Source organism: Perognathus longimembris, chromosome 1, assembly GCF_023159225.1.
Source record: "Perognathus longimembris pacificus isolate PPM17 chromosome 1, ASM2315922v1, whole genome shotgun sequence".
In the NCBI taxonomy this organism is placed as follows: Eukaryota; Metazoa; Chordata; class Mammalia; order Rodentia; family Heteromyidae; genus Perognathus; species Perognathus longimembris.
The window spans coordinates 160,384,139-160,452,834 of NC_063161.1; the positions used below are offsets into that span (position 1 = coordinate 160,384,139).

The 68,696-nt window shown below is 57.7% G+C and overlaps 1 protein-coding gene and 1 non-coding gene across 3 annotated transcripts; one reads left to right on the forward strand and one right to left on the reverse strand.

Annotated features, from left to right (window-relative positions):
• Window positions 1-14,641: 14,641 nt before the first annotated feature.
• Wdr5 (WD repeat domain 5) lies at window positions 14,642-31,405 on the forward strand. Of its 2 annotated transcripts, none has more exons than XM_048345779.1 (14): window positions 14,642-14,736; window positions 17,185-17,337; window positions 17,890-17,998; window positions 18,229-18,302; window positions 19,105-19,194; window positions 19,276-19,365; window positions 19,481-19,564; window positions 20,356-20,411; window positions 24,837-24,883; window positions 28,433-28,508; window positions 28,851-28,884; window positions 29,119-29,193; window positions 29,629-29,716; window positions 30,084-31,405. In XM_048345779.1, exons 2-14 carry the CDS (start codon window positions 17,257-17,259, stop codon window positions 30,182-30,184), a joined length of 1,005 nt encoding a protein of 334 aa, XP_048201736.1. In that variant the 5' UTR covers window positions 14,642-14,736; window positions 17,185-17,256; the 3' UTR covers window positions 30,185-31,405. The 2 variants fall into 2 exon arrangements, with proteins under 2 accessions (XP_048201736.1, XP_048201734.1); XM_048345777.1 differs by having other exon boundaries at window positions 14,647-14,736; window positions 17,170-17,337.
• Window positions 31,406-35,908: 4,503 nt separating this feature from the next.
• LOC125341708 lies at window positions 35,909-36,034 on the reverse strand. The gene has a single exon (XR_007209060.1). It is a non-coding gene; the product is annotated as a U6atac minor spliceosomal RNA (small nuclear RNA).
• Window positions 36,035-68,696: the final 32,662 nt, after the last annotated feature.

The following is a 68,696-nucleotide window of genomic DNA, read 5'->3' on the forward strand; positions in this document are numbered from 1 at the left end:
CCCCAAGGTCCTAGAGCTAACCACTTTGGCAAAGTAGCAGGTAGAGCGCTCACCTTGTGTTGAAGAGCTCAGGGACAGTACACAGGTCCAGAGTTTAAGCACAACTGACACACAAAAAAAAATCTGAAGAGAAAAAATCAAAGAGGACACCAGGACCTTCCAAGTTCATGAATAGGTAGACTCAGTATTGTGAAAATGGCCATATTGCCAAAAACAACATACAATTTCAATGCAATCCTCATCAGAATCTCCATGACATTCTTTACCGAGATAGACAAAATAACCCTAAACAACAAGAGACTAAGAGTAGCCAAAGCAATTCCAGGCAAAAAAAGTAATGCAGGTGGGATCTCAATCCCAGACCTCAAGCTCTACTACAGAGTTACAATAACAAAAACAGCTTGGTATTGACACGAAAATAGACCCCCAAATCACCGGAACAGACTAAAAGGCCCAGAAATAAAATCATATAATTATTTGATGAAGGAGTCAAAGATATACAGTGGGGGGAAATAGCCTCTTCAACGGTTGGTGTTTGGAAACCTGGCACCCATATGCAGAAAACTACAAGTGGATCCTTTTTGTCACCATGCACTAATACCGGGACAAGATCTTTACCAGCAACATACCAGACAAAGGCCTAGGATCCAATGTATATAAGGAACTCAAGAAATTAACCCTTCCCACCCCTAATAAACCAACCACAAAATGGGCAAGGGAGCTGGGAGAGACTTCTCAGAAGAAGAGGTAAGAACAGCAAAAAAAAACACAGGAGGAAATTGCTCACCATCCCTGGACATCGGGGGAATGCAAATCAAAACATCCCTGAGATTCCATCTCACCCCAGTGAGACTGGCCAACATTGCAAATTGGAACAACAAATGTTAGTGGGGATGTGGGGAAAACGGGAACCCTACCACAAGGCTGGTGGGAATGTAAACAAGTACAACCACTCTGGACAGCAATCTGAAGTTCCTCAAAGACTAACCACAGACCTTCCCCACTATCCAGAAACACCACTCCTGGGCATCATGAGCCAGGATACCATAAAGACACCCGCACATCCGTGTCCATTGCTGCACTATTCACAACAGCCAAGCTATGGAAACAACCCAGATGCCCCACAATAGATGAGTGGATCCAAAAAATGTGGTACCTATATACGATGGAATTTTACACAGCCATTAGAAAAACAAAATAATGTCATTTGCAAAGAAATGGATAGAACGAGAACAACTCATGTTAACTGAGGTAAGCCAAGCTCAGAGAGACAAAGGGTGTATGTTCTCCTTGATATGCAGAAATAGATCTAAAAGACAATTTTTTTCTTCCTTTCTTTTTATTATTTTAGTTTTTGATGCCTGTCTTCTTTACCTTACGTATGGTGTGTTCGAGTGTGCATCTTAGAAAGGGCTGGGGGAGGGCACGGAACGCAAGGGAAAGAGGGAGAGAAAGTGTGGCAGTGGAGCTCACTGGACACTGAAGAACGAGAACCACACAGCTCGCGGGTGGGGGGGAGGGAACGGGACAGAGTGGGGGAGCTGAGGACGCTGCGTGGAAGGAAACATACTCATCACCTGACTCGTATAGTTATTACCCCTCTGTACATCACCTCGACAGTACCAACAAAGCACATTAATAAAAAATGAAAAACTGCCATCTCTTGGTATGCACCGGCCCAGAGGAAATCAGCACGTCCAAGGCACGCACACACCTGTGTTCACAGACGTATTATTCACGATAGTCAAGATATGGAAACAACCCAGTGCTCACTGGAGAGTAACCAGACGGATAAAGCAACTGTGGGGTGTACCTGTACCACTAAACCACGTCAGCCTTTAATGTAGGAAATCCTGGCTGGGCATTGCTGGGCACACCTGCCATCCCAGCACTTGAGAGGATAAGGCAGGGGGGTATCCTGTTCGAGTCCAACTTGGACTATGCATCAAACCCTGTCGCAACACAAACAGCCAGGCACCCGTAACTTATGCCTTATAATCCCAGCTGCTCAGGAGGCTGAGATCTGAGAATCATGGTTCATTCAAATTCAGCCCAGACGGGAAAGTCCATAAGATTCTTATCTCCAATTAACAACCAAAGAGCCAGACGCAGAGCTGTGGCTCATAGCGGTAGAGGACTAGCCTGGAGCTTTAAAAAAAAAGCTCAGGGACAACACCCAGGCCCTGAGTTCAAAGCTCAGGATTGGCACAAAACAAACAAACACATAAACAGAAGATTCTGTGATTTGTGACCAGGAGGACCTTGTGTTGAGTGAAATAAATCAGACAAAGAAAGACAATACTGTGTGATTTCATATACTACATGTGAAAAAATCAAATTCACGGACACATCACAAGGAATGGAGGCGGGGGGGGGGGGGGGGCGACGGGAGATGTAGCCCAGAGGGTCACGACAGCTGGAGTTGGCTGGAACCAATGAGTATGGCCGTCTCCAGAGACGACGAGCCGGAAGAGGCATCTGGTATGTGTACTGGTACTGGGGCTTGATCTCAGCGGTGGGTGCCCTGCTTACGTGGGTTTGTGTAATGGCAAAATGAAGGACCCACATGACGTTGGTAATGTGCAGCTGACCACGCTCAGGCTGCATTCGTACTCCACCACTGTCTACAGCATCCTTCTCCCGCTCGGAGTCCATCTCGGGGCACAGCTCCGAAGTCCGCTCCTTCCATCGCACCACAGCTTTGGGGATCAGTGCCCTTCCGGAGAAGCCCCCGGCCCGGGCTCATCTGTATGTCCATGGTCATGGGGATGGGCCAGGCCTGTGCCCCCAGGCCTGCCTGGTCCCCTTCCTCCTCCCCCCTCCTCTCTGGGAGGGAGTGATCAACACGGGCCACGCTCAGGGGCCCGGGCAGCGCTCCACCTCCTGGACAGGGCTGGAACTGCATGCGGCCCTTGGGGTGGGCTGGGAAGCTGCATCTCTTCCCCCGCATACGCGACCCAGCAGCAGTCCGTTGTTTGTTTTCAGCGTGGACAGGTTCGCTTCTGCTGTGGGTCACCATCAAGTGTGTGTTGTGTCCAACCCGCTTGGGTTGCTCCAGATGTGGCAGCGACTTGCTTTCTCCTTGGCATTCCGAGCCATCCCTTTGTCACAGGCTGTCACGCAGGTGCCAGTGGCTCACGCCGACAGTCCTAGCTACTCAAGAGGCTGAGATCCAGAGGATCACAGTTCAAAACCGGCCTCGGCAGAAACATCCACAAGACTCCATTTCCCAAACGACCAGTAAAAAGCAGGGCTGGAGGCATGGCTCAAGTGGTCAAGTGCCAGGCACGTAAGTATGTTGAGCGAGATCAAGGCCCTGAGATCAAACCCCAGTACCAACAAAAACAACAACAATGCAACAAACAATCACACCCTCTAAAAAAGAAGGGGGTGGGCTGGGAATGTGGCTTAGTGGTAGAGTGCTTGCCTAGCACGCATGAAGCCCTGGGTTTGATTCCTCAGTACCACATACACAGAAATAGCTGGAAGTGGCGCTGTGGCTCAAGTGGTAGAGTGCTAGCCTTGAGCAAAAGAAGCCAGGGACAGTGCTCAGGCCCCGAGTTCAAGTCCAAGACTGGCAAAGAGAGAGAGAGAGAAAGAGAGAGAGACACAGAGAGAAATCCAACCATTTGTTAAGCCCTACTGTCCCCGTGGTGGGAGGACACTTGGGGGACAAGGGTGGACGTGACACCAGAGGCCCCAGCCTCACAGATCACACACTTGTGCGGGAGGAAGAGAACTAAACTGCTAATTATAGCTGCAGCTGTGCGGCGGGAATCCTGACGGGGCCACCCAGGAGGTCAGAGGGCAGCGCAGCCCCTGCAGGTAGATGGAGGCCATCCGGGGGCGGGCTCTCCGCACCCCTGGGGCTCTGGACCACCTTCCCGGCACCGTTTCGCATTCATGGGAGCTGGAAGGGGGCGGTGGGGGCACAGAGCACCCATGGGTGGGGAAGCAGAGGCTGGCTCTGAAACCCCAGCCATCGTCAGAGTGGACGGGGTCCCTGTGGCCGGGTGCATCTCCACCACCGGCCCAAGCCAGTCGGCCTTGCCAGGTCGTGGGGTCTTTGCAGACACATGGAGTCTACCTTGAAGATCTCTTGGGAGCTGCAGTGACTTCCTGGGCCCAGAACAAGAGTGATGTGCAGCCCCTGGCACGCAGTAGCTGTGCTCTAGCCTGGTGATCATTGTTGGACACACTGTTGTCACCAGCTTCCCAGGTGCGGGGTGGCTAAGCTGAGGATCTTCGTAACCATGGTAACAGGACTCCAGGCCTGGCCCCGGCTCTCTGGGCCAAGCACGGCACCCTCGGGGCCTGTGTGGGCAGCAAAGCTGCGCACCAGAAAGGCTGATGTTCTGCGCAGGGCAGAGCTCGGTCTCAGGTGACCTCACACGGAGGCTGTCCCGGGTTGGCATGGGATTGGACAACAGGAACGTACGAATGGAGGGGGTGGAGTCCAGGTTTCACCAGGACAGGGAAAAAAAAAAAAAGAAAACATTAAAGTGGAGAGAGCGGGACTGGGAACGTGGCCTAGTGGTAGAGCACTCGCCTAGCATGCATGAGGCCCTGGGTTCGATTCCCCAGCACCACATACACAGAAAAAGCCGGAAGTGGCGCTGTGGCTCAAGTGGCAGAGTGCTGGCCTTGAGCAAAAAAGAAGCCAGGGACAGTGCTCAGGCCCTGAGTTCAAGGCCCGGGACTGGCAAACAAAGTGGAAAGAGGGAAGAATGCGTGCACTTCTTTACTGAGACTTGGGGAAACGGAGGCAGGGCAGTAGCGGCGTGGGTGCGGATGTTGTGCATGCACTCTGCAGGTACACAGACAGGTGGGCTGGGTGCTGACCTGGAACTCTGCCAGGAGCAGCGTCCTCTCAGGCTTGGGTGCTCTTCCCAGCCTTCTTTCCTGCCTGTGGCCCAGGCCCCCACTGCTGGTATTGTTTGCTATGAACAGCATCTTGAGGACCAAAGGGTTGAGCAGGGGGCAGAGCAGCCAGCCACCAACGGTCTCAGCCTCTGCCCTGGCCTCCGCACCCTGGCTGCCAAGGTGGGAAGGGGGGCGGCAGACCCTCTGACATTCAGGGGCCTTACTTGCCAGTGTGGTGCTTCTGGGAAATGGTTGTAAAATCAAACAAGCAAGCTGAGTCTCTGAGACTCACATCTGTAATCCGAGCTACTCAGGAGGCTGAGATCTGAGGATGGCAGTTCAAAGCCAGGCTGGGCAGGAAAGTCTGTGAGACTCTTATCGCCAATTAATAATCAGGAAACTAGAAAGGGTGTTGTGGCTCAAAGTGGTAGAGTGCTAGCCTTGAGCTAAAAGAGCTCAGGGACAGTGTCCAGGCCCTGAGTTTAAACCCCATGAATGAACAACAAAAAAAAAAGGCAAAATAAGTGAATTGAAAAAAAATAGCTTTGCTCAATCTAACCCAGTTAGCATTTCTAGAACATTCTACCCAATAAGAGCTGAATGTACATTCTTCTAGGTGGCTGTGTAACAAACATTCACCATTACAGCTTTTATCTTGCTTGATAACCAGACTGTGACACTTGGAGAAAAAAAAAGATAACACAGAAAGGAGAATGTTAGCTAATTAGTCAATTAGTCAACAAATTAGTTAATTAGTGAATTAGTTAATTAGTCAGCTTGATGTCACTGCCACAGAGTACCGGATCCGGGCTACTGATGAAGAGGTGGATTTAGCTGACGATTCTGCACATTCCAGGCCTTTGCCATGGGCATCTGGTGATGTTGGCCCATCCCAGCAGAGGACATGACAGAGCCGGTCACATCGCCACCTGGCACGGACAGAGACCAGGCCTGGGGCCCCACGTGCTTCTCCAAGGGTGCTCTCCCACGACCTAAGGTCCCTGACTCTGCCCGCACCTCTCGGAGGGAGGAGGCCCCAGTTCCCAAGCTCGCGGGGTACACGGGCCTGCCGTGCAGTGGGGAAGCTGAGAGTCACAGGCTCTGTAAGATCTAAATCAGAGCTGGGTGCCAACGGCCATGTCTGTGATCCCAGCTACTCAAGGGGCTGAGGCCCCAGGACTGCTGCTCAAATTCAGCCTGAGACTTTATCTCCAATGAATTCCCTAAGCCAGAAGCAGAGCTGTGGCTCAAGTGGTAGAGTACTAGTCTTCAGAGGAAAACAAAACAAAAAAGCTAAGGCCCTGGGGGAGGAGGGTGGGGGGTATGAAGGACAAGGTAACAAACAGTACAAGAAATGTATCCAATGCCTAACGTATGAAACTGTAACCTCTCTGTACATCAGTTTGATAATAAAAATTAAAGAAAAAAAATCTAAATAAGATGCTAGGATCGTGGGTGGGGAAGAAATGGAATTGGGTTCAATGAAAAGACTATCTGGCTTAACATTGAACTTGTCACCATGAGATAGCATTAGATCCCCAGGATGCTGCTACTGGGGGGAAGTGCAAAACAAACAAACAAAACCCCCACAACTCATTTATATGTGTGTATTTTTAAAGCTACAATCTGTTGAATGTTTTTACAAATCCGTCTATATGACATTGATAAAGTTGGTCTTTTGACGAGCAGGAGTTATGTCATGGTCGGTTGTAATCTTGCCTGTACAAGGCACCTGGGGTGGGGTGAGGGGTGGTGGAGTGTACCTCTTTGACATTTTGTTCAAGTAACATATTCAGTGGAACTATGTCTTGTTTTAAGTTGCTTTAATGCACTGTATTAGGTCTTAAAACAGAATAAAGGTTGTTATGAAACTTAAAAAAAAAAAGCTAAGGCCCTCAGTTCAAGCCCCAGGACTGGCACAAGAAAAAAGGAGGGCTGGGAATGTGGCTTAGCGGTAGAGTGCTTGCCCAGCACGCATGAAGCCCTGGGTTTGATTCCTCAGCACCACAGACACAGAAAAAGCTGGAAGTGGCGCTGTGGCTCAAGTGGCAGAGTGCTAGCCTTGAGCAAAAAGAAGCCAGGGACAGTGCTCGGGCCCTGAGTTCAAGCCCCAGGACTGGCGCACGCGCGCGCGCACACACACACACACACAGACACGAAAAAAAGGAAAAGAATAGAAGTTCAAGCCCCAGTATCAGCACAAAAATAAATTAAATTTAAAGATGTATTTATATACAAATACATGTTTATATTTATACATAGATTTTTTTTGGCTGACTTGGACCTGTAATCCTCAGATCTCAGCCTCCTGAGTAATAAGGAGTCACTGGCACCCAGCTTATTTACACAGATTATATGCAATATATTATTGATATTTATATGTTGAATTATCACATTGAATTTCACTAACGTGGACAATTTATATAGTTTTAATGTATCAGTTAACAATTAACTTGGAGTCAGGTTCACGCCTGTCATCCTACCTACTCAGGAGGCTGAGATCTGAGGATCACGGTTCAAAGGCAGCCCGAGCAGGAGAGGCTGTAAGACCCTTATCTCCAATTATCCACCAGAAAGCTGGTAGTGGCGCTGTGGCTCAATTGGTAGAGCGCTAGCCTTGAGGTGAAGAGCTCGGGGACAGTGCCCAGGCCCAGAGTTCAAGCCCCAAGACTGACAAAAATAAAAAATTAACTAGGTATAATAGCACAGGCCTTTGGTCCTAGCTGGGAGGCTGAGGCAGGAGAATCACTGAGTCCCAAAGTTCTAAGATCAGCATGGCTGGCCAGCATTAGCAGTACTCATGCTCAGTACAAAACAAGCAAACAGAGAACCCCAAAGGCTGGAGAGTCGGCCCCAGTGGGAGAGCACTCTGCGTGGATGGCCTTGGGAACGATTCCCAACACCACTGAAACAACTTGTGGAAGTGACTTGTGCATGTGCCAGTCCTGAGACTTGAACTTGGGGCCTTGGTCATCCCCCACCTCACCAGCTTGACCGGGGACAGGGCTGTTTCCCTCCAGATGGCTGCGCCCTACTGCAGGGCAACCTGGCTCTGCTGGGGTCCTTGGTCAAGCCCCTCCGTTTCCCATCAGCCCCTGTCAGCACGGCTTCCTCAGGCACACCTGGGGTCCGTCTATTCTAGAACCGGGCACCAGGCTCGGTAACAGGGCCTGCGGACCTAGCGGCTTCCCTGAGATGAGGGAGGGTGACTGTGCGGCCAGCACCCTACCCAGTACCCCGGCAGCTCCTGCCACCAGGATGGTCTCAGGGATGCTGGCGAAGAGAAGTGAGGGACAGGGTTTGTTGGGCGCAAGCGGCGTTTGCATCGCCCCCTGTCGTGGAAAAGGCCAGCCACTTGGGTTATTTCTTTACTCCTAGGGGCTGGGAATGTGGCCTAGTGGTAGAGTGCTCGCCTCATATACATGAAGCCCTGGGTTCGATTCCTCAGCACCACATGTATAGAAAAAGCCAGAGGTGGTGCTGTGGCTCCGAGTGCTAGCCTTGAGCAAAAAGGAGCCAGGGACAGTGCTCAGGCCCTGAGTTCAAGGCCCAGGACTGGCAGAAACAAAACAAAACAATTCTTTACTCCTGGAAACCGCCCATGTGACGGGCAGGCCCCTCCCCCAGCCTTTCCTACGTCCAACCTGGGCAAGGCTGGGCAAGGCTGCTGCCCAGAGCCTGGGCCAGTTGCCCTCCAGGACCCTCGCGGAGGCTCCTTCTGCTCTGGGCTCTGGCTACAAAGATAGGCCCGATTCGGGACCAGTCTACTTTTGTTTTAGGACCTGCGGTGGAGCTGCACCTCTCCCCTTGACCTCAGTCCCCACCCCTCTGGTTCCCAACAACTTTAACTTGGGGTCCTGGGGTAGGGGAGGAGGTTAGGGTCCCCTCTGCGCCTCACGGACCGCATGCTCCCCTGCCCGTCCTCCCTCCCAAAGCAGGCAACCACTGGGGAGCCGGCCCCAGGAAGACAGCCTCTTCCACATTCCTGAAGATCTGAGTTATTTGGGGAGGGGAGGAAAAGAACCCCCCAGAGGATGGAGGAAAGGAGGGGCCACTGGGGGGGGGGGAGCTGCTTGCAGCCGGCCCCCACCCGGCCCATTGCATTCAGCTGCACTATTTCCGGCGGCTTGCTCCTTCCCGGGGGAATTCTCAGCAAGCCTGTGGGAAACGCAGAGACACGGCCCTGCCACCGTCCGTGCCTGCGACCCCGGCTTCAGTCCCTGCGATGCCCGTTCTGTGCCTCCAGGAGGGGTGCAGGCCGCGCTGACATGCTCACCCAACGCAGGCCACCCCTGGGGGGGGGGGGTGTTTCCGTCCCCTACCCAGATGTGCACGCCTGGATCTTATCCCAGACGGCCCGGGAAGAAGCTTCTGCAAGCACAGCCTCCAAAGGCAGTGTCGGAACCCCAGGTTTCCATCTGCACCGTGGCCACGTGCACAGTCCCCCCGGATGGCACGGGCTCCCACTCCCCAGGGCACCCCGGGGACCCACCGAGGCCGCGAGGGCAGAGTGGACACGCAGCAAAGCCGTCACTTTACACCTCACCACGGGGCTCACGCCCGTGATCCTAACTACTCGGCAAGTTGAGAGGGGAGGATCACGGTTCCACGCCAGGCTGGCGGGAGAGTCTGGGAGACTTATCTCCAATTAACCACTTAAAAAAATAAAAGAGCTGGAAGGGGAGCTCTAGCTCACGGGATACTGTGCCAGGCCGGAGGGGAAAAAGCTAAGGGACAGCCCCAGGCCTTGGGTTCAAGCCCCAGTACCTACACATACACACACACACACACACACACACACACACACACACACACACACACACACACTGGAATCCCCTTGGCTTCTGGGGCCTGGCCGGCCAGGAGCCTGCCCTTCCCGCTGGTGTTTGTCCGCCTTCTGGGGGAGAACGGGGCCCTGCAGACCCCAGGTCCTGGCGGGCCTGGGAAGCAGGGCCGCATTCCTGGGATTCCGGCCGGAGTCCCGCCCACTGGGCCCTCGGGCGGATCTGCCCTGCCGCCCCCTGGCTCTGCGGCTGAGCTCCCAGCACCACCTGGAGGCGGAGCAGGGTGGTCCCGGGGGACGGGGCCTGGACTAGGACAGAGGTGAGGGCGGACCGACAGAGCCGAGTCTCTGCAGCAACTTTAGCACGCGTTTAAAGATGACAGGAAGTGAGGGCAAATGCCCCCTGTCCGTCAGTGCACCTCTGGTACCCACACCCAGGCTGCCCAGGTGGGGGCGGGGGCCCCGTCCGAGGGCCAGCAGGGAGAGTCGTGCCTAGAGAGGAAGAGACAGGGCAGGATGCTGTGAAGTGAGGTGGCCTGGACAGGGCCTTGCTCTCCTGGGCTGGTCATCTGGGCTGTCGTCACCCTGGAAGGGGGGCTGCCTAGAGGGACCGGGATTGGGGACGCTAGGAAGCAGCCGCACAACCCGGGCCTAGAACAAACGGGGTCCTTCCTGTGGAACCACCCGGCCTGTGCTAGGGACGAGAGGAGGGGCACAGGACCTGGACACGGTGGCCAAGCACCCCAAAGGGGCAGCCCCAGCAGAGTTATTAGGGGAAAATACCTTACACGACGTCCATTACCTGGGCTGGTGGGCCCCCGGCTCCGGCAATGGTGGCCCAGGAGTGGTGGGCACTAACATAGGAGCTGGTGCACAGTGCTCAGTGATTAGTACACCTCCTCTCCCATCCTGTGCCCAGTCCAGCTCGGTCAGCTCAGGGAGCACTGCCCAGGGGGTCAGTGACAGACAGGGGCTGGCCTCGCCGGGCTGGGGCTGGGGCACACACCCGGGAAACTCACTTCTTGAGGGGTGAAAGCAAGCCCCAGGGGACTCTGGCTGCTGGGGAGGAACCCGGGCAAGGTAGGAATCGAACCCAGGGCCTCAGGCATGCTAGGCAAGCACTCGACCACTAAGCCACATTCTCAGCCCTGCCTAACCATAAGTCAGGTTTGGGGAGGAACGTTCTAGAAATTGATTTATTATTTACTTATTTTTGTGGTGGTTCTGGGGCTTAAACTCAGGGCCTGAGGTGGTTTTTTCTTTTTTTCTAATTTTATCAAGGTTAGCACTCTTGTCCTTGAGCAAATCTCCATTTCTGGCTTTTTGGTGTGATTGCCTCGGCCAGCTTGAGTAGAAAAGTCTATTTCTAATTTAACTAGAAAAATAGCTGGGCTAGAGGCGTGGGCTCAAGTGGTAGAGCACTGTCCAAGCCAGGCAAACTCAAGCCTCAGGAGGGACAAAACAAAGAAATAACATTGCATTAGTGAAAAGCTTGATTCATTAAAGGTATTTGCCTTAAACTTCACATTCAATCACTAAACTGCAGCACATAGTGATTATTTTTTTGCCAGTCCTGGGCCTTGAACTCAGGGCCTGAGCACTGTCCCTGGCTTCTTTTTGCTCAAGGCTAGCATTCTACCACTTGAGCCACAGCACCACTTCCGGCTTTTTCTGTGTATGTGGTGCTGAGGAAACCAACACAGGGCCTCATGCATGCTAGGCAAGCACTCTACCACTAAGCCACATTACCAGCCCTGTTGTTTTTTTAAAGCAAGTCTTGACATTGTTCAGTTGCTCAAATGGTTATTAAGCCTTGAAAACTGAGCAACAGTATCTTCCGTGTGGGGGGGCGGGCGGGGGGGTCATAGGGCTTAAAGTCTGTCCCTGATCTCTTCAGCTCAAGGATAGATCTCTACCACTTGGAGCCTAGTGCTACCTCTGGTTTTCTGTTGGATAATAGGAGACAAGAGTCTCATAGACTTTCCTGCCCAGGCTGGCTTTGAACCGCAATCCTCAGATCTCAGCCTCCTGAGTGTTAGGTTTTTAAAGTAGGTAGCCGGTAAAGGAGAATGCCACGCGGTATTCAGGCAGGAGAGAAAGTTTATTACCAAACTGCTGGCCTGTGGCCGAGGTGATCCATGGCCGAAGAGAAGGGAGAGAGAGAGAGATGGGAGAGAAGGGAGAGAAGAGGGCGACCCCCACCCAGCCCTGCTTTATCTAGGGGCAAGGGGTGGGGCCTGGTGGATTAGGATGTGACCTCAGGGAAAGGGAAGGTAACTGCCTCCAGGTCTGCTGCTTACTCAGGTAACTAACTGGGTGGAGACCTAATGAGGTGGGGGCATCTACTTGGAGCCTTCCAGGGACGGACCTTATACTGAGCAGGTAAGATTTCAGGTGTGAACCACTGGTGCCTGACTGTAACAGTATCTTAGAGAAAGATACATGGGGGGTGGAGGTTGGGGGAGTCTTATGACTTTTTAAATTACAACAGTGTTTACCAAGAAAAAAAATTCACAGAGAGACACCTGGATTGAAAGGAACATCTGAGTTGGACTATCCACCTAGCAACTGTAAGGCCAAGTTCAAATCCCAGTACTGCTGAAAAATAAACAGAAAAGGGAGCTGGGCACTGGTGGCTAGCACTTTTAATCCTAGCTACTCAGGAGGCTGAGATATGAGGATCGTGGTTTAAAGCAGCACAGTTGGGCTGGAATATGGCCTAGTGGCAAGAGTGCTTGCCTGGTACACATGAAGCCCTGGGCTCAATTCCTCAGCACCACATACATAGAAAATGCCAGAAGTGGCGCTGTGGCTCAAGTGTCGGAGTGCTAGCCTTGAGCAAAAAAAGAAGCCAGGGACAGTGCTCAGGCCCTGAGTCCAAGGCCCAGGACTGGCAAAAAAACAACAAAAAAACAAAAACCTGTGCAAGGGCTGGGAACATGGCCTAGTGGCTAGAGTGCTTGCTTCGTATACATGAAGCCCTGGGTTCGATTCCTCAGCACCACATATATAGAAAAAGCCAGAAGTGGCGCTGTGGCTCAAGTGGCAGAGTGCTAGCCTTGAGCAAAAAAAGAAGCCAGGGACAGTGCCTGAGTCCAAGCCCCAGGACTGGCAAAAAAAAAAAAAAAAGAAGCCCAGGTAGAAAAGTCCCCTTGAGACTCCCAATTAACCACGGAAAAATGGGAAGTGGAGTTGTGGCTCAAAGTGGTAGATCCTTGAGCAAAAGAGCTCAGGGACAGCGCCCAAGTAGCAAGTGGCTCCGGCCTTAATCCTAGCTACTCCGGAGGCTGAGATCTGAGGACTGCAGTTCAGGAGGTTCTTATCTCTAATTAACCCCTAGAAAACTGGAAGTAGAAGTGGAGTTGTGATTCAAAGTGGTAGAGCTCTAGCCTTGAGCAAAAAACACCCAGGCCCTGAGTTCAAGCCCCATGAAAAGGAGGAAGAGGAAGAGGAGGAGGATGGAAGAAGAACTAAGGCATTTGGTTAAAAGCAAGCCTTTGTTTTAAAGGAACGTTCAAACAACATTGACAGTACATAATAATGCTAATTTATTATAAAGTGATATCAAACAACCAGAATATACCTGTGCTTAGAATAAGGAAAAGCAGTTTTGGGCTGGGGATGTGGCTTAGCGGTAGAGTGCTTGCCTAGCATGCATGAAGCTCTGGGTTTAATTCCTCAGTACCACATAAACAGATAAGGCTGGAAGTGGCGCTGTGGCTCAAGTGGCAGAGTGCTAGCCTTGAGCAAAAAGAAGCCTGGGACAGTGCTCAGGCCCTGAGTTCAAGCCCCAGAACTGGCCAAAAAAAAAAAAAATAGCAGACAGGGCTGAATAGAAACCCTTACTCTACCATTTACTATAAATTCAATCAGATGTGCCCACACTCCTACCTGGGCGTCCACGGCCCTTTCCCTGCTTTCCCTTGCTATTCAACACTTCTGAGTGTCTCTATTAGGGCTTGAACCCTGGGCCTGGGCACCGTCCCTTAGCTTTTTCCCTCAAGGCTAGCCCTCTGCACTCTTGGGTGGTTGATTGGGAGTAAGGGTCTCAAAGACTTTCTTGCCCAGGCTGGCTTTGAACTGTGATCTTGATGAGACCTGAGGCGTCCTGAGTAGGTAGGACTGACTGCAGGTGTGAACCCTGGGCACCCGCTGCTCCCATTCCTTTCAGCGACAACTTCCTCGAGCAGATGGCCCTGGGTTCCAGAGCGATGAGGATTGGGGGGGGAGGGAGGGGGCTTCCTTGGGACCAGCGTTGTCCAGATGACAGAGAAGTTTCCCGGGTGGAGCTGGGGGCGGTGTGGGAGCGAGGCTCGGGCCCACTGCGGAGGAGGCTGCGGGCGCTGAGCCCGGCTGGCCTCCCTCCCTCCCTCGAGGGCCTCCCCCGGGGCTCCGGGAGAAGGGCGTGCACGCAGGGCGCCTCCCGAGGCTCCCCGGCTCGCAGGCGGCCCCGCTCGGGCGTCTCCCTTCTCCCCGGGCGGGCGGGCCCTACTTTAAACTGCGATCCTCCTTCTGGTCTGCGTGTGAAATGGTGCCCAAGGCCGGCGTCGGTGGCTGGGGCCGCGGCCCCCTGGCGGGAAGCGCGGGGACGGCCGCGGCGGGGGCCTCCGGGCCTGCGCCTGCGGGACTCGGGCTCGCGGCCGGCTCAGGGGCGGCGCCCTCCGGGCCGGGGGGCCGCCGAGGGACGGGCCAGGGCGGCCACGCCCTAACCGTCGGCGGGCCCAGCCGCCGCGGCCACGCGGTGGGCTGGCGCGTTCCCGCGCATTTCTTTAGAGTCGACCTCCGGAGGGCGCGGGAGGACGGCCTGCAGCCGCCGACCCGGAGGACGGCCCGACCAGCCGGCAGCTGGAGCGGGAGGGGGCCTGGCCCTTTAAGGCGTTGCGCCTCCCCCAGCTTTCTGACCCTCGCCGCCCCCCGTCGCCCCGCCCCCGTCGCAGCCCCGCCCCCCCGCGCATGCGCGCCGCCGCCACCGCCGCCGCCGCCGCCACCATCACCGCCGCCGCCACTGAGTCCCGCGGGTCGTCGGCGCCCGCGCACCGGGGCGACCAGCGCGGCTCCGCGCGCCCGGCTCCGCCGCCGCGGCCCGGCAGGTGAGTGAGCGGTGCGGACCTGCGACCGCGAGGAGGACGGGCGGGCGGACCCCCCCCCCCCGCACCCGGGCCGCCGCACGTGTGCCGCAGGCCTGAGGCCCGGCCCGCGGCGGCCGCGCCCCGTCCGGGCCGCCGACCCCCTCGTGGCCGCCGCGCGCCCCGCGCCCTCGGCGCCGCCGCCTCCCCTGGCCCCGGCGGCCCCGGACCAGGCCCGCGCCTGGCCGCCGCTCCCGGCGCGCTCCACCGCCTCCGGGGGCCCCCCTGCCCCGCACCCGGGCCTGGGCACTGGTCCTTGCGGGGCCCGCCTCTGCCCCGCGGGGCCCCTCGCCGGCCCCCAGCCCCCCTCGTGCAGGCCGGGCCCCTGGAGGCCCCGTGTCGCCCCGGCGGGACCGTGACCCCCCCCTCCCCGTGGGGTCCTGCCAGCCCCCCGGTCTGGTCTGCGAGAGCCATCTTGGGCGCCGCCCGCTCGCCCCTCACCCGTCCCGGGCGCCGTTTCTACCTGGGCACCCACCCAAAGGCTCCCAGGCTGGGCCTGGGGGAGGTGCCCTCCCGGCCCCTCGGGAAGGCGTGTAGGTGAGCACTGTGTCCCAGGCAGGTGTCTAGGACTGCAGTGCCCGGCCGGATCCCAGCCCTCTGCTCCGGCTCGTCCCCTACAGCGTCCGTGTCTGTTACCTTCTGTCTCCCCACATCTGGAGCCCTGGAATCTGCTTCTGCCCCAAGGCAGAGCACATTAAGGGGTGGTTGCTGGGCCTTCACTGGCTAGGCTCACCTAGGTGAGAAGCGGTGGGGGTCAAATCCAAGTCATTTGGCCTGCCTCGGTCTCCTCACTTTTCCTTCCCAAGCCGGGAAGTGCCTGCTGTGCATCCCTCCCTGGTACTGCAAACATTTGCTCCTAATCTTTCCCCCCTTTTTTGTCCCAGGATCAAGACTTTGGGTTCCACCCAGTGAGGTAGGTTTTTGTATGTTAATGTTGGCTGCCCCCAGGCTCTGAGTGAGACCACCTAGTGGTTATTTTCCCGGGAGGTGTGGCCCACCCTCTAGTGCTGGTGCCAGGAGTTAAACCCTGTTGGACCCTCCCCTTCCGTGAAATAACTCCCATGGTAGAAGGTGAAGATTTTATTTTGTGAGTCCTGGGACTTGAACTCAGGGTCTGGGCGCTGTCCTTTAGCCTTTTCTTTCAAGGTGTGTGCTCTGCCCACTTTGAGCCAAACTCCACTTGTGGCTTTTTGCTGCTTACAAGCTCAAGGCTAGTGCTCCACTTCTGGCTTTTTAGTAGGTAGAGGTAAGAGTCTCACATTTTTCTGCCCTGCTGACTTCAAATTGCAACCTCAGCCCCCTGAGTAGCTAGGAGTGTAGAGGTAAGCCACTAGTGTCTGGTTGAGACAACCTTCCCCCTTGGGCTTGGATTCTGGGCCCAGGTGCTGTCCCTGAGCCTCTTTGTGCTCAAGGCTAGTGCTCTACCACTTGGGCCACAGTGTCACTTCTTGTTTTTTTTCTAAGTAGTTTATTGGAGATAAGAGTCTCACAGACTTTCCTGCCTGGGCTGGCTTTGAACCGTGATCCTCAGATCTCTGCCTCCCGATTAGCTAGGATGACAGGCGGGAGCCACTGGCACCCACCCAACAGGCTCTTTTTGGTGGCATCCATTTCACATGGAGCTTGGCAAGATTTCAGTTTTAAACTCTAAGCTAGAATTTACGCTGTACTAACTCATTAGGTTAATGGCTGGGGATCTGGTGGCCAGTGACCTTTGCAAGGTGGCTCTTTAATAATGAGCTGCACTGAAGTATCAGCACCCGTCTGTTGCTGGGATGGAATCAACTGCTGCTCATTGTTTTGGGCTGTACCTCATGAAGCCAAAACTGCACTAAGCTGCATGGATTGTAGTTTCAGCGTTATACTCCGGACTATTTCTACTGCCGGCAGGACTGGGGGCTTCCAGTGTCGAGAGGAGCCCTGTAGTTTGCTGCTGCAGATCTTAGCACTTCACTGGTGGCCTTCTAAAAGTAGCCTTGATCTGCAGCCTAGGAGACAGCAGCTAGGTCAGTGGTCAGTGCTGCAGACAAGATTGCTGATTTTGGGTGAGCTTCCTTCCAAATGCCACCTCAAAGCTCACCCTGCTGTCACTTGGCAAACTGTCTGGATAACACAGTAGCAAGCCTCCTCAAAAGTGATCTTCCATGGGGTTACCAAGGGCACAAGTGGCAGAGTCCCGTTTTGAACAGCCCATTTGCTTGCTGTAGGACTCAATGTGGTGGTTGAGTGGTTCTTTGTTTATCCTTTCTTTTTCCTGAAATTCTAGAAAAAGTTTTCTGTGTTGCTGAGGCCCAGACCCAGGGCTTCTTACATGTTATCGAGTGTTACTCCCCCACCAAGTCACATCCACCTGCCCCGGCAATCTTCTAATTTTTAAAATAAATGATTTGTTTATAGGTCCCTCTACTGTAGGGCTCGACTAGCAGATCGCCTCTTGCCTTGTGAATCCCCTTCCGCGGCTCCTGCCCCGTGGGCTTCTGAGCCATGGCCACGGAGGAGAAGAAGCCAGAGACGGAGGCTGCAAGAGCACAGCCCACCCCTTCCTCGTCGGCCACCCAGAGCAAGGTGCGTGTGTGGGCAAACAGGCTTTAAGGAATCCAGGGCTATCAGCTCTTCTCAGTTAAATAGGCTGCCAGTGGCATTATTGATCTAACAATGTAACGATAGATTTCTCAAACCTGTCACTTAGATGGAAGGGGGCGGATATATAAAAAAGCAGATTGTTGGTGATGACTGTAAAAGTTGGTGGGATCATAATTTGAAGAAGTCTATAAGATCTGGTGCCTTGGCAGGTGTGCCAGGCCACCAAGCGCCTTTAAGCAGGGGGAGGGGGGAGGGGGGTCCTGCCTTCACATGGTTTTCCAGAGGTGGAAGGGCATAGCTCAGCTGGCAGCCCGGCAGTGCCAGGTGTTGTGGGGGCGTCGGTGTCCAGCTTGGGTGACGGAGTGAGGTGCTGAGGTGGGGGTTGGGAGAGGAGTCGGCGATGCTGGTGAAGGCGCCACACTCAGGTGCGGGCAGTTTGAAGGCTGAGCTGAACGTTGGGAATCAAGGCAGCTGAGTGAATGGGATTGTGGCGGTTACCCTCAGCTAACTTAGGTGGTTCTCTCTCTCCAACAGCCCACACCTGTTAAACCCAACTACGCACTAAAGTTCACCCTGGCTGGCCACACCAAAGCTGTGTCCTCCGTGAAATTCAGCCCGAATGGAGAGTGGCTGGCAAGCTCGTGTGCGTATGGGTCCCGTGAGTGGGGGCAGGGTGGGTTGCGCAGCTCCCTGGGTCTGCCCCGGAGTCCTGCTGCCCTCCGGAGCTGGCGCGGCCTGCGGAGACTGCGCCCACCGCCCAGGCCTTTCCCTGCACACGCAGGGGCTCGGTGTGGGAGCATTGTGACCGCGCTGGCTAGGTCCTGCACGGCTGCTTCTCTTCTCTGAGCCTTGGCTGTTTTTTATTTCTTTCAGCTGCCGATAAACTCATTAAAATTTGGGGAGCCTATGATGGAAAGTTTGAGAAAACCATATCTGGTCACAAGCTGGTAGGTCCCCGCATGAGAAGTCCTGGGTGTTAAGCAGGACTGGGGCGCTCTGGGCTGGTGGGCACTGGCGTAACCTCCCCTGTGCTGCTTGGTGGTCATCTCTTTAGTCAAAGAGCTTTGAATCGCCACAGGTGTGCATGTGTCCATCTCTGAGGCCCGGGGCGGGCCCCCGTGAATGGCTTCTCCTCTGGGCCCTGGTGTGTATCTTCTGAGTTAACACTGGGGCCTGGCACATGTTTGGGACTTGGCTTTAAAAAAATTTTTTTTTTGCCAGTTCTGGGACTGGAACTTGAGGCTTCGGTTCTGACCCGTGTGCTTTTTTTTTTTTTTTTTTAAGAAGTTTTATTTCTCTTTAATGATAAGGTTTTTTTTTGGCCAGTCCTGGGGCTTGGACTCAGGGCCTGAGCACTGTCCCTGGCTTCTTGCTCAAGGCTAGCACTCTGCCACTTGAGCCACAGCGCCACTTCTGGCCATTTTCTGTATATGTGGTGCTGGGGAATCGAACCCAGGGCCTCGTGTATACAAGGCAAGCTCTCTTGCCACTAGGCCATATCCCCAGCCCCCCTGTGCTTTTTTTTTTGTTCAAGGCTAGTGCTTTTCCATTTGAGCCACAGCTCTGCTTCCAGCATTTTTGCATTGGAGATGAGAGTCTCACAGGCCTTCCTGCCTGGCTGGCTTTGAATCACGGTCCTCAGATCTCAGCTTCCTGACTAGCTGGAATTGCATAGCCACTGACCCGGTCAGTTTCGGTCAGTTTGATTTTTTTGATTTTGTCCCAAAAGACTTTTTTTTCCTTCCCAAGGGAATATCTGATGTAGCCTGGTCATCGGATTCCAACCTCCTTGTGTCTGCCTCTGACGACAAGACGTTGAAGATATGGGACGTGAGCTCGGTAAGACGGTGGTCCTCTCTCAGGGAGGCCCCGTGGCTGGGGCTGGGAGCCGGCGTCCTGACCCCTGCGACTGTGCCCTAGGGAAAGTGTCTGAAGACCCTGAAGGGGCACAGCAACTACGTCTTCTGCTGCAACTTCAACCCGCAGTCCAACCTCATCGTCTCAGGGTCTGTAAGTGCACGATCTCTCCTCCGGGGGTGCCGTGGTAGGTCCCAGCCGCGCTCAGCCTGGCCGGAGGTGGGGTGGCGTGGGGCCCGCGGCGTCATTTTCATCCCCTCTCGTGCAGTTTGACGAAAGTGTGAGGATATGGGACGTGAAGACCGGGAAGTGCCTCAAGACCCTGCCCGCTCATTCAGATCCGGTGTCAGCCGTAAGTCCCCGGCACGCGCCGCGGGCCCCGCCCTCATGTGTCCTTGCTGTGTCTGGGTGATCCTTTAGGTGACTAGCGGTTGGGGTCTGGCGCCGTGAGACCTCTCGGCCCTGGGTGCTGTGGAGAGCAGGTGCTTGGGTGCCTGCGGTGTGCGCTGAAGGGCCTTTCATGGGGGCTGGGCAGGCAGGGGGGCGCGTGGCTTTTCAGGGGTGGCTCCTGGAGGGCGTTTGGGGAAGAGCGTGGAGTGGGAGTGCGACCCCGGGGGAGGTGGATTCTGAGTGGAGTAGCTTTGACTGCTGCCTGGGGCCGGCATGGTGATGTGGTGGAGAGAGCTGAGGCTGCTGGAGGGAGCCCCCAGAGTGCTTCGTGCTCAGTGCACACCACTCAGTGAAGAACAAGCGGAGAGCCAGGCGCTGGTGGCTCACGCCTGTAATCCCAGCTACTCAGGAGCCTGAGGTTTGAAGCCCATGCCCGCTGGGCAGCAAAGTCCCTGAGGCGCTTATCCACCATTAACCATCAGAAAAAGAGAAAAGGCCAAACATGGAGCGTGTTCCAAGCGGTAGAGAGCTAGCATTGGGCGAAAACGCTCTGGGACAACCCTCAGGCCCTGAGTTCAAGCCCTGGGACTGGCACTGGAGACACAGGTGACGAGAGCTGTCCTGCAAGTGCTTCTGTGCAGTGACCTGTCATTGCCTGCCGTCCCCTCCCGCAGAAGGGCCCTGGGTGGGAAGCCCCGTGTGCACGACTAGGAAGTAAGCGTCTCTTTTCCTCTTTAAATTTTGAATTTTTAGGTCCATTTTAATCGAGATGGATCCTTGATAGTGTCAAGTAGCTATGATGGTCTCTGGTAAGTACGTTTTTTATTGTTGTTTATTTGTTTGCTGGTATGAGATTTGGAAGCCAGGGCCTAGCTTTCTAGACAGGCACTCTTCCCGTTGAGCCCTGTCTTCATCCTGGCTTTTTCGCTGATTATTTTGGAGATAGAATCTTGCATACTTTTCTGCCTGAGCTGGCTTCAAACCATGATCCTTTGGATCTCAGCCTCCGGAGCAGCTAGGATTGTTACAGCCATGAACTACAGGGCCCTGGCCAAGTGAGAGAGCCTTACTTCAAGTGGTTGACAAGTATTCAAGGCCTGTTGTTGGTCCATTCTAGCGCCATTGTGCAATGGGAAGGGGACATGGCCTTCACCTTCCGGAAACTTCTGCCCCAGTGGGTTGCAGATGGACCGACAGTCGCAGTAGGAGTCCAGGGGATGAAGAGCAGCATAGGGAGATGGCAAGGGGGGTGTCATGGTGAGCCTGGCAGCCTATGGAGTTGACATGAGCCACACTGAGGTGTGTCCTTCCTGAGCGTAGAGGAAGTGTTGGCTGTGCCCTCGCCGTGAATGCGGTGGGTCCTGGGCAGGTGAGGGAAGGGAGGAGGAACGAGGCTGTGGGCCCTGCAGAGTTAGGCTGAGTGGATCAGGCCTTGGTGGGGGGAGGCGGCTTTGGTGTTAGTGCCCAGGGCTTCAGGAAACAGAAGTGTGGATGTTTATGTTAGCTGGTCAGCTCCCTCATGGAGGCAAAGGTAGCAGCCAAAGCTCTGGAGCTATATTCTGGGCTTGAGGTGACGGTGGTGTCTCCGTGACTGGCACAGCGGCTGGTGAGGCTAGGGAGCTCTGTGGTTGCAGCGGACTGAGTAAGTGAGCTGGTAGGACTTCTCAGTAACGAGAATGAAACTAAAGCAGAGTCTTAGGCCTTGGAAGAGTCGTAGATGAACAATACCCATGCTAAAGACTGCCAAGCTTGGGTTTAAGACGGCTTCGACACCATGATTGTTTAAGAAGCACGTACAGTGTGGTGATTGGAAAGATGTGCGCCGGATCTCTCTTGAGGTTCTCAGCAGGACTGCCCCACCCCCTGCAGAGGGAAGTGGCCTGGGACTGGAGTTGACGGCAGTCCTGAGAGCTGGTGGGTTGATATCCATGTGACAGGAAGATGGAGAACAAGATCTAGAAAGGAGAGAAGTAAAGTTGTTTTTTTTTTTTTTTGTGGTGGGTGCTGGGCAAGTGTACCACAGAGCACATGCGATGTAAGTATTTTTGACAGAAGACCTGGGACTCGGCTTGCCGCAGCTGGGATTCGTTTTTTGCTCTGCATAGTCTTAGACTCGATGTCTTCTTCCCTTTTTGGGGAGGGGGGAAGGGGCACGCGAGCTTGATGAAATCCAGCTCTCCAGAATTCAAGCAAGCGCCCGCAGGCCTTTCGCCCGACGGCCCATCCGCCTGTGTGCCCCGTGCCACCCTCACTTCTGGGGGGACGGGGAGTGGAAGTTCACCGGAGCCCACTCATGCTTGGCAGCTGCGCTTTAGGGATCTGTCCCGCAGGTCCAGACTGAGGGCAGCCGGTGTCCCATCCTGAGCCCCGATGGCGCCTGTGGCGGTGCCTGCCCCGTGCCACCGCCACGGGGCCACGGCCTAACCAGAAATGGCAGGCAGATGAGACAGGCCGCAGGCTACCCGGACCCTTTCTGGGTTCGTTCCCAGCACCTTGACGGTGGGAAGAGCAGGCACTGGTATCTGTGTAGAGAACGGGATAGTTTGTGAATCGTGTGTGGAGCTGGCTCTGAAGAACGTTCTCGAAACATAGAAATAGTATACCAGAGAGGCTTGTAGGAGGGACTTGCAAAGCTAAAAGATGGAGAAATGAGAAAAGGAAATCAAGAACTTTCATAAAGTTCATTTGAGAAGGTCGGAAGTTACATGCCCAATTAAAAACTTAAAAAAACACCATGGCCTGATTGGAGATCAAGGGGAAGGCCACAGTTAGGGGGAAGGCCCTGTCCTCCCCAGCAGCACCCTTGGCTCAGGGACAGGTTCTCACTTCCTAACTGGCCCAGGAAAGGGCTAGGGCCCGGGGTCATCACAAAGGAGCCCCAAGGAGGTGTCAGGTGGAAAGGACTATTGTACTTCCCGGTTCTATACTTGCATCCAATCAGATAGCAAACTTCTAAGGCTACTAGATGTTTCCAGACCACAGAAGAAGATGAGTTCTTCCAGATCCATCTTACAGGTCTAGATTAGCTTGTTCCCCAAGCCTGATTACAGCCTGGAGCCCAAAGGCCGCTCATGAGTGAACATAGATGCCAGAATCCCATAGAAAATACTCAGATGTTGTGTTCAGCAGTGCATCACATAGAGAGTCCATGACTAAGCAAGTCTGAGCAGTGAAAGGCCTGGGATAGTGCCAACAGCAGGAAACTGATGGCATTGTGTCAGCAAATTCAAGAGAGACCCACAGGGCTTTATCTCCAGTGGAGATCAGAGGGCATCTGATGGGGTGATAATACCACAACTGATCCTTCTCGCGGTGGGACCGTCCAGTGGTGCCAGCAGCTCTGTAAACTCAGACTTGGTAACACGCAGAGGCACTGAAACTACCTGCCAAGTCCGGCACAAAGCAAGCATTGCCACTTCTCCAGTCAGCATTGCTTGTGGTTTCTCATCATCGTGTAAGGAAATAGACTTGTGGAAGGTGGGCAGACATACTTCTGTAGACACAAATTTTTTTATTTTTATTTTGCCAGTCCTGGGCCTTGAACTCAGGGCCTTAGCACTGTCCCTGGCTTCTTTTGCTCAAGGCTAGCACTCTACCACGTGAGCCACAACACTACTTCTGGCCTTTTCTGTTTATATGGTGCTGAGGGTTCGAACCCAGGGCTTCAGGCGTGCAAGGCAAGCACTCTACCACTAGGTCACATTCTCAGCCCTAAACACACATTTGTAATCCTAGCTACTCTGGAGGCTGAGATATTAGGATCACAGTTTGAAGCCAGCCTGAGCAGGAAAGCCTGAGATTTATCGCCCGTTAGCCACCAAAAAGCCAGCAATGGAGCTGTAGCTCGAGTGAATGTTAGTCTTGGGGGGAAAAGCCCAGAAAGCTCCCAGGGCTCCCAGGGCTCCCAGAGCTAGATCCTGAGATCTAGCCCCAGTTTAGGTGCCAGAAAACTAAAACCAAAGCCACCAATGGAGTGCTGCGCCCACTTAACTCATGACATGTCCATGATTCTTGTCACCTCTACTTTCTCTTGGGGAACTGGATAAGCACCTGCCAGTTGTCCCTCAGCTGGTGACAGACCTGGGTCCAGGCTGCGTAGGAGTTGTGGAGACCTGGCTCAGCCATAGGTCCTGCCAGCCATCAACCCTCTTTGGTTCTGCTAGAAGACAGTGGGGGAGAGTTCCCTGTAGGATGCGGTGTGCCGGGATGACCAGGAGCCAGTTCAGCAGGAGAGCAGGAGAGCAGGGCCCCGAGCGGACCACGTCCAGCTGCGGACACCGGCAGCGAGGGAGTCAGTGTCTCCCTGAGCCTCAGTTCTGTAAGGCAGTAGAGAGTGGAAAGGCAAGAAAATCCACAGCACACCTGAGAACACAGAGGCCGAGAAAGCAGATTACCTCGGCCCCAAATAAAGCAGAATCTGTCAAGAAAACATTTGAGCTGAGTGCTAAGAGAGTGGAAGGAGGGAAGGGGAGGAGGCCTGGGAAAGGCTGAGCACGCAGGACAGAGGCGGTGCTGGCGGCCAGCAGGGCACATGTGCGCTTTGTGCACGCGTTGGCAGAAGCTCAGAAACCCCGGAACTGTGCTGGTGGCAGGAGAGCTTGTCCCTTCTAGAGTTCCTGTGTTTGAATGCTCTTACTTTTTCTTTTCTTTTTTGGTTGTGCTGGTCCTGGGGCTTGATCTCATGGCTTGAGCTTTCTGCTCAAGGCTAGCACTCTGCCACTTGAGCCACAGTGCCACTTGCAGCTTTTTCTGAGTAGTTTATTGGAGATGAGACTCTCAGACTTTTTTTCTTGCCTGGTCTGGCTTTGAACCTCGATCCTCAGATCTCACTCAGCCTTCTGAGTAGCTGGGATTAAAGGCGTGAGCCGCCTTGCCCTGTTGAGTGTTGTTTCTTGCTGCCTAACTGCGGGGCTGTCCGGGAAATGGAATCCGGCCTTGGGTCTATAAGAGCTCGCTGTCCCGCGTGGACTGTGTGCTGGGCGTGTGGCGGGGAGGGCACCAGCCCGGGCTGGTCACGGGAGGGTCGGCCTGATGGCTCTCCTCGGGAGCGAGGGGGGTTCGCTGTCGCCTCTGCCCGGCTGGGGTTCAGTCAGCAGCTGAGTGCCAGCTGCAGGCCCGCGTCTCGCCTGTGCTCGCGGCGGGAGGACGGCAGCCGCCCGTGCGCGTGGAGCCAGCGCGGAGGGTGAGGACAGGGCCCGGCACCCTCATGCTTTGTTTTTGTTCTTGCTTTGAAGCCGCATCTGGGACACCGCGTCGGGCCAGTGTCTGAAGACGCTCATCGGTGAGTGCTCCGCGCACCTGGGGTCGGCTCTGGGTGCTCCGCGTCATCTGGGGTCGGCTCTGGGTGCTCCGCGTCATCTGGGGTCGGCTCTGGGTGCTCCGGTTGGCTCTGGGTGCTCCGCGTCACCTGGGGTTAGCTTTGGGTGCTCCGTGTAATCTGGGGTTGGCTCTGGGTGCTCGGGTTGGCTCTGGGTGCTCCGCGCACCTGGGGTCGGCTCTGGGTGCTCCGTGTAATCTGGGGTTGGCTCTGGGTGCTCTGTGTCACCTGGGGTCGGCTCTGGGTGTTCTGGTCAGCTCTGGGTGCTCCGTGTCACCTGGGGTCGGCTCTGGGTGTTCTGGTCAGCTCTGGGTGCTCCGTGTCACCTGGGGTCGGCTCTGGGTGCTCCCCGTCACCTGGGGTCGGCTCTGGGTGCTCTGCGCCACCTGGGGTGGGCTCTGGGTGCTCCGCGTCACCTGGGGGGTCGCCTCTGGGTGCTCTGGTTGGCTCTGGGTGCTCCCCGTCACCTGGGGTCGGCTCTGGGTGCTCCGCGCACCTGGGGTCGGCTCTGGGTGCTCCGTGTAATCTGGGGTTGGCTCTGGGTGCTCTGTGTCACCTGGGGTCGGCTCTGGGTGTTCTGGTCAGCTCTGGGTGCTCCGTGTCACCTGGGGTCGGCTCTGGGTGTTCTGGTCAGCTCTGGGTGCTCCGTGTCACCTGGGGTCGGCTCTGGGTGCTCCCCGTCACCTGGGGTCGGCTCTGGGTGCTCCCCGTCACCTGGGGTCGGCTCTGGGTGCTCCGCGTCACCTGGGGGGTCGCCTCTGGGTGCTCCGGTTGGCTCTGGGTGCTCCGCGTCACCTGGGGTCGGTCGCCTCTGGGCTCGCCCTCCACTCGGGCCTGCCAGGGAGGAGGCCTTTCTCCACAGGTGTTTGCAGTGGTCCTTCCAGAGCCCCTCTGCTCTCTGAGCCCGGCTGCCTCTGGAGGCCTCTCCACTGCCCCTGCTTCTCCCTGTGCCCCGTACCCACTGCAGGGAGCTTTCTCGTTCCTTTGCAGAGCTGCTGCCATGCCTTCTCTCCGCTCTCTGAGGCCCCTGGCCTGGGCTGTCCGGGTTACTCTGTGTATCCTCGGTCTGTAGACTCTCTGCCTGTTTCCGTCGGCCCCTGGCCACCTTCCCCAGTGTGTGTGGGGGGGAGGTAGACACAATGTCTGCTAACAGCAAGGCGAGGAAGGAGGGGAAGGACTGGCATGCCCCCAGATAGGTCAGAGGTCAGGGATGCGGGTAGTGGGACGCGGAAGGGGCGGTGTTGAGGAGGCTGGCCACGTGATGCGTGGGAGCAGATGGCAAGGGCTGGCCTGGCCTGTTGGGCTCTCACCAGCATGGCCTTGGGGGGTGGGGGGGAGGGGGAGGAGGCCACCCAGGGAGGCGCTTTGTCCCCCTCAACTTGGATAGGGATGGCGGTCCCTGGGCTGGCCATCCAGGTTGAGTTGGCAGGCCTGGCCGTCCTTAGCTTGAAGATACCTGGCTCTGTCCTGCTACTCTTCTGGGGACAAACGTTCAAGGCCACCTGAGGCCCCTTCTCGTGGTCACCCGCTGGGGCGGAGCTGGCCCGCCGGCCTGTGGTGGCCCTGTGGGAGGCCAGCCTGCTGCGCTCCAGTTTTCCCTAGCCGAGTCCTGGTATCGGGTGTCTTCCCTCCCAGAGTGGGCGCCAGCTCTGTCTCTAGCTCAGTCCTTCCTGGTGGCCTGTGGCAGGCGTCGGGGCTGTGGCAAGGAGCACTAAGCCCTCTGTAGCCCCCCGCAGGGGTGTCCTGCACATACAGGGCAGGCACCTGCAGGCTTAACAAGTCAGAATACCCAGCAGTCCATTCCTCCCTTGGGCTCCAGGACCTTCCATGGATGCTGAAGTCCTTTCAGGAGCTAAGTGTGGTGTTTCAGCACACTTCCGTGTGCTTTGAAGTCTTGTTTTGTTGTGTTTTTTTTTGTTGCCAGTTCTGGGCCTGAGCACCGTCCCTGGCTTCTTTTTGCTCAAGGCTAGCACTCTGCCACCTGAGCCACAGCGCCACTTCTGGCCGTTTTCTGTATATGTGGTGCTGGGGAATCGAACCCAGGGCCTCATGTATACGAGGCAGGCACTCTTGCCACTAGGCCGTATCCCCAGCCCCTTCCATGTGCTTTGTACATGCCTAGGTGAATCAGAACAGTTGTCAGACTTCTACTTAGGCCTAATGGCAGCAGGAGGCCTGTGGCCAGTGGCCGGTGTGGACGCCAGCGTGGTCCGCAGAACTGTAGAGTCCAGGTGCTGGGGAGGGCACAGGCTCCCCTGCTGCCCGGTGTTCCTCTTCCGCTCACGGTCAGGTGTGTACCTGCCTTATGGCCACTCAAGTTTTCCTGTCGGGAACCTTATACATTTTCGGTTTTGCCATTTCGGGAGGGAGATGGCTGAGATTGGGATTCACTCGCTGGCCGGTGCTCTACCAACGGAACCACGCCTTCAGTCCCTCTTCTCGCTTTTTGCTGGTTCTGGATCTTCATCTCTGCCCAGGCACTGTCCTTGAGCTTTTGTGCTCAAGACTAGCACTTGAAGCACGGCTTTTGGTGGTTGATTGGAGTTTCATGGACTTTCTCTCCTGGGCGGGCTTTGAACCTTGATCCCTGGGTGTTGGTTAGCCTCTTGAGGGCTAGGATTACAGGTGTGGGCGCCGGCGCTTGGCTCACCTCCCCATGTTTTCTATCTGCAGTTGGATGAACCCAGGAGATGGGGTAGATGCCCCGGTGCTGGGGTGGGGGGCGGTGGGGGCTGGGCTGGTGGACAGTGGCCTGCAGGCCCTCCTCCCTCGGGGCTAGCAGTGTGACACAGACAGGGCTGTCGCTGAGGTGATGGAACCCTTCAGACTGTGGACGGAGTGCTCGCCTCCCGCCAGCCAGGCCTCGGGTTCACCTGCAGCCTCTCCTCTGCCACAGGAAGAACCAGCACAGCCCTCAGTGCGGGCTGCGTGACCGCCCGCCCTCTCGCTCACACTGTCCCGTGTGTGCCTTTGCAGTGTGGGTGACCAGCCCGAGGCAGCAGAACCCCCAGCGCGCCTGTGGTGGTAATGCGCGTGCTCCAACCTCACAGGCAGACAGCGCGCCCCGGGCACGCCCTCCCCCCACCCCCACCCCGCCCGGCCGGGGCAGCCTCCCGGCCCAGGCCTTGGCATCGCCCTTCCAGGAGACCTGGCTCTGCCCCCGCCCTTGTCCCCCAAGTCCGGACCTTAGCGCCCAGGACATTAGAAGTGAGGGCCGAGCTCCAGAGCGAGGGGGGCCTGCGGCTGCCCCGCCGTTGCTGTTCTGGGCATCTGCACGGAAGCCACAGGAGGTGGCCGGTGTTGGAGGAGCACGGGCGCACTGGCGGACACCCTGCGCGGGTGGAGTCCCGGTCCTGGTGTGGCCGGCCTCGGGCCCTCCGTGCCTCACGTCCCGGTGACTCAGGGACCACTGCATGGCTGAGGCGGGGGAAGGGCGGCACTGGTGGCACGGGTGACGGGAGCTGGCGCCGCCGCGCGGGCCCCCGGCCACCCTGTGTCCTGTTTGCTGTGCAGATGATGACAACCCCCCGGTGTCCTTCGTGAAGTTCTCTCCAAACGGCAAATACATCCTGGCGGCCACGCTGGACAAGTAAGCGCCTTCCCTCCCTCGGGGGTGGGGCGCGGCCCCTTGGCGCCTTGCACGCCCTTGCTCTGCCCGCACTCGTGTGCCGCCCGCACAGGCGCTGCACTGGACGCAGCCTAGGCCCCCGAGAGGCTGCAGGGGGGCTGCAGGGGGCCTCGCGGCTGGCCTTGGGGTTTTGTGCTTGCTCCTGTGTGTATGGGGCTCCCTGGTGCGGGGGGTGCTGGCCCCGTCGGAGCCGGGCGCCCCGCCCCTTGGATGGGACCCTGACTGGGTTCTGAGTGCTGCCACGAGGAGGCGGTCGCAGAGGCCGGCCCGGCTCCGACACGCAGCCCTCTTTGTGTCTTCCAGCACACTGAAGCTCTGGGACTACAGCAAGGGGAAGGTGAGCTCGGCCTGCTGGCTTGGCCTGGGTGACAGGTGGGGAGGGCTGCGGCAGGAGGGACTCGGCGTCCCTGCGGAGCTGCCGCGGCTCAGGTGGTTTCCGGACGGACCAGGCTCCGCAGCTGCGCCTGCGCTTGGGTCCAGGTCCCCGCTCAGGCGCGGGCAGCCGGAGGTCCGCGCCCGTGGAGCATGGCGCCCGCGGCGCTCAGGGCCCGTCCCGCCCCTGTCTTTGCAGTGCCTGAAGACGTACACTGGCCACAAGAATGAGAAATACTGCATATTCGCCAACTTCTCTGTAACTGGCGGGAAGGTGAGTCCTCACCGAACCCCGCTGCCCCCCCACCCCGCGCCGTCCTGCGAGGCCACGTGACCCAGGCGGGGCTTTCTCAGTGCCCAAGGCGCGACACGAAGTGTCCAGCAAGTGCCGTGCCCGTGTGTGCGCCTGCGCGCAGGGCACTGGCCGGCTCCCTCTGGCTCTGCCTCGCTGGCCGGGCAGGGGCCCCACTGTCAGACCAGGCTGTGGCCCCGCAAGGACGCGCCTGCGTCCCCGCCCCTGCCTGAGTGGCCTGGGCCACACGTGCTCCGCACACTGAGAGAAGGGAGGCCCACGGAGCGCCTCAGCCCAGAAAGCCTCCTGGGGCGGCATGGGAGGTGCCAGGCCCCGAGGGAGACGGGGAGCTGCTTGGCCGTCTTCCTGCGGACCCCTGACCTCGTGTTTTCTCCCACCCACTGTCGCCCGGCCCAGTGGATCGTGTCTGGCTCCGAGGATAACCTCGTGTACATCTGGAACCTGCAGACCAAGGAGATCGTGCAGAAGCTGCAAGGCCACACAGGTGGGCTCCGCCCCGCCCCCTCCCCGCCTGGGCCCGAGCCTTCCCTGCTGCTCCCTACGCGCTGTCGCTCGGCCCGGAGAACCTGGGGTGGTGCGGAGGATGCCGCCGGGCGCGCCCGCCCGGGCTCTCAGGGCCCGCCGTGTGGGGCTGGCTCGGGTCCCGGGCCGGCCGTCGGTGGCTGCGTCCGTGGTGGGGAGCCGCCTTGCCCTGCGCCCCCAGCGTGCCGACAGAGCCCGGCGGCGGTGCTCACCGAGCCCCCCTGTGCTCAGTGGTCAGGGCCGGGGCCCAGCCCCGTCCCCCCTAAGCCCGCAGGGCCCAGAGAGCTCGGCCCGGGTGGCGCCCCTGACCGAGTCTCCTGGGCTTGCAGATGTCGTGATCTCAACGGCTTGTCACCCCACGGAGAACATCATCGCCTCCGCTGCCTTGGAGAACGACAAGACGATTAAGCTGTGGAAGAGCGACTGCTGAGTCCCAGGCCGCGCAGAGGCTGCAGTCACAAGACCTGGATCGGCAAGAAGCGTGCGCGTGGCCGGGGCCTCGGGGGCCTGGGGGACCTGGGGGACAGGGGGACAGGCCCGAGCGCGGCTCCTCTCCGAAGGCGCTGGCAGAGGGGATGTGCCGCCCGCCGCCGGAAGGTTCTACCAGTCGCTGGGACATTTCTTGCCACTTGTTTATCCTCGTCCACGCCGGAGTTCCTGGTCTGTTCTGTGCTCAGAGGCAACACAAATTTTTAATTTTGTATTACACAAGAGTGACGTTCAATTTATCATGGGTTGTGTTTTTTCCAGTAAATGTTCTGTACCCTTTTGATACCTTCCTGACGTGAAGCTGTGGTCAGGCCCCTCGGGGCCCGGGCTGCCCCTGCCCCCCGCAGGCCAGGCCCGGGGTCCCCAGAGAGCTCAGCCGGGTGCCCTGTGTCACTCCTATTCCCAGGGCTGGCAGTGGGCTGCCGAGGGTGCCCACAGCCGGGGGCACGGGGTGGGGTTTGGGGTGTGCTGTGGTTCCTGAGTTCTGATGTGCGCTCTCTACCTAGCTTGAGGAAGTCCCCCGCAGGGCTGAGGCTGAAGGGGCCTCCCCCCACCCACCAGCTGCGCCTCCCAACGGCCAGCTTCCTGTGGGCCCCGCTTCTTCACTGGCGGGGGGCCGGGCCTGAGGTGGCCTTTCTGGTGCTGTGGTGTGGGGGGACTGTGGCTCTTCTAGTCAGTCAGATCGGGCCAGGATGAGCAGCTTGGGAGGGCCACCGCTCTTCCCGTCCCTCCCTGCCAACCCCACCGCCCCTCACGGCCGCACACAATCCATCCTAACCGTGTGGGGAGGGGGTGTCGGCCTGCCGCAGTGCAGCCCAGTCCAGTAGCCAGGATGGGGGGGAGGGCTCGGATATGGACCAGGCAGCTTGGCCTCCGGGAGCTCTCCAGAGCCGGCCACCAGGGTAGGGGCGGCTCCCTGGCTGAAGAGGCCCGCCACTGCCCTGGCGGCTTCTGGGTGTGGGTCTGAGCCTCGTGGAGCCTCTGGAGGGCCGGGGGCGGGGGTTCCAGCCCTGTCCTCACAGGGCCGCCCTCCCTGGAGGGACGGAAGCTTGCTGTGTCCAGAGCTCTGTTCCCGAGGATAGTTTATTTTTTCTACAGTTGAACTCTGTTGTAGATTTGTGTAAAAAGACATTCTTTTTGAAAATAAAGATTTTCATGTCTTGTAATCTTGTCTTAAGAACTTCATAGCTTTCTCTTTGGAATGGCACAGACTCGCTCGTGGTTTGGCGGGGGGTGGGGCAGGGCGGCTGGGGTTTGAACCTGGCCTGGGTAACTATCCCTAGGGAGCTGTTTTGCTCAAGGCTAGCAGCTTCTGACACGTGCGCCACACCTCTGCTTGTGACGGTGAATTGGTGGTAAGGGCCTCAGACTCGGCTTCCCGGGCTGGCTTTGAACTGTCGCCCTGAGCTCTCTGCTGAGGAGCTCGGGTGACAGGTGAGAGCCACAGGAAGGAGGAGGCCGTGGGGAGCACGGGGACTCCACTCAGAACTGGCGTGAAGTCGAGCGGGAGACCGGGGATCACAGGCTTTGAGTCGTCAGTTCTGTTGGGGTGGTCCACAAATGAAAATGTAACTTGGGTTAACTCGTATCACCCAGGAGGTTAGCTGTCACATGCGCCTCGTGGGGTGGCACGCGGGAGACCAGCCCTGGCTGTACCCCCTGAGGAGTCGGGATTGGAGGCTGTACAGGGCCCCATCGGTCTGGCACCCGAGTTAGCTGAAAAGTGGAGGGGTAGACTTGACGAGCTCGGTGAAAGGGTGGTTTAAACAAAAACAACTGGGAAGGAGCCGAGTGCTGGCAGTGATCCCAGCTACGCAGGAGGCGGAGATGAGATCTGAGGATCGCGGTTCAAAGCCAACCCAGGTAGGAAAGTCAGGTCCTAAGCCCAGTAAACTCAGGAAAGGCCACAAGTGGTAGAGTGCTAGCCTTGAGCAAAAAGAAGCCAGGCACAGTGCTCGGCTGAGTTCAAGCCCAGGGCCAGCAAAAGAAGGCGTGCTGTCGGTAGGTTTCTGAGGAGTCTCCTCTGGCCCTGATGTATGGGGCTGCTTGTTCCTTTGGGGGTCCCGATGGGAAGTTTCCTATCTGCCAGAACGCTGGGGCCCCGTGGTGTTCGCTGGTCGTCGCTCTTTCCCTGAGAACAGGATACTCGGGATGGACATCAGCTCAGCCCAGCTGTTCATGCTTGTCTGAAAACCCTGGGGCTTGAACTTAAGGCCCGGGCACTGTCCCTAAGCTTTTTTTCACTCAAGGCTGGTGCTCCCGTGACTTGTAAATGCTCTCCTTGGAGTCACAAAAATAGACAGCAAGATTTACTTCTGCAGAAGCCTGTGTCCTCGGCTGAAAGTCTGACAAGCCCTCAGCAGGTAGGCTGCTCCGGCATTTCTCCTGCCCCTCTGCTCAGATGAGTTGAACTCCAGTTCAGAAGGAAGCTCAGGGACAGCTCCCAGGTCTGGAGTTCAAGCCCCAGGACCAGGGGGAAAAAAAACAACAAGCTGGGCTCCCGTGGCTCATGCCTGTAATCCTAACTACTCATGCCTGTAATCCTCAATTACTAGTTGGCTGAGATCTGAGGATTGCAGTTCAAAGCCAGCCTAGGCAGAAAAGTCCGCAAGAGTCCTATCTCCAATGAACTACTCAGGAAAAGCTGTAAGTCATGCTCAAGTGGTAGAGCGCTAGCCTTGAGCACAGAGAGGCTTAAAGACCCCACCCAGGCTCTGGGTTCAAGCCCTAGGATTGGCAAAAATAAAAAAAGACACCAGTATAAGACAAAACCTTGGAGCTGGGAATATGGCCTAGTGGTAGAGTATCACCTCGTACACATGAAGCCCCGGGTTCGATTCCCCAGCACCACATATACAGTAAATGGCCAGAAGTGGCGCTGTGGCTCAAGTGGCAGAGTGCTAGCCTTGAGCAAAAAGAAGCCAGGGACAGTGCTCAGGCCCTGAGTTCAAGGCCCAGGACTGGCAAAAAAACAAAAGACAAAACCTTTACATTAAAAACAACAAAAATCTTCCTTACCCCAAAGCAGCTCTCTTTTCCTTAAGAGCCAAGCTGCCAGGCCCAAACAGAAACTCGATTTTTTTTTTATTCTAGGGTGAAGTACAGAGGGATTACAGTGACATGAGTCATGATGAGTGTGTTTCCCTTCCTATGGAGTCTTCTCCACACCCGAGTTGTATAGTTCACCGTGAGCTCCACTGCTGCACTTTCCTCGCCCAACCCTTGAACACACCGTAAATCAGGTGAGGAAGACAGGCATCAGGAACCTAAAAACAAAAAAACAAAAAGAAGAAGAAAAAAGTATCTTGTTCCCATGTCTTGGAGTTGGTTTGGATACTATTTATATATAGTATTATTTATATAAATATGAAGAGGCACTTAGGCATTTCACCTTTGTGTTTCTGTCCTGCGAGTATCCTCTTTTGGTCTCACTGTGTGAATATCTAGAATCCGTTAAGATTTATCGTATCCCAGTGTATCTATTTCTTGCATATGAGAACACCAATCAGGAACTTTTGTTTTTATTTTATTTTTTGCCGGTCCAGGGGTTTGAACTCAGGGCCTGAGCTCTGTCCCTGGCTTCTTTTTGCCCAAGGCTAGCACTCTACCACTTGAGCCACAGCGCCACTTCCGGCTTTTTCTATATATGTGGTGCTGAGGAATCGAACCCAGGGCTTCGTGCATACGAGGCCAGCTCTACCAGCTCTCTACCAGTAGGCCACATTCCCAGCCTTCAAATCAGACACTTTTAAGCAACACTCTGATAGGAAAGACAGTTTTTCTCACACTTGAACCACACCTCTACTTCCTGCTTTTTGTTGGTACTTGAGAGACCAGAGTCTCACAGACTTTCCTGTCCCAGTAGGCTTTGAACCGTGATCCTCAGATCTCAGTCTCCTAAGTTGCTAGGATTCCAAGCAAGAGCCGCTGATGCCTGGTTCTAACAAGGCTTTTAATTCTCTTTAGGTTTTTCACTGCTGAGCTATAAATCCAGTTTCTCTGCCTCCTGGCTTGTCCCCTTGCCAGGAGTAGGAGAGGGGAGAGCAAATTTTCCAGTGTCCTTTCATTGTTCCAGTTTCCTTTCTTTTCTTTTTTCTTTCCGATGCCTGTCCTGGGGTTTGAACTCGGGGCTTAGGTTGTGTCTGAGCTTTTGTGATCAAGGCTAGAGGCTCTGTCGAGTCACACTTCCGCTTTCAGCGTTTGGTGTTTAATTGGAGATAGAAGAGTCAGGATTTTCCTGCTCAGGGTGGCTTTGAGCCTTGATCCTCAGGTCTCCGCCTCCTCCGGGGCAGCCACTGGCAGGAGCCACTGGGGCCTGGCCTTCAATTCCTTTCCTAACCCTGAGGTGCAACTGTCTGGTCTCCTAAACTTGTGTCTGGGTTTTTTCCTTCTCTTGATGCCAGAGAAGGTGCTGGTGGCCCTTGGAGCTCTGTCCATCTGTCGTCTTCATGAGGTGGATGCCAAAGAACCTTAAGGAGGGTCAGAAGACAATCGAAGGGATTCCAATCTCCCCCCTCCATTTTTTTTGTTCTGAGGTCCTTGGCTTCCTTTTAGTTTCTGGGTTTTTTTCCTCCAGAGTTGAGGACCAAACTCAGGGTCTTGGACTTGCTAGGCAAGCACTCTTCCGTGGAACTAAACCCCCAAGCTCCTTTTTGATTCTTTGAGTGGGAATGGAGTTCCAGGTCTCCTCCGCCCACAGGAGGCACAATCTGTTTCTTTCTGTCTGCTTAGCTAGGTTTGTCGTTAAACATCTTCTCTGTGCTGGGCAGGCACTGGTGGCTCACGCCTGTCATCATAGCTACTGAGGAAGTTGAGATCTGAGGATTGTGGTTTGAAGCCAGTCCTGGCCAGGAAAAGTCCATGAGACTCATCTCCAACTAATCACACACACACACACACACACACACACACACACGCACACACGCTGGAGGTGCTTCTGTGTCTTAAGTGGTAGAGTACCAGCCATGAGCAAGAGAGCCTAGGGACATTCCCTGGCCCAGAGGGGAAGCCCCACGAAGCCCCACGACCAGCCCAAAACAAAAACAAAAACCTCAGAACCATGAGCTGTTGGCAAACCCAGAACTCCTCATCAAAGCCAGGTTGAGGCCCGGAAACGGAAGGTTTTAGATTGACTCTTGAGTCCAATAAAGGAATACTATTTGATAATTCTTTCATCCTAGGATTTTTTTTGCGTGTGTGTGTGTCAAATATTATGTGTCACTATTAGGTAGGTAGAATTGAAGATGAGTTCATTTTCCTGGTGTTCCCTTTTCTAGAGCTAAATTCTTATTTCCCACCTGGGGATTCAGAGTGTGACTAAACTGGGGAGAATAAGTCAACCCTCCAGAAGAAAGGAAATAATAACCGACCCCGTTAGGAAGGGGAAGTGTGGCTCAGTGGTCCAAGCTGGTTTAGCAGTGAGGGCTCTAGTAAGAACATTTCCTGAAGGCTAAGGGAAAAAAGCCCTGGTGTCTACCTAGAGCACACAGGTGTGAGTGTGTGTGTGTTGGTGGGGGCTACTTCTGCAGATGCAAGTGCACAACAGAATTTCTAGTGAGCTCTCCCTGCATGTTCTCCCCAGGTTGCAAACCCCGAGCTGGCGCCAGAGGCGAAAGGAGAACCACACTTTGTGCAAGCGGGAGGACCTCGGGTCCGAGCCCCCCCAAAAAAACGTTGGTTAGATGCCACTAAGTAGGTGGCAATGCCTTAACCGTATGCGTGTTGTCAGGCCCAAGGGCCTCTTCCATCCTTGTCAAGGGGAGTGCTAACCTTCTCTCCTTTCATACAACACAGCACCATAGCCTGCACGCGTGGTATTTAAAGCACGCCGGCCCATTCATTTTACAATAACGGCGAGGTTCTTTTTGGTTGTTCACTGCAGAAAAAACGGGTAGAAAAACCCTCACCAAGGGGAAAGAAACGTTTATTTCTGATGTCGCCCGTCAATTCTAACGTATAAACCACCAAACAGGTCTTTTTTTGTCTCTCGCTCTAATTTGCATAAAACTAGCCAATCAGAGGCTGAGCTCAACATAGGGCGTGCCGAGCGTTCCTTCAGAGCGACCGATGCCCCCGGAAACAAAACAGGGTGGGCGGGCACTTCCTACGGGGACACTCTCGCGGACGGCGGGAAGCGGAGCGGAACTGGCCTGCGGAAGTGGAAGGGGCTGTGGAGGAATCCGAGGATGATCGTCGGAAGATCTCTCCACGAACTTCCGGGTACGGCCTTCCGCCCGGAACTGTGGACGCCGACAGGCCGCGGCGCGCGGAGGCCTTCTGCGCACGCGCGCGCCGGCCGGGCCCGGCGCCTGTCGCGGGGTCTGCGCATGCTCCTCGTCGCCAACCCCACCCCCGCCCCCCGCCCCGCCGGTCCTCTCCCGCGCGTCGGCGCGGGCCCCGCGCGGCCCGTTCGTGTCCGGCCGGCCTGGAGGGAGCCCAGGCTCAGCCCTTTCCCGGCGCACCAGTGAGCCTGACCCCCCCCTTGGGCGCCAGCCCGTGTTTTTGCACAAGCGCGCGCGCTCGTGTGCCCCCCCCCCCGCGGGTGTCTGTGGGCAGCGCCCTTCGTCTAGCGGGCACCAACAGGTACACGCGCGCGTCCTCCCGCCCCGCGCGCGCGCAGCGCACGTGCACGCCCCCCGCCCCCACGCGCGCGCAGGTACGGGCGAATGTCCTGCCCTCACGCGTGTCCTCCCGCTCCATGAGCGTGCGCCCACAGATGTGCACGCGCCTCCCCCCCGCGCGTGCGCGTGCGCGCATTCCCACAGCACATTCCCCACGGGACATGCCTGCTTCTGTGCGCGCACACGCACACACGTGTGAGGACACACGCCCGTGCATGCTGAGGTCTGTGTGCCTGTCTGAAGGTGGCGGGGGTCTCCCAGCAGGGTTGCCTGGGCTTGCGGTGTTTCTGTGGCTCTGAGGATGTGCATTTCCAGGTGTGCTTGTTATTTAGGGAGCCCCCCCCCCCCAATAATGACCGTGATGAAGGCCTAACATCTTAGCACTAAGGAGGCGGGGGCAAGGGGATCCAGAGTTGGAAGCCAGCCCCAGCCACCTTGGGAACCCTGTTTCAAGGATCTGATCCTGCCCAGAGCTCACACCTTTCCCCTGAGGGTGGGGGGTGGGGGGGTGGGGGGGGTGGCAGCCTTACACTGGCGCCCCACCGCATTTGTAGCCTGCTTACAAGCCCCTCTCACACCACCGCCCCTGTGGCTTTGGGAGCCATGTTTTCTGGTTATAGAGAACTCAGACAGCTGGAGGGAAGCCCAAGGCCAGCCTGGGCCCCTGACTGTGGCCTACTCCCTCTCCAGGCCTTGTGGACGGCCCAGGTCAGCGGAGCCTGCTCTGGGCAGCACCAGGAGGGTGCAGTAGCCACGGGTGGTGGACTAGAGCTGGTCTGGGGGGGGGATGTCTCTGAGAGACAGCTTCCTCGTGGGCAGCATCTCTGTGTGTGTGTGGGGGGGTGCAGAGGCACCTAGCCTGTCCACCTCCAGCTCATAGCCCTCCACCAGTTTGCTGCCTACCAACTCCAAAGGTCTCCGTAGGCCTGGGGAGAGTCCTGGAAAGGAGCAAGATCGTCAGGTGAACCGGAGCCCAAGGACTCACTGCCTCTTGGAACAGAGACCTTGGTGACCCAGGGCCTTCCTGGGGCCATTACGAGATGTGTGTGTGTGTGTGTGTGTATGTGCGTGCATGTGCACACGTGCGTGCATGCCTCCCATCAGTCCTGGACTTGCATTCATAATCTTGAGTGCTTTTTCTGCTACTTGAGTCACTGCTTCACTTCCAGCCTTTTCATTTTTGGGGGTAGTTAGGGTAAGTAGATAAGAGTCTCATGGACTTTCTTCCTGGGCTGGCTTTGAACTGTGATCCTCAGATCTCTGCCTCCTGAGTACAGGCATGAATCACTGGGGCCTGGCCCATCATGAGACTTGTGGAGAGACGGCTGGGACCTAGAAGGTCAGCTTCATGGCCATGCTCAGGCTGACACACAGGCCCGCGGCTTTGGATTTGTCTGGATTGGCCTGGTGGGGGCTAGGTTTATGTTTTCGGAAAGAGGATCAGCGTGTAGGGCGTTTGCCAGTCTCAAGCGGCTGGCGCCCACACCAGCACCCCTGTGAACACCTAATAGAAGAAGCAGGGGGGTGGGGGGGGGACAGCTTTCCTTTCCTGAGGTGCCTGGCTGGGTGATTCCAGAAGCCTCCACTGAGGGGCAAACTTGTGCCATTCAGGATGTACAGAGTCCAAGCAAGATGATGGGACCTGGGCAAAGGTGATGCTCTTCTCATCCCCGAGCTTCAGGCCCGGGGTACTGATTTCAGTATGGAGAAACTGAGGCTCCTAGTGTTTACCAGGGGTGTAGAGGTGGCCATCTGTGAGATCAGGAGTCCCAGGGGCGCGGAGTGGGTGCACTTCTGTGGGTGTCACACACGTGCCGGGCCCCCTAAGTATCGGCATCAGCGCAGCTGCAGCTCGGTTCTTTTCCGTGTCATGCCTTGCAGAGTTTAAATGCAGTCCTGAGGTTTGAACTCAGGGCCTAGAGCTCACTTGCCTCGTTTGCTCTAGTGGTGCTTAGCCTCAGAAGCTAGGACTACCTTGTGAGTCACTAACACTCGGCTCAGTGTTGGGATTGGAGCTCGGGGGCTGGGGCTCCCTTGGCTTGCTTGTTCTGATGGTACTCATCACCAGAGCCATGCCTGCAGCCTGGCATTTTGCTAGTTATTTTGGAGATAGAGTCTCATGGACTTTTCTGTCCAGGCTGGTTTTTGAGCTGGGATTCTGTTCATGCCAGCCTCCCAGCTGGGATTACAGATTTAGGCTACTGGCACCTGGCTAAGGACCCTACTCTTTATTTTTTTTAAACTATGGGCGGGCGCTGTCCCTGAGCTCTCCAGCTCGAGGCTAGCGCTTTGAGCCACAGCGCCACTTCCGGTTTTCTGGTGGTTAATTGGAGATAAGAGTCTCGTGGGACTTTTCCTGCCAGTCCTGGGGCTTGAACTCAGGGCCTGAGCACTGTCCTTGATTTCACTTTGCTCAAGGCCAGCACTCTACCACTGGAGCCACGGCGCCACTTCTGGCTTTTTCTGCTTTTATGGTGCTGAGGAATCGAACCCAGGGCATCATGTATATGAGGCAAGCACTCTACCACTAGGCCCCATTCCCAGCCTTACCCCCCGCGTCTCTCCCCCCCCCCACTGGCTTTGAACTTTGATCCTCAAATCTCAGCCTCCTGAGTAGTTAGGATGACAGGCGTGAGCCGCTGGCACCCGGCTAGGACCCTCATCTTACCTGGAGTCCTCCCCAGGGTGGCAGTGCTTATTTCTGCCGATGGGGCCCATCTGTAGGACCGCTCCCTCTTTCTATCTCTTCCAGTGACTGGGAAGACAGCTAGGAGGACCGCGGGGAGCACAGCCAGCAGTTGCTCTGTCTACTTCTAATTACTCATCTCCTTGCTTTACCCGGGACAAGGGAGGGGCTGTTCCAGCCTTCTGGGTGAGTAGCTTTCCAGAGTGTTCTTTGTGTATTACAAGAGAGGCCCTGCTCTGGGGGGGGGAGGGGGCCGGTGCGGGGGTCCCGGAAATGGGCCGTTTCCAGAGTGTTCTTTGTGTCTTACAAGAGAGGCCGTGCTCTGGGGCGTGGGTGCGGGGGTGGCCAGCTCATGGCCACCGTCCTGCGGTTCCTACCCGTCGTGTGCAGTGCGGCTCCGAGCGCCCCACGCTGCCTCAGGAGGGAGACCTGGGTGGGCGGCGCCTGCGGTGTCTTCGTGGAGAGGACTGTGGCCGTGTCACAACTAACAGCCCCCCCCCCCGAGGGCGGCGCCCCCCTGTTGAGTCCGGGGTGGACGGCCCCCCTCTGGGAGCAGGCCTCTATTAATAAAGTGACCACTGACCCGGGGCGTGTCGGGGAGGCGGAGGCAGAGCGTTCCCAGGGCTGGCGTTTGCCCGGAGGCCTTTCTTGCCTGACCCCGCCGCGGGCCTCCGGGGTGCTCTGGGTCTGCCCGGGCCCCTGGCTGGTGGGCCGGAAGCCCTGGGTGGACCTAGGGCCGTGGCTGTCCTTCCCCCAGGATATAAATATCCCAAACCTGGGGCCCTGGAAGCTTCTCCAGCACCAGGGCCCCGAGAGGTGGAAACAGCTCCGGGCCCATGCGGCCCTGGGGACTCAGCCACAAGTCATTTGCCCTGCAGGAGCCAGATGAAGGTGCTTCTGGAACCTTCTCGAGCTGCCTTGTTGGGGCCCAGGAAGGGGAGACCGGATGAACGGAGTCCCTGAGTGGCCCGTGGGCTGTGGTGCGGGGCCTGTGGACCTCAGGGTGGGCTGTGCTGCTCAAGAGGCTCACGAGTGGGGCGGGGGGCGGGGGCGGGGCGCGGGGGAGGGGCGGCTCCAGGGCCCCTCCAGGTGCCCAGGGCAGGTGCCGGGTGCCTGCTGGCCCAGGTGGGGGCCGGAGAAGCCCGCGGAAGCTTCCTGGGGTCAGCCCCATCCTGGTGGTGAGGGCGGCCAGCCTGGTGTCCCTCGGGTGCCACGCTCTGGTCCAGGGGAGACCCTCCTCAGCTTCTCAGCTCGGCATGGCCATGGTGCACGGCAGCTGGGAGGGCGGCCGGCTCCGGCTGCCGTGCTCACCCCCGGGCGGTGGGTCTGGAGCTGGTGTCCGAGTCCCCAGGGCGGCTGTGGGCCTCGGTGGGAGGCAGGAGCCCCCCTCCCGGGGGAGGGCTCAGGCACTGACAGGGCCACGGGCAGGAGCTCAGCCCAGGACGCCACGCCCCCCTGGGCTCCGTCCGTCACAGACCCGACTCCTGCGTAACAACCAGGCCGGGCGGAAGTGAGTTAGGGTGCTGCCTTCAGGTGGCTCGGCCCGCAACCTCGGCCCCTTGGGAGGCTGAGATCGGGGTGAGGGTGGGGATGACGGTGGCGGCCAGCCAGGGCAGGAAAGGTCCTGACACTCCCTTTCAAACCAGTGGCCGGGCCCAGTGGTGCACGCCAGGTGTCCTCGGCGACATGGAGAGTCCTAAGTCGGGGGGTCCGCCGCGTAGGCTGCCCTGGCCATCAAGTGAGACTCTGCTTTGAAGATAAGCCGTGCAAAAAGGAGCCAAAAAGCCAGGTGCTGGCGGCTCGCGCCTGTAACCCTGGCTACCCAGGAGGCTGAGGCCCGAGGATCGACACAGCTCAAGGCTAGCCCCCACAGCAAAGCCTGTGAGACAGTGATCTCCAACGAACCACCAGAAAAACACAGTGGCTCAAAGCGGTAGAGTTCCAACCCTGAGCACAGAGCTCAGGGATAGCGCCCAGGCCTGGAGTTCAAGCCCCACAGCTGATTAAAAAAAGTAAGGAGCTGAAGGCATGGTTCAAGATGTAGAGCAAGGACCTGAGCTCAGTCCCCAGTATTGCTTGCTCCCCTCCAGACAGAGTGCAGCTGTCTGGGAGGCGGGCGGGGGGGGGGGTCAGCTCCTGCCCCTCTGTCCTCGGCTTCCCCCTCCCCCCGCCCCCGGCTTATTCCCAGTGCTTCTGGGACCTGGGCACTGCTGGGGAGAAAGCTGATGTTCAGAGTGGACCCCAGCTAGCCGGCACGAGGGCTAAGGAAGCCCTGGAGACCGCTGGGCTCCAGCGGGGCAGTTCTGCGCACAGTTGCCCCCCTCCTACTCCTCCCCTTTGTGTGTGTGTGGGGGGGGTCCCTTGGCTGAGCACCTGGGATGCTGGCTCACCGTGGGCCATTGCGCCCCATCAATCAAGGCTCTGAGAAGTCCTGTGTGGAAGTTCTCTGCGTGTCTCGTTTCCTGACCTTCATCACCACAGAGGCAGCTGTGATCGCCCGCACAGCTGCCCTTTGGGGGGGCAGGGGGAGGGGTGGGAGGGCACACCCGGGTCTGCCTCGGTGTCCCCTGTGTCTCCCCCTCTGTCGATGCGGTGACTGCCCCCCCCTCCCTTCTTGAGGCCCCCGTGAGCCAGTGGGGGATGGAGGGCGGGCCGAGGGAAGAGCACACGTCGGGGTGCAGGAGCGAGGAGCCCCCAGCGGTGCCGTGGGAGCCGCAGGGACACCCGGGGGGGGGGCAGCAGCATCTGGAACGGGTGGTTGAGCTCCGGTGAACAGGAGAACGGACCGGGAAAATGCTAGAACAGGATGCAGCCGGGGACCATTTTGGTCAAGTGCTCTGGGAGCTTCTCCAAGGGTGTGACAATGAATGGTCCATGCCGGAAGGACCGAGGAGAAAGCTGCGCATGCGCTGAGACGTAGCGAAAGGGCATTCAGGACCTGGGGCCAGCTCGTGCAAAGGACCTGAGGTAGGAATGAGCTCGGGGTCTGAGTCAGGAGCAGGACGAAGCCGGAGATAAGCCACAAAGGACCGGGAGGCAGATGGCTCCTCCCCTTGGCCGCTCCGGCCTGGTCAGGAATCCACCCGCCCCTGCCCACCTCACCTCGGCCTGACTCTCTGCCCAGCCCAACCTTTGACCCCGTCGCCTTCTCTCGGTCCAGTACCAGAACCCTCCACTCCAGGCTTGGATGTCTACATCCTCTCCACGCCCCAACTCTAATGTTCCCCAAAGTCTCACCACCCTTCCTACACTCTTGCCTTCTGCCCCTTCTACCTGCCCACCTCAAGTCCTGAGGGCCAGCGGAGGCCGCCCCCCCCCGCCCTCCCCCATGAAGGCTGTCCCTGTCTCCGCTGCCCCTCAGGGCCCGGCCGCCTCGTGCTGCCTTCCTGGATAGGCCGGGCTGCTTCTGGGAAGCAAGTGGCAGGGGTTGGGCAGGGCGGCGCGCACCCCACCCTGCACTGTGTCTGTGCTCCGGGTCCCGTCTGCCCTGTCCCCTCCCTTCGTGGGCTCCTCTCCAGGCCGTACCCTCCCCGAGCCCGGCCGTGGCTGTTGGTTGTGATTCCTGGGGTCCCGCGAGGCCTGCCGGGAGCCCCTGGGGGGTCCCAGGGAGGAAGCCCGGTGAGAGGAGGGGGTCCCCGGGGCAGTGGGCTTGGAAGATGGCGGCCAGCCCCTCGTGAGCGCCGCCGCGGTCGGAGGCCCGTGCTGGCCCGCGTCCGCCCGTGCGGGGCCTCCCTTGGCGCGCGTTAACTTTGGTGCCCTTCTTCCCTCCTGGTGCTCACGCCGCGGTGTGTGCGGGCACCCTTTGCGGGGTTCAGCAGGGCGGGTGGCACCGGTGGGCGCGGGCCTGGACAGGCGTGGCGGTGTGGCCCGGCGCTGCCTCTGGTTCTCTGGGGTACAGGCTTCCTGCCGGGCCCAGGGGACGCTTCCTGGAAGCTTGTCACCCCCAGTTTCCATCCATCTAAACAGGACGTTCTCGGTGCAGAAACACAGATTGTGTTTTGTTTGTTGTAAAATCAACAAGATGTGTGTGTGTGTGTGTGTGTGTGTGTGTGTAAATGGGGCAAAAGTCACCCACCGAGCCGTGTCGGAAGAGTCGGAGCCATTCTGAGAATCCTCTTCCTCTTCCTGTGTGGTGGGCGGGCCGGCTGCCTGGACGGACACTTGGCCCTGGGGTGCCCTGCGTGTTCGCCCAGGAGACCGTGGCGCGCGGGGAGGGGCTGCCCAGAGGCAGCTCCCGGGCGTCCAGGGCAGCGGGTCTTCTTTTCCCCGGGGTGACTCGGGCTGCTCTTGACTCACAGGCCGGGCCACCCTTTGCCCACAGGGACGGGAGCGCGGCCCTGGGCCAGCTGGTCTGGGCCTCCCCCGCCCGGAGCCGAGGGCCTGGGTCCGTCAAGCCGTTTGAAGGCGGCCTTGCTCTGGACGGGGCCACGTGAGAGGCTGCGTCTGGCTTCCCGGTGAGTGCGCCCCAGGTGGCTGGGGGCCACTTCGCGGTGGGGACACTGAGGCCGGCCACGGGCACCCTGTGCCTGAGCGCCAGCCTGAGCAGGACAGGCCTTGATGGGACGGGACTTTTCCTGCTCCTGCTCAGTGGTTTCTGTTCCTTTTTTTTTTTTTTTTTTAATTAAATGTTATCGTCAAGGTGATGGAAGAGGGGGTGCAGTTACGTAATAAGGTAGCGAATGCTTTTCCCGTCATGTTTGTTACACCCTCCCTCATTGTTCTTTCCCTTCCCTAGTTCAGATAAGCGTATATACAATATCCTGTGTACCCAAATCATATACAGTGACCACAGGGGTACGCCGCAGGAAGTTCACCTGGAACATTAAGCATATTTCTGTTCCTTCTTGACGGGCCTCTGGGGACGGGGGACGAAGCTGTGGTCTAGGGAGGGCCTCTCTCTGCTGACGTGGCCACGTGCCGCAGAGCTGTGGCCAGAATGTGTCGCGGGCTAGGGTGGCTGTCCAAGATCGTATCGGGCCCTGCGGGACCCCAGCCCCTGGCGGGCAGCGGGCAAGGTGAGGGACAAATGAGGGGCAGAGGAGGGCTGCCGTGCTGCGCTTGTTGTGAGTTCCAGTGGGGAGCAGGGCCCCCCTGGAAGCAGGGACATAGCCGAGCAGCCTGGAGAAGGTCGAGGGGCCAGTGCCCATCCCCAGGCGGCCGGACAGCTGACCGCACACGGGCCCGTCGGAGTCGGAGTCTGCCCTCCCGCCTGGGCCACAGGCTGGTGTGTAAGCATTAGGTCTCGGACTGCTGGGCCACATGAGCTGGAACAGGAGACGGGTCTTAGCTGCGTGCTGGTGGCTCACGCCTGTCATCCTAGCTGCTTAGGCTGAGATCAGAGGCTCCAGGTTCAAAGCCAGCCCAGGCAGGAAAGTCTATGAGACTCTTATCTCCAATGAACCACCAAAAAAGCCAGAACTAGAGTCGTGGCTTAAGTGGTAGAGCGCTAGCTTTGAACAGAATATGCTAAGTGACACCACCTAGATCCTGAGTTCAAGCCCTAGTACTGGCACAAGAAATAATTTTTTAAATGCGTTATTACTCTTGCTGGGCCCTGGTAGCTCATGCCTGTAATCCTAGCTACTCAGGATGCTCAGATCTGTGGATCATGGTTCAAAGCCAGCCCAGGCAAGAGTGTGAGACTCTTATCTTCAATTAACCTGAAGAGCCGGAAGTGTCTCAAGTGGTAGAGTGCCCGTTTTCCCCTGGGATGTGGCTCTGAGGGGCACCATCATCCTGGCCCTCCCTCTCAGCGAGAGTCAGGAGGCTCGATCCTGGCTGTGGGCCGTGGTCCTCTCCCCTACCACCCCCTGCCACCGTCAGGGCCCGGGCTGCTGTCAGCCTGTGCTCCTGAAGCTGACCACAGAGGCCGGGCCTGGGCTTCCCACCGCTGGGCCCTCCGTGTTCGCTGCCAGTGTCGGCTGACGTGTCTGCCTCCATCCCTGGGTGCCAGCCTCTCGCCCGCTGAGCCGGCTGGGTTCCTGCAGGTGCGCGTGGGGGTGGTCCCCGTGGAGGTGCCGGGCTGAGGCCCACGGCTCTCTCCCCGCTGCCTTGTCTCTGGCTGTGCCTGCGTGAGCGGCGGTGGGAGGGTGATGTCGGGAAGGGCTGTCCCCGGACCTCCCACACGGGCCAGGATGACCCCGAAGTCCCACCCCTGAGAAAGGGGTCCTGACCCCCGGCCTGGGGAGGGCCCGCCAATGTGCCTCAGCCAGGGCCGAGGTCGCGGGGGGCCTGACCTGTCTCCAAAGCTTTCCCGCACCTGCAGTGTTTGATTTTCTCCTCATTCTGCCCTGCTCGGGGTTCAATTAATCAATAGAAGAAATCTCTCGCATGGCACCTCCTTGAGCCCCGCGGGCTCCTACAAGATTGATTAGCACAAACATCAATTTCCTAGGCTGCACGCCTCCGAAAACATGGCACTTTCTCAGATTGAATTGCTACTGTGCGCCCGGTGTAAATAAAGGAAGGGGAGTAATAGGGAAGATTTGTTACTGGGTGTGCGCAGGGTGGCTCTCCTGCGTGGGGGAGGGAAGGAAGGAAGGGGAAGATCAGGGACGGAGAGGCGGAGAGGGGACCGAGAGGGGACCGGCGTGGCCTGGAAGGCAGGCCCTGGCTAGCGGGGGAAGGGCTAGCTGGTTAATCTTCTCTGGCACTCTGAAGGGGGCTGGAGCCTGGCTGTGGCATCGTGGGGCGCGCGGGGTCCACGAAGCCACTCCTGCTGGTCTCTGTCTGCTTCTCTCCATCCTGTGCAAAGGAAGATGGGGTGGCGCTTGCTCAGGGTGGTCAGCTGGTGGGCAGGACTCAGAGGCCTGGCTAGGAGTCCAGGGCGCCGGTGCCGAGTGCAAGGGCATCCCAGCCAGGTGAGGCCCGGGCGCCATGCTCCTCAGCGCGGTGGAAGGCGCCTCCTCACCACAGCTCCTCCCCCGGCTCCCTTCTGTGCTGATCACCCTGGCTCTGTCCCTCTGCCACCCCACCCTCCTCCACACCCACTGCCCTTGTGATAACCTGAGCGGCCGAAGTCCCGCCCCACATTGGCGTCATCGCCACGCCCCACTGCGGAGCCATAAAGGGGATGGGGGTCCCGCCTCACGCGTTGAGTGTGGAGCGGACCCAGGGGACCGGAACTGCCACCATCCCCCCCCCCCCCCCCCACTGCAGGTGTGGGGGAGGAGGGGCATGTAAGAGGGCGGGACTTCCGGAAAAGAGGGAGAGCCGAGAAAGCAAGGCGCTAGTGGGTGCCTCGTGGAGCTGAGCAGTGCCCGGGCTCTCCTCAGGCCTGAGGGCCGGGGGGGCCCCCAACCCCGGGCCTGTGGTGGGGAAAGGCCGCAGGTCGGTTCTGTGGACAGGAGAGGCCCAAGTCCAGACAGGTGGTGCAGGGAGGCCCGAACCTGGACCGGCGGCAAGGAGAGGCCCGAGTCCAGGCCTGCAGAGAATGGAGGCCGGAGCGGCCTGAGATCTGGGCTGGGGGTGGGGGGGACAGGAGAGGCCTATGGGGCCGAGGCCCGAGGAGAGCAGAGGCCCGTGGAAAGCGGAGGCCCGAGGAGAGCGGAGAAACCTGTGGAAAGCAAGAGGCCTGTGGAAAGGAAGAAAGGAAAAACAAACCCTGGCCCCCTTGGAGGCTGCAGCTGCTCCTGGCTCTGGGGTAGCCCGGGGCAAGGCAGCTGCAGACAGACTAATAAAACTCACTTGTCACCGCTACCCGTGCCTCGGTGGACTTCCTTGATCCTCCGCTCACGACACCCTTCCATCGGGACTGGGGGCTCTCTTCACAAGACGGGGAGATACGACGAAGGTGGTGTCGGTGGCGAACCCCCTGGTCAGGTGTGGTGGTTTACACCTGCAATCCTAGCTACTTGGAAGTTGGAGATCTGGAGGATCGTGGTTTGAGGCAAGGGGTATGGGAGTTCTTTTTTTTTTTTTTTTTTTTGGCCAGTCCTGGGCCTTGGACTCAGGGCCTAAGCACTGTCCCTGGCTTCTTCCCGCTCAAGGCTAGCACTCTGCCACTTGAGCCACAGCGCCGCTTCTGGCCGTTTTCTGTATATGTGGTGCTGGGGAATCGAACCTAGGGCCTCGGGTATACCGAGGCAGGCACTCTTGCCGCTAGGCTATATCCCCAGCCCCTGGTATGGGAGTTCTTGAAGCCTCCTCTCAGCCAGTGAAAGCTGAGGAGGCAGGCTGGGAATATGGCCTAGGGGTAGAGTGCTCACCTCATAGACATGAAGCCCTGGGTTCAATTCCCTAGCACCACATACATAGAAAAAAGCCAGAAGTGGTGCTGTGGCTCAAGTGGTAGAGTGCTAGCCTTGAACAGAAAGAAGCCAGGCACAGTGCTCAGGCCCCGAGTTCAAGCCCCTGGACTGGCCAAAAAAAAAAAAAAAAAGCTGTGGAGGCCACAGGTCTGTCACCCCAATTCTTAGTAGGCATAAATAGGAGGACTACTGTCCAGACCTACCCAGGCAAAAACGGGAGACCCTACGTGAAACATGCAGGAGCAGAGATCTCTGCTCGGCAAGTGGCACTGTGGCTCAAGAGCTGAGTTCAAGCCCAAGTCCCTGTGCCACCGAAAAGAGGAAGGGGAGGCTGGGTGCCAGTGGCTCACACCTGTAATCCTAGCTACTCAGAAGCCAGCCCAGGCAGGAAAGCCCATGAGACGCTCACCTCCGATTAACCAATAGCAAACGGCACGTGGTGCAGCGGCTCACAATGGAAGAGTGCCAGCCTTGAGCAAAAGAGCCCAGGTCCTGGGTTCAAACCCCATGACTGACCACCACTTGACTGTCCATGAGAGACCGTGACCCCTCCTGGGATTTGTGCCCAGTGAGCCACAGGATTCCTTCCCCATTCAGGGCTGTGGGTGGCGTCGCCCTGCGGGTGCTCCTGGCCGACGCGGTGAGGGCTCTGCGGTGGGTGGACGGGCCCGGGCCCTCCCTCGGCTCTGTCTCGGCGCTGGCGCTGGCCAGTCACGGGCACGTTCTCACCAGAGTCAGCCAGGTTCTCCCTGCTCAGATAAAGGGGTGCGGGAGAAGAGAGAACCCCGCGCTCCAGGCCAGGACTCCAGCAGGGAGAGCTGCAAGCCCCTTGGTCCCCAGAGCTGCCCGAGGAGGCCGCACCAGCCTTGGAGATGAGAGCGGCCAGGCCGTGAGGTCGGTGTCTGCCCGTCCTCGGCTCCGTTCTCGGGCTCCTTGGGCAGCAGCTCACGGGGGAGGCCTGAGCATGGCAGCGGGTCCCGGGGAAGGCAGGCTGGTTCTGAACGTGGCCTCACCATCCCCACTGCTTGTGGTGGCTGGGGCCCAGGCCACCGCTGGCCCTGAAGCTGCCTGGCCCTCCGGCCGCCGTGGCACTCTGCCGCACGACTCACAGCTCCGCTTCCAGCTTCTTGCTGCTTCAGTGGAGATAAAAGTCTGGCAGACTTAACTGCGTGGGCTGGCTTTGAACTGTGGTCCTCACATCTCAGCCTCCTGAGTCGCTAGGACTGCAGGTGTGAGCCACCGGCGCCCGGCTGGATTTGGGCTTTGGAGGCAGGAGGCCGGGGCCTGGTGGCCTGGTGGCCTGGTGTGGGCAGCTGCGGTGGCCGCGGGAGAGGAGGACATGAAGTGACGCCCGGCGCAAGGACGGTTGTGCTGGGAAGAAGCTGGTGCCCGCCTGCCCCCGTTCTCAGCTCCGGAAGATTCTGGGGAAGTGGGCCGGCGAGGCAGGAAAGCCCGAGCGGTCTCCTCTTTTCTAACCTGGCAGCTGCAGCCCGGCCCCCGTTGGGCAGCGGGAAGCTCACCTGCGTGTGTCCCCCTCAGGACCCGCTGCGCTCTGCCTCCGGTTCTGGCCTGTGGCTGCTCCCCTGGCTCTCAGGGGCCCCCAGGGCCGTGGTGGTGCTCTTAACTCTGCACCCCTCAGTCGAGGCTCTGTGTTTGGGGACTCGGGGTGGGCGAGGGCTGTGGCTGCGGCGGCTGTGGGCCTCAGTGGCACCCTGGGCCCCAGCGTGGTGATGGTGGCAGGTCAGAGTGGAGGCTAAGCCCCACGGGGGTGACAGACCGGGAGTTAGAGGCCCCGCCGCGCTTGCTGGAGGAACCGGAGGGGCTGGGGGCCGGAAGTCTTCCTGCCTTGTCCCTGGGGGACAGAGCCGACCTCTGCGCCTGGTCGCAGCTGGCTGTGGGGTGGCACTGGGGTGCGGGACTTGGCACTTCTGCCAAGTGTGCCTGCCGACTGTTCCGGGGACACAGGCCCCTCCCTTCCCCAGGCCCCGCACTGCCAGGATCTCAGTAGGGAATGACAGGCAGATGGGTAGTTTGGACTTGTGTCCCAGAGCCTGACTCTGGCTCCCTGCCTTGCTTGCTTCTCTCCTGCAGTGAGCATCCCCTGAGTTCTGGGGACCCCTGCCCTGCGCATCCACTCACCCCTGGACCAGGGGTGCGGACAAGGGATCACGCTGTCTACTTTGAAGGGAGTATTAGGAGCTCAGGAAGAAGGATGGTGAGGGAAGGCTGTCAGCCCAGTGTCCCCGGTGTGCAACGAGGGCTTCACCATGAAGAGGCAGCATTTTCCATCAAAGTCTGTTACGTGTCTTTGTAAGAGCCATCCGTTCCTACTTGCCTTGTTCTGGGTTCTTCTTTGGATTCTTGCTTCTCCCTTCTCCCTTTGTGCAATTTGCCCTGATTCTTCCTGCGGTCCATCCACACCCTTTGTTTGTTAACCCCCTCCCCCCCCCCCGCCCTTAGACTGTGACCCCTGAGCCTGATCAGGCCAGGTGAGCCAACGGGGCCCTCGAGTCAGGAGAAAAGGCAGGAGCGCAGCACCTGACGCGTGTGTGTGTGTGTGTGTGTGTGTGTGTGTGTGTGTTCAGACACCATTTTGGTGTGTTCACTCACCCTTCTGTGCAGAAGTAAACTTAGCCTTGCAAGGTTCCTTGTGGGTGGGTGTCCTGGTTCCCGTGCCGTACCCCACCACCCCGAGACGTTTCTCAACAGTCCCCCTTGTCGCCGCTGTTGGCTTGCGTTGTTGGGCAGAGACGCAGAGATGACGTCTCTGTAGCTGGACCGTGAGTGAAGTGGCCTTGAGTGGCCGAGAGGTGCCCAGGAACCGGGAGGGCGGGGCCCCGGCTGCCATCAAAGGCAGGGGGGTCCCATGAGGGCTGAGCCGGAGAGAAGAAGGTGGGCTGGCGGCACCTGACGCCCCCTCCTCCGAGCCCCTCTCTGGGGATTGGCAGGGGCCATGTGGAATCTCTGGGCACGGCCTCCTGCCCAGCAGGTCTGCCCCAAGTTCCCTCTGCTCCTGTTTCCCCAGGGCCACTCAACTTGTACAGGTCACGGGAACTGGCCTAGGGGTAGAGCGCTTGCCTCGTAGACATGAAGCCCTGGGTTCGATTCCTCAGCACCACAGGGATAGAAAAGGCCAGAAGTGGCGCTGTGGCTCAGGTGGCAGAGTGCTAGCCTTGAGCAAAGAGAAGCCAGGGACAGTGCTCAGGCCCTGAGTTCAAGCCCCAGGACTGGCAACAAAAACAAGACAAATAAACAAAAGGTATACACAAGCCAGGTGGGGTGGCTCGTGCTTCTAAGTCCTAGCTACTCAGGAAGTGAAGATTCTGAATTGCATGAAAATTAAAACACGGCATGCTGATTTTTTTTTGTGTGACAGCTAAAACAAGAAAAGAAAATATCATTAAATGTTTATATTCAAAGAGGAAATAGTCTAAGCGTCTCCCTTAAGAAATTGAAAAAGGGAGCAAATTAAACTCAAAGCAAATGGAGGACACAAGAAAGATAAGAGTGGAAAAATTCCTGGAACAGGAAAGCAAAAGGGAAAACCTATTGAAGGGGAGAGTAAAGCTGTTTTTATGACAAGATCAATGTGACTGACAACCTTCCATCAGACTGAAAGAAAAAGTGTAAAGTACCAATATCAGGAATTACACAGACAGCACCCTTACAGACCCCGTACACAAAATGGGCACATTTTTTGAAACATTACCAAAATTCACTCAAAAAACAAAACAACACAGGTACCAGGGTTTATGCTTGCCACCTTACATCCCAGGAGGCCACGATGGGAAGATTGTACTTTTAAACCAGTTGGGGCAAAAAAACCTGAGTCTCTTATCTCCAATTAACCAGAAAAATGCAGCAAGTGGATTTGTGGCTCCAGTGGTAGAGTGCCAGCTTTCAGCATGAGGCCCTGAGTTCAAACCTCTGTATTGGTATAAACACATGCACACATGCGCGCGCACGCGTGTACACACACACACACACAGGCCTGTATGTACCAAATAAATCAAGCTTATTGTTAAAATTTTTGTAGTAATAGCAAGTGGATCTTTGCACCCAGATAACTTTCTTGAAAACTTCTGCCAGGTGGGAAAGGCACCAGTGCAGGGGACAGCTTTCCAACTTGTTTTACACGGCCGCCGACCCCGTAGGAGACTACGACAAAGAGCGTGTGAGAAAACAGAACCGCGGAACAGTTACCTCCTCAACACAGGCACGGAAACCCTCGGCAAAGCATCGGCGAGGCAGAGTCAGCCGAAGTCTAAAGAGGTTCCATGCGGGGCTCAGGAGCTCGTCTGCTTCTACATTCAGAAAGCCAGCCTACCTAACTCATCTCGACAGAAGAAAACCCATAGGAACAAGCCAACACGCGCAGAACAAAGAGCATTTGATACACTCAGCCTGCGTTCACGGACAATCCCCAGCAAACCCGGAGGAGACGGGGACTTCGTCTGCTTCCTGTGGAAGGGCGTCTGTGAAAGGCCCACAGGCAATATGGCGACTAGTGATGGGAGATGGAACCCTTTCCTCTCGGGTCAGGAAAACGTGAGGACGGGGGGCCGAGCCGTTGCGCCTATTTGTGATCATGCTGGAGTAGCTCGGCAGTGGGATAAGGCAAGAAAAGGAAACAACAGACACACAGGTGAAAACCCCAAGTGGAATTGCTTCTGTTCTGTTCAACATGGCTGAGTACAGGACCAATTACTGTAAAGGTTATTGTTGTGATTGTTATTATCAAGAGAACCTTCGGTGAATTCATGTCTGTTTGCTGCCTTTAAAGAGTTTCTTGTCATGCAGAGCAAACCCATCAAGTTACATCCACAACAACAGCCTTCCCATTTGAACCTGTTCCACTTGTTTGGGACATAGGCTAGTAAGGGGCTATTGCCTTGGGATCACAGATTTCAAATAATCACAGTGGTAATTAGGAAGAGACTATATCACTCAGCTTTCTCTTACTGTAGCAAAATGCATGAGATAATCAATTTACAGTGAAAAGTGTATTTGGCTTGTACTTTTGGAGAATACTAGGGCAGTATATGAAGAATTATGATCTTATGTACTTGAAACAAATCATTGGAAATTGAAGTTAGGAAAAAAATTTACAAAAGCAACCAAATCCATGAAGTCTAATAAAACATGCACAAGATTGTGTGTGTGTGTGTGTGTGTGTGTGTGTGTGTGTGCGCGTGCTGGGACTGGAGCTTGAACTCAGAGTCTGGGCGTTGTCCCTTAGCTTTTTTGCTCGAGGCTAGTGCTCTACCATGTGTGGCTACTTTGGCTTTTTGGTGGTTAATTGGAGATAAGACTCTCATGGCCTTCCCTGCCTAGGTTGGCTTAGAATTGAGATCCTCAGATCTCACCCTCCTAAGTAAGTAGGATTACAGGTGTGAGCCACTGGCGCCTGGCTGAAAACTCAATATTAAACACGCAGAGGAGAGGACCTATAGGCAAAGTGGGAAGAATATTTGCACATTTCATCAAAGGCACACACAGGATGCCCAATGAGGGCATAAAAGATGCTCAGTGGTTACTTGAGACAGGCATGATCGGGTGGGATATTCTGGCCATCTGTGGCAAACGCTTGATCAAAACTTAACGCGCAGAGCTGGCCGCTGGCGTCTCACGCCTGTCATCCCGGCTACTCTGGAGGCTGAGATCTGAGGATCCCATTTCAGAGCCAGCCCAGGTGGGAAAGTTCCTGTGAGACTCTCGTCTCCAGTTAACCACTCAGAAACCGGAAGTGGCTCTGTGGCTCAAAGTGGTGGAGTGCTAGCCTTGAGCACAAAGAGTCTCAGGGACGGCGCCCAGGCCCTGAGTTCAAGCCTCATAACACTCTCTCTCTCTCTCTCTCTCTCTCTCACACACACACACACACAGACACACACACACAGACACACACACAGTCCAGAAGTATGTGCTAAAAATGGGTGACTTTTACTGTCGATACTCACTTCTCAGTAGACCTCAATGTAGAACAATCAGTGGGGCCAGTGGCTCATCCCTGTAATCCCAGCTGCTCAGGAAGCTGAGATCCGAAGGCTGAGTTTGGAGCCAGAATGGGCAGACAAATGCGTGCGGCTCATACCTTCAACTAACCACAGATGTAAAAAGCCACAGGTGGAGGTGTGGCTCACTTGCTAGAGCACCAGCCTTGAACACGAACATGATACAGCCACAGTTTTTCACGCTGAGATTTTTTTAGAAGATTAAAAAATTCAAGCCACAAATCTTTCTGAAGAAATTTCATTCATATGTATTATTAAAGTTGTATTATGTGTATATGTATTATTAAAGTATTTTCTAAGGTTTTGTGCACATTGTACTAGATCTGTTTCTAAGAGCCTATTTATCTCTGTTTCTGAGACTTGAATTCGGAACCTTGAACTTGTTTGGTTTGCTTGCCCACTTGGGTAGCACTCTACTATTTGAACCATGCTTCCAGCCAAGTCTTTTGCTGGCTTTCCCTGCCCAGGTTGGCAGATCCTCCAAGTTCAGCCTCCTGAGTAGCTAGGGTTACAAGTATAAGCCAACGGCAATTGATACCTTTTGATATTATTATACATGGTATCATTTAATATTTATTTTTCAGTGCTTGATGTTGAACCTAGGGCATATGCATGCTAGACAAGTGCACCACATATACAGAAAATGGCCAGAAGTGGCGCTGTGGCTCAAGTGGCAGAGTGCTAGCCTTGAGCAAAAAGGAAGCCAGGGACAGTGCTCAGGCCCTGAGTTCACGGCCTAGGACTGGAAAAACAAAAACAAAAACAAACTTCATGTCTCAAATGAAAATATCTCTTTAAAGACAGCAATGGTTTCATTGCAGAATCTAGCTGGCTAACCATGTGCTTTATATTTTTGTATCTAGACATACAAGTGATTGTCTCCTTGGGCGTGATCCTCAAATGGTGGACCCTTGGCTTCTTACTCACCAGTCAGCCTTAACTTTCTTGTGCATTACATACATACATACATTTATTTGTTACCTGTCTATTTATTTTGTGCGGGTACTGGGGCTTGAACTCAGGGCCTGGGTGCTGCCCCTTAGCTTTGTTGCACAAGGCTGATGTGTCATTTGAGACACACCTCCACTTCGAGCCTGGTGTTCATTACTTGGAGATCAGAGTCCTGCAGACTTTCCAATGGGCTGGCTTTGAACTGTGCTCTTCAGATCTCAGCCTCCATAGGAATTAGGACTGTGGGTGTGAGCCCCTGGCTCTCAGCCTCAGACTCCCTATTTTGGAAGGTTTCTTTTTGAAAATTAGTAATTATAATTCATGGAGTGCTTATAGGACTACTTGTTTTTTCTATTTCTATTGCTTTTCTGTCCCTTCCTGAAATTATTTCAATGAGCCATCATTATTAATGTTGTTGTTGTTGTTATCTTGCCAGTCCTGAGCCTTGAACTCAGGGCCTGAGCACTGTCCCAGGCTTCTTTTTGCTCAAGGCTAGCACTCTGCCTCTTGAGCCACTGCGCCACTTCCGGCTTTTTCTGTGTATGTGGTGCCGAGGAATCGAACCCAGGGCTTCATGCATGCTAGGCAAGCGCTCTACCACTAGGCCAAACTCTTGGCCCATTTTGTTTATTTTTAAGAATTATTCCATTTCATCTAACTTCATACTTTCTTGCTGCGTGTGTGCGCGCGCGCGTGTGCACGCGTGCGTGCGCGCGCACATGCCTGTGCTGGAGTTGGAGCTTATATTCGGGACTTTCTTGCTCACAGCCAGCACGCTGGTCTGCCACCTTGTTACTTCTGGGAAGTCTCTCTTTCTGCCTCAGTGGCCTTTGTCTGTGCCCTTCCTGCTTGTACTTCCCCGTATGCCTAGCCATTGTGCTTCCCGTGTAGCTGGAGGAACAGGTGTACGCCGCCACACCCAGCCGGTAGTTGGGATGGAGTCTCTCAAACGTCTTTCTTCCCGGGCTGGGTTCAAACCGTTATCCCCCGATCGCCGTCTCCCAAGCGGCTAGGGTTCTCGCGGGAGCCACCCATGGGAGCGCCCTGTGCTTCAGCTGCGTGGTTTGCCTCGGTCCCTTCGTTCCCCAGGGCCCCCTCCGAGGGGGTCAGGCTCGCCTCCACAGCTGGCTGATGGACACAGAGAGCGTCCCCAGTGGATTCTGCGCCGCCCTGGGGACCTGCCGCGGCTGGGGCGTCAGGCCGGGGGCCCTGGCCCGCGGTGGCCTGTGCCTCCGTCCCCCGAGTCCGCCCCCACCCCGCAGTCCTCCAGCCTTCCCGTCCTGTCTTCCACTTCCAGGAACTCCCGAGGGAGGCCCCACCCCCACCCCGGAGTGTCACGGTGTCCCTGAGGTGGCCTTGGGCCAGGCCCCCAGAGGAAAACCCAGGGCTCCACGTTTCGTCCAGATGCTGTGGTTTTCAGAGCCAGCCTCTCGGCCAGGCGGGGACGACACCTCTTCCCTTCCTCGGCCCGCCCGCCCGCCGCCGGCAGCCCTGCACCCGGCCCCTCCGAGGAGCGGGCGGTCAGCCTTGGAATGTGTGCGGTCTCCGAGAGGGCCAGCCCGGCTTCCTGTTTGAGGATCTTGTGAGTTTATGGAATTTTAGCCCGGCTCTGTTAATAAGGACGGGGGTGACCCTTGACCTCTCCCCTCACATCCTGTCACGGGAAGCCAGAGATTCCCTAAGCGGAAGGCCGTTGCCTTTTGCTCCCCAACCTCAAACAAATCTGGAAAGTTCCATCCGTGCCCTTCCTTGGGGGTGAGTGGGACAGCGTGCAGGCCTCAGGATGTTTAGTGAAGGCGGAGCTCGCCCGCGGGGGGCGGGGGTGGGGGTGGGGGGGCTCCTCTGGTGGAGCCCCGTGCATAGGCTGGGGAGCCATCGGCAGAAGGCACGGGGCGGGGGGGGGGGGGGGGGCCTGGAAACCGCACACATGGAGAGGTCCCACCCAGGGAGGGGCCCTGGAGAGGCCGTCAATTTAGGAGTTTTATTTACCTTGACGTACTCAGCCAAGCAGACGTATTATTTAGGAACTAGAATAAAAAGCCATTCACTTTACTTCAATTGACCATTTAGCTCAATTTGCGTGTTAGCGCAGGTAATTATTCTGGTAATAACACGCGGTAATCGGTGCTGATTGGGAGCTGGCCGGCTCTGTATTAATACTGCGTACCATGTATGCTAATTAATACCAGGTACCGTCTATACTAATTGCCCATGTGTTGTCATGGTGATTTGCATGGACGCCGTGTTAACGACACCCTGGAAACATAAAGCAGTGGTGGGTTTTGAATTAAATCTTTGTGTTCTCTTCGAGCTAAAAGCACACTTCCCATAAAATAATCATGAATAAAATGAGACCATCTTGGCCGGGTTGCTGGGAAGCTGATGAACTGAACTGCATAAATGCGACTTTACCCTACTCAAGGATCAGAGCCTCCCAAACATTGTCGGGGTTGCTAGGCAACGCCCCAAGATTACATCACTCACAGGAGCCCTGCGCTGCTGGCGATGTCATCTCTGCATATTTATAGCGCCTCCGTGGAGAGGGTGTGCATTATAGAAATTACATTACTTTCTCCTGGATGATGGGAACGGATGGCCAGTGGGCCTCCGAGGACAGCCCAGAAAGGGGATTCGGAAATACCTGCGTGACACTCGGGGGGAGGTCGATGCTGCGCTCCCACCCGGCGATCGGAGGCGTGGGTCACGGGGACGGGGCTCTCAGGCTCCACGGGGGGCGGCTGCTGAGCTCCCTCCTGCCCGTGTGGGGGCCTCTGGACGGAGTGAGGCCCAGGCCCCGAGAAAGGCAGGGGAGGGCCCCCAGCTGGGCGAGCCACGTCCCTGAGCCCCACGGGCCTGGCCTCCGCCCTGACTAGAGCTGGCCGTGGGGGGCATAGGCAGAGTGAGAGCACCTTGCCTCAGGGATGCGAGAGCCCCGGCTTGGGTGGTGCTCCCCAGCATGGATGGTGCTCCCCAGCTTGGGTGGGCTCCCTGGCTTGTGTAGTGCTCCCCAGCATAGATGGTGCTCCCCAGGCATGGGTGGTACTCCCTAGGCATGGGTGGTACTCCCCAGCTTGGGTGGTGCTCCCTGGGTTGGGTGGTGCTCCCCAGGCATGGGTGGTGCTCTCAAGCATGGGTGCTACTCCCCAGCATGGATGGTGCTCCCTGGCTTGCGTGGTGGTCCCTAGCATGGGTGGTGCTCTCTGGTTTGTATGGTTTTCCCTAGCATAGGTGGTACTCCCCAGCATGGGTGGTGCTCCCGAGTCACAGCACGACCAAGCAGTGAGAAAGGCCAAGTCTGGGTCTCATTGCCCTGGCCCTTGCATGCCTCATGGCTGCAACTCAGGGCCGGGCGCTGTCCCTGAGCTTTGTCACTCTCTGTGGCTCTCTGCCACTTGGGCCGCAGCGCCACTTCTGGCTTTCTGGTAGTTAAGTGGAGATGAGCGTCTCAGGGAGGGCTGGGATGTGGCCTAGTGGTAGAGTGCTTGCCTCATATACATGAAGCCCTGTGTTCAATTCCCCAGCACCACATACACAGAAAAAGCCAGGAGTGGCGCTGTGGCTCAAGTGGCAGAGTGCTAGCCTTGAGCAAAAAGAAGCCAGGGACAGTGCTCAGGCCCCAAGTTTAAGCCCCAGGATGGGCAACAAACGAGCAAGAGTTTCACAGACTTTCCTGCCCAGGATGGCTTGGAACCACAATCCTCAGATCTCAGCCTTCCTCCTGAGTATCTGGGATGACAGATGTGAGCCACTGGCACCTGCCATTGTGGTCCTCTCCTCCTCCTCCTCCTCCTCCTCCTCCTCCTCCTCCTCCTCCTCCTCCTCCTCCTCCTCTCCCTCCTCCTCCTCCTCCAGTCCTGGGGCTTGAACTCAGGGTCTGGGCATTGTCCATGAGCTTTGGAGCTCAAGGCCACCTCTCTACCACTTGAGCCACGGCTCTGCTTTTTGCCTCTTTGGTGGTTTATTGGAGAGAAGAGTCTCACAGACTTTCCTGCCCAGGCTGGCTTCCATCTGGCCTTCTCCCCTCTCCTCCTCCTACTAAGTAGGTAGGATGGTGGCTTCTGTCATTCTTTATTCGGTCCTACCAACCCAGTGACACATTCTTAGATGTCCTGGCGCTGTTCTCTGCTGGGATTACTCCGCCTGGCCATGTAGCTCTTCCTGCCTCAGGACCTTTGTACTTGCTTCCCATCTGCCCGAATTCCTCCTGTAGATGTTTTTGCTGCTCACTTGGTCACTTCCTTGGCTTTCAGCTCAAGCGTCCATCCTCAGCTCCCTCCCTCTCCTCCATTCTTCCCACAACACCTCTCTGGATTTGTTGCACAATATCTGCCCTGTGTGAATGGGAAACAATGGTTTTTTTTGGCCCTGCGGTGGTGGCTTTCCTTTCCCCTCTTGGCTTCCCAGCCAGTGGAAGCTTCCATCGTGTTTATGCCCAGGTTCAAGGTGGCCGGTGGTGGTCTGACTGGTGGGGACACCAGTGGCCTCAGGACAGTCCCAGGGGCACCCCGGCCCCAGTGTTAGCCTCTGGGCAAAGCCGGTCGAGGGCCTGTTCTCCCCAGCCCGGGGCCCGGAGGCTGGCTTCCTGCCGACCCAGCCGCCTTCCCTCTGTCCTTGCTGGGTGCTCAGCAGCCAGGAGCACCCTCTGCCCTGAGGGGCTGTGTGGTACTGGCTGCCTGTGTCTAGAAATTTCTGAGGGGCTGGGCAGGAGATCCACTTTGGGGCCGATTGTGGATCCTAGGCCCTGAGGATCCGGGCCAGGCCTTTGTTCTAGCCTCATGCTTGAGTCTCCCGAGCTGCTGGGACTGCAGGTGTGAGGCACGGGTGCCCGGCCCATGTTCTTGAGGTGGGTCCGAGCACATTGCCTGACCTCTGCAAGTCCTAGTGCGCATGCATTGCTAGCGAGGCCTTGAACTCCCAGACCAGACGGACGCAGAGGGCTGAGAGGGGCCTTCATGGAGTTGTCCGCTCCTCAGACAAACCCAAGCTCCGCCGTGGTGCGTGCCACCTGTGGTCACCAGGATGGTCGCGGTGGAGCCCTGTCCTCGCGACGGTGACCGCGTCGGGACGCGCTTGCTTGGCCTCACGCACGCCGAGCCCGGCCTGGGGGCGGGGCGCGCACAGTCTTGAGGAGCGGAGCGCTCAGCTGGGCTTGCTCTGGGCTGGCCCCGGGCGTCCCATGACGAGGCCCGGGGTCCCCCCGCCTGGGCAGAGTGGCGCTCGCCACCCTCTCCCCTGGCGCAGCCCGGAGCGGGTCGCCCGGGGCTCTCGGCCACCCTGGGCGCACGCGGCCGCGTTCTCGGGAGCAGCATGCTCTCGGGGGGGCCGGCTGGTGCCGATGCCCACTCCCTCCCCTTGTCTCCGGGATGCAGGGCGCGGCTCTGCCGCCTCATCGAGGGGCAGATCCCGGACCTGAGCTCCCACCTCTGCCGTCACTGCCAAAGCCCCATTTTCCTGACCTGTAAACGGGGTGCCAGGTGACAGCAGGGCAGGGTGTGGGAGGTGGGAGCGGAGCCCACAGCACCGCCTCGCCCCTTCCCTCCTCCTCTGGGGGGCTAGGCTCTGGGATCTAGCAGGGAGCAGTGTGCGTGCGTGCGTGCGTGCGCGCTGGTACTAGGGTTTGAACTCAGGGCCTGGGCTCTGTCTCTGATTGTTTTTTCCTCATGGTCTTCTATCGCTCGAGCCTCAGCTCCACTTGGGGCTTCTGGGGTGTTCACTGAAGATGAAGGTCTCCCGGGCTCTCCCGCGTGGGCTGGCTTGAAGGTCAGCCCTCAGATCCCAGCGCTCTGAGCAGCTAGGGTGACAGGCACGGGCCACGGGTGCCCAGCTCCAGGGAGCGTCTGCGGGCTGACCTCTGAGCCAGGAGTGGGAGAGGGGAGCCCTGGGGGGGGCGGGGTGGACGTCCCAGGCTTTGTGTAGACGGGCAGGTGGAGGGCGGGGGAGAGGGCCGCGTGGATGGGAGAGGTGCAGGCCGGAAGGTTCCGTGGATGCGGCTCAGAGTCGCTTCCTGCGGCAGAGACCCAGCCAGAGAAAGGGAAAGGAGGAGGAAGCCTTGGAAAAGGCGGGAAGCGGACGTGGGCTGTGCTTGCCTCGCGACCGGCGCAGCGGTGGGGTTCTGGGGTCCTCCGGCTTTGTGTGCCGGCCCCCCACGCGTGGGCCCCGTGTCCTCAAGAAGAGGCCACGTTTCCTTGCCGTTCTCCTCTGGAAAGCGAGCCTGGCGCCCAGGCCAGCCCTCCTGTCCTGGCCGCGGGCGTGTGCCTGCCGGCCGACCGGGGCCACCACCTCCGGACGGTTCAGCTCCCCCGCCCGGATCCAGAGTGAGGCTGGGACGAGCCGCCCAGGAGGAGAGGTCGTGCCCGCGTGGGGACCGGCAGGTGCTGGGGGGCTTGCAGAGGTGGCCAGGTGCGGGCAGCACCGCGGGGAGCCAGGGGAAGGGGTCCTCAAGGGAGCGCCGGGAGCACGGGGGGCTCACGCCCGTCTTCCCAGCTACTCGGGAGGCTGAGATCTGAGGATCGCGGTTCAAATCCAGCCGGGGCAGGAAAGGCTGTGAGACTCTCATCTCCAAGGAACCACCGGAAACCCGGAAGTGGCGCTGTGGCTCCAGCGGTAGAGCGTTAGTTAGCCTTGAGCTGAAGAGCTCAGGGACAGCACCCAGGCCCTGGGTTCGAGCCCCACGAGCCCCACTGGGGCCAAAGACGAGCGAGCAGACAGCAAAGGATGACCAGAGGGCCCTCCCCCCCGCCATGTGAGCATGGGGTCAGATCAGCCTCTGCTCGTGAGCTGAGTGTTCACACGGTGGCGTAGTGTGTGGACAGGGAGCGCTCAGCAGGCACCCCCGCAGGCCCCTGGGCCCCCCGGTCCTATTGGGAGAGCCCAGGGAGGGTGGAGCTACTGGAGAAAGGAAACTGAGTCCCACAACCGGGAAGCCAAACTGGTGTAGCCTCCAGGGGTCCAGCGGCCCAGCCTGGTGCTCGTCGAGAAAGGGTTTGAGGTTAGGGGGAACAGTGACAGTCAGGGACAGGAGTGACCGTGGCAGGCAGGCTCTCTCAGGACTGAAGAGGGTCTGTCAGCATCCCGGCTCCGGTACAGAGAGAGACAGACAGACAGACACCCAGAGAGCAAGACAGGCAGAGACGGAGAGACGGGAGGCCCACACAGAGCTGGTGGGGGTGTCGGGGGGATGAACCGAGGGGATGAACCGAGGGGAGGGGTGAGGCTGTTGCAGAACGCTGGGGCCGATGCCGATTGGCGTTTCTGGGAGTCCGCTGTAGGGGGGCTGCAACCGTCCCCAGTCGCCGTTGGCGCTGCCCCAGCTCCAGCAGCCCGCGCTCTGCTCTCCCCGTCCTCCCCACAGCTTGGAACTTGCTCCCCCAGGGCGGGGGGTCTGGTCTCCTGTGGGATCCTGTGGGATGGCTGAGGGGCCGGTGGGCAGGGGGGGGCAGGAGGCCCATGGAGGGGGACGGCGCTCCTCCCCACCGGGCTCCTGGCCTGCCCGCCCCTCCTCCCAGCCGCAGCTATTTCCCTAACTCCGGATTTTTTATGAGAGCAGCACGCAGGCTGCCCAAGGTCACGGCCGCCAGGGGCTGGAACGAGGCCATTATGCCGGCCCCTAATGTCCAATCGAGCACCCGGCACACTCCAATTCCTGCCTGTCCCGAGGCGATCCTATCAGGGCCTGAGTGATCTCCTCACCAGCGGGCAGCCGGGGCAGGGAGCGGGCTCTCCCGGTCCCCCCAGAGCCCATCGGGGCCCCTCCCCCGGGAGCCCCCAGCCGAAGCCGCCGGCCGGGCTGAGAAATGGCCGCCGCCGTGGTGGATGGGCCGGCCCCGGGGTGAGGGTGGGGGGCGGGAGGGGGGATGAGGGGCAGCGGCTCCCTCCCACCTCCTCAGCACCTCAGGCCCCTGTGACCCCGTGGGTGAAAGGCTCACGAGCTCAGGGTGCTGGTGGTGGCTGCGAGGCTCCGAAGGCGTGCGCGAGGCTGGGGGACAAGCGAGGGGGCGAGCCAGCTCTCCCCTGGGGTGGGGGACGGGGCTCAGGTGAGCACACGCGTACACGTGCACACGCGCACGCGCACACGCACACACATGCACACGCACACACGCACACGCACACACACCCTGTTTGCCTCAGCACACATGGCCCATTTGCCAGAAGCTGCCGTGGCCGTGAGGCCCGCCCGGGGCTGAGAACCCCTTTATCGGCACCCCGGTCCAGTGACCTCCGCTCTGCGGGAGGCCTTGGCAGGAGCATTGTCGTCTGAGGCTGGCGCTAGACAGAATGTTCTAGACCCTAGCTGAAGAGCAACTCAAACCAAAGGGCTGGGGGTGTGAACGAAGCGGGAGAGCGCCCGCCTGGCCGGCGAAAGGCGGAAAGGCCGGAAGGCCAGGGCTCTGCGCTGCCTCCTGCCGCCCCCCTTGGGCAAAGCTCTCAGGTCCCTGTGTCAGTGGGGGTGAGGCCCGGTGGCCTTGGGGGCTGAGGAGATGGGGGGGCGGAGCATGCTGGGCGGGGTGGGCTGCCGCCTCCGCGTGGCGCGTGCGGGGACGGCAGCCACGGGCTTTGCCGCGGTCCGGGTGACCTGGGACAGGGCACCGGGAGACCAGCGCTGCTCCGCGGCCCCCGCCCCGGCCCCCTTGTCCCCTGGGCCTGGGCTAGGGCTGGTTCTGGAGCCCAGGCCGGGCCCTCGGGCTGGAGGGCGCCTCCCGCGGGCCTGGTGCGCGGTGGGGCCTTTGGGGTGCTGGTGCCGCTCCCCGTGGCTTGGGAGCCGGCCTGTGGGCAGGAGCCAGGCGCACTGGGCTGGAACTGTCAGGGACACTCTGCCGTCCCCCTGGGACACTCACAAACCAGTAAACAAAGCCGCACCGGAAAGATGAGACCCGGAGGGCGGCCGTGGGGGATGAGGAGCGGGGCCTCCAAGCTGCCCGGCGTCCCCTCCTCCCTCCCTCCCCCCCCCCCGCCCCGTGCCAAGATGCTCCCGTGATAAACCCGGGGTTGGTGACCCCTTCGCCGGGCCCCAGGGCCCCAGTCTGCTTCCTACAGCTGCAGAGGAGATGATCGCCCCCTGGGGAGAGCCGGGGCCTCATTTCCTGGTCCCTGGCCGTGGCCGATGACGCGCCCCACGCCGAGTCCCAGTCCCGAGGCTCAGGTGCGCTGCCCGTCGGCCTGTGACCCTCCCCCTCCCCCCAGGCACAGGAGATGTGGGAGAAGAGGAGACCCATCCCGCATCCCCAGGGCCCGCGTGCATGGTTTAGACGGTGCTTATTCTATTCTGGGGGAAACGGAGGACCCCACACTCAACCTTGCTCTCCTGCTGCCCGGACCAGACCGACCTTCTCCCAGCTACAGCCTGGCACCAGCCCCTGTGGCCTGCCCTCCCCCTCCCCCCATCATGATGTGGGGGCTCCGGGGGGCTCTCACTGCCTCACCGTCTGGAATGAAAATCACAGGCCCTCCTATCACTCAGCGTGCACATTAGTTTGAAAAAAAAAATCAATATAGTGTCCTGACTGCAGTATGTGGGAGGAATTAAAGGAAAATCATTGATAATAAAATAATACTTATCTCAATGTGAAGACGCTGGCCGCTCTCCAGAGGCGCCCCTCCGCCCTCCGCCCACCCCGCCCGGCCCTCCAGCCTGCCGAGAGCCCGCCCGCGCCACAGACGGGCTTGGTCCCTACTATGTCTCGTGTGTTGCCCGGGCAGGAGGTAGGGCCGGCCACGCTGCCCGCGGGGTGCATTGCACAAAGTCACTGGGAAACCCCAGACAGCTGCCCCCCCAGTTCCCGAGACTCCTCACGGGGCGCGAGCTGCCTCGTGTCCCGCCATCGGTGTCTGTGGTGACACCGGGCGCTCGGGGGCATGCCGGGAGCCTTCTCGGGCTTAACTGGTGGCTGGCGGAGCTCTTGGGCGTGGCGAGTAGGCGGCACCGTTGCTGCGGCAGAGGAGAAGCCAGGAAAGGGGCCAAGAATGGGCTCCGAGATCTCTGCCATCGTGAGAAACCGGACCAGCGCCAGTGGCTCACGCCTGTGATCGTGACGGCTCAGGAGGCGGAGCTCCAGAGGAAGCCCTGGCAGAGAAGTGTGCTAGACCCTGTCTTTAAAATAGCCAGCAAAAACCAGCACGGGAGGTATGGCGCACATCAGCCGAGCAAGCTAGATAAGCATGAGTGAGATCCTGAGTTCAAAGTCTAGCAGAGGCCTGGGAATATGGCCTAGTGGCAAGAGTGCTGGCCTCGTAGACATGAAGCCCTGGGTTCGATTCCCCAGCACCACATATATGGAAAACAGCCAGAAGTGGCGCTGTGGCTCAGGTGGTAGAGTGCCAGCCTTGAGCGGGAAGAAGCCAAGGACAGTGCTCAGGCCCTGAGTCCAAGCCCCAGGACTGGCAAAAAACAAAACAAACAAACAAATCAAAGTCTAGCAGAGAGGGGAGCGGGGAAGAGAGGATGTTTGAGTGTATGTATCTATATCTATCTATATCTACTTATCTATCTATATACATACATTGTGTGTGTGTGTGTGTGTGTGTGTGTGTGTGTGCTGGTACTTGGGCTTGAACTCATGGCCTGGGGGCTATTTCTTAGCTTTTTTGGGGGGGGTCTAGACTAGCATTCTACCACTTGAGCCATAGCTCCACTTATGGCTTTTTGGTGGTTTATTGGAGATAGAGAGTCTCACCAACGTTCCTGCCCAGGCTGGCTTTGAACTGCACTCCTCACATCTCAGCCTCCTGAGTAGCTGGGATTAGAGGCGTGAGCCACTGTTGCCAAGCCCCATGCAATACTTGTAAGAAGCAAACTAAATAAAAACAGAGCAAGTTATCCACATCCGAGGGCGTGGTGAAGTTTTACGTGAAGGGGGCTGGATTTCCTGGCTCTTCCTTCTGCCTTGGGCTCCCAGGGCCAGGCGGGGCCCGCTGGGGTCCTCCGTCCGAAGGGCTCTGCGCTTGCTGCGCGGCTCTGGTGTTGCAGGATGGCACCCTTGGGTCCCCACAGTTAGCCACAGGAGCATAGGACAGACATGGGCCTCGGGAGTGCTGGGTGCAATACTCAGCCCGCTGGATGTCCCCCGCTGGGCCACAGCCAGGCTGGGAAACCCGGGTGCTGGGAGCTGGGCTCGGGGTGTCAGTCTCCGGGGCTGGGGTACCAGTCTCCAGGGCTCGGGGTGTCAGTCTCCCGGGCAGCTGCCCTTCAGCATGGGGTCCTCTGTGAGAGTTGCCGTCCAGGCGGGCCCTGTTGCAGGAAAGGAGTCCCTGATCTGGTGCTCCTTGCACGACCTTCCCCCTCCACGCCCGCTCTCCCCCCCCCGCCGTCATGGGAGACTGTCAGGATGTCGCACGAGCTGGGTGGGTGTGAAGGCTGCTGGTTTTCCCTTGTGCCAGGATTCGCCAGGTGTGCTCCAGGTGTGTTCTCAGCGCGCCCTCGGGGGCTTGCACCATCTCATTGCACAAGGCCTCCCAGCCCAGCTTCTTGCCAGGACCTGAAGTTGGGGCTAGAGCTTCGTCCCCGCCCCCCGCTCTGATCCCGTGTCCTCCGGGGCGAGTCCTTCCCGTGCCCTTCCCGCGTCACCCGGGCGGACGCCCGCCTCATCCGTCTGGCTGGAGTGGCCGCCTGGCCCCTCGCTGCGGTTATTGCATTTTGCTCGGAGTTGCTGGGATTTACTGGGTTATTGGCTCATTTTTCATATCGCATCTGTAGTAACCGCACTAGGAAATGAAAAGTCACGTGGCACCTGGCCATGATGGAGGAGGGCGGAGGGTGGAAACCTGCGGGTCTGAAGGGGCGGTGGGAGGGAAGGGGCAGGGGAGGGAGGGCAGCCCGTGGCTCCGCCGGTCAGGGGCTGGGGCTGGGGCCGGAGCCCAGCCCGGAAGGCGTGGGGGGGACGCAGCCCCCCACCCCCCGGCAGCGCTCCTTGGCACGGGAGAGTCATTCCACATGTGTGGTTTGTACAGAGCCCACACGTCCTGACTAATATGTGTCTACCAGGCAGAAAACAATGGAACTTTTTTATGGATTTGTGTGTGTGTGCGTGTGTGCGTGCGTGCACGTGTGTGTGTTGGTACTGAGGCTTGGACTCAGGGCCTGGGCACGCTCCCTTAGCTTTTTTTTTTTTTGCTGGCAATCTGCCACTTGAGCCACAGCTCTACTTCTGGCTTTTAAAAAATTGTTATTATAAAGGTATGTACAGAGTGGGGTTACAGTTACATAAGTCAGGAAAAGAGTACATTTCTTTTCCTTTTTGTCGTTTATGGGGCTTGAACTCTAGGCCTGAGTGCCGTCCCGGAGCTCTTCAGCTCAAGGCTAGGGCTCTGCGTGGACACTTTGAGCCACCACGCCACTTCTGGTTTTCTGCTGGAGCATTGGAAATAAGAGTCTCATGAATTTTTCCTGACTGGATTGGCTTTGAACCATGATCCTCAGATGTCAGCCTCCTGAGAAGCTAGGATTACAGGCGTGAGCCGTGCTCCTGGTGAAGAGTACATTTCTTTTCTTCCTTTCTTTCTTTCCTTCTTTTTTTTTCTTTTTTTTTTTTGCCAGTCCTGAGCCTTGGACTCAGGGCCTGAGCACTGTTCCTGGCTTCCTTTTGCTCAAGGCTAGCACTCTGCCACTTGAGCCACAGCGCCACTTCTGGCCTTTCCTATCTGTGTGGCGCTGAGGAGTTGAACTCAGGGTTTCATGTATACGAGTCGAGCACTCTACCACTGGGCCATATTCCCAGCCCTAGTACATTTCTTTTTAGACAGTGTCATCCCTTTGTTGTGCCAAATCGCAAGACCACCACCAAGAAGGCCACCGAGACTCAGACATTCCGAAATGCAATAGCAAGGCAAGGCTTTATTCAAGCGGGGCCGCGGCCCGGGCCTCGTCCTACCCACCGACACAGCGGAGGTTAGGAGGGAGCCCCGAGCTGTGATTACACAGGGCTTATAAAGGCAAAGAACAAGGTTACAACAATCAGGTGTTCAAGCAAGCAAAATTAGGACACAGGTGCAAATCTGATTGGCTCAGGGTTCGAGGCATTCTAGGGGTGGTCAGAGTTAAGCATTCCCAGCAGTTAGAGTTCTAGACCGACTGGGCCCTAATAGGCTTGTCCTGGGTCCGCTTATCTCAGGTTCACGTGGTAAAGTGGGGTTCACGTGGTAAAGTGGGGTTCACGTGGTAATGTGGGGTTCACGTGGTAAAGTGGGGTTCACATGGTAAGGTGGGGTTCACGTGGTAAGGTGGGGTTCACGTGGTAAAGTGGGGCCTGACTTCAAAGTCCGGCACGTCACCTTCCCTCACTCTCTCTCAGTTTTTCTTTCCCATTCTCACCCACAAGTTGTATACCTCATTTTCAACATAGTGTCTAGTGAATACCACTGCTTCATTTATTCACCCTGCCCCCTTTTTGTTGTTGGTTGTGGGGCTTGAACTCAGGGCCCGGGCACGGTCTCTGAGCTCTTTCTGATCAAGGATAGCACCCTACCACTTTGAGCCATAGCACCATACCAGTTTTCTGGTGCTTAATTAGAGATAAGAGTCTCACAGACTTTCTTGTGTGGGCTGGCTTTGAACCACAATCCTCAGCCTCCCGAGTAGCTAGGATTACAGGCATGAGGCATGGGCGCCTGGCTTTAGTTCATCCTTTTTTTTTTTTTTTTTTGCCATTCCTGGGCCTTGGACTCAGGGCCTGAGCACTGTCCCTGGCTTCTTTTTTGCTCAAGGCTAGCACTCTGCCACTTGAGCCACAGCGCCACTTCTGGCCATTTTCTGTATATGTGGTGCTGGGGAATCGAACCCAGGGCCTCATGTATATGAGGCAAGCACTCTAGCCACTAGGCCATATCCCCAGCCCTAGTTCATCCTTTTGAACCTCCATTTCTGTACCCTCCTTAGCTTCCCAAAGACAGATAGGTAAACAAACAAAACGAAAAGAAAACAAAGATAGCAATAAAAGGTTTCAGG

Coding starts and splice junctions, on each gene's coding strand:
- Wdr5 (XM_048345779.1), top strand. CDS start 17,257: ATGGCCACGGAGGAGAAGAAGCCAGAGACGGAGGCTGCAAGAGCACAG. Junction 17,338..17,889: donor CGTCGGCCACCCAGAGCAAG/GTGCGTGTGTGG, acceptor TCTCTCCAACAG/CCCACACCTGTTAAACCCAA. Junction 29,717..30,083: donor GAAGCTGCAAGGCCACACAG/GTGGGCTCCGCC, acceptor CTGGGCTTGCAG/ATGTCGTGATCTCAACGGCT.